Consider the following 72,089-nt stretch of genomic DNA (forward strand, 5'->3'; position numbering starts at 1 on the left):
AAGCTCGACCTTCAAACGCAAACCGCAGAAACTGTCGGTGGCGAGGAAGAGTGGAGACATGGAAATACGCGTCCATCAGGTCTAATGCTGCAGACCAACCCAGAGGACGAACGCACCGGAGGATGCGCTTCTGCGTGAGCATTCTGAACGGCAGCTTGTGCAGGCAGCGGTTCAAAACGCGCAGATCTAGGATTGGCCGTGACCCACCGCTCTTTTTGGGCACGATGAAGCGTGGGCTGTAAAACCCACCCTCCATCTCGGCTGGAGGGAGCGGCTCGATTGCATCCTTCGCCAGGAGGACAGCAATCTCCTCTCGCAAGACAGGGGCGGACAGGGGGCTGACCCTGGTGAATACACACCCGCGACTTGGGGGGCCGTTTCGCGAACTGAATCGCATAGCCGAGTCTGATTGTGCGTATGAGCCACCGCGAAGAGCTGGCCCGCGCTAACCAGGCAGGCAGAGCTCTCGCTAATGGACTCATCGCTACAATCGCTGACGTACCAGCAGTGGGGCAGCGCGGAGTGGGTGTGCTGATCCGGGAAGCTCGCGGGTCCCACGGAAAAGCTGGAGGTGAGATATTTGCTCTCACTCCAAACCCGAGCTCCGGAGGGGAGGCTCGAGGGGTGGGAGAAAGGAGACCGTCCTCCCAGCGCTCGTGAGCCACTGGCGAAACGCACCGAATCTGCAAGCTAGAAAGCATAGCGTCCCAGACTGGCAGATTTCGGGCTGTCACATCTGGGGAAGTGAAAAGTGCCCTTTCATAATGTTTTCATGGCAGTAAAAAGTGCCGTTGGAAATGGGGCCCCGCCCTCCAGCGGGGAAAGAGCAAGTTCCCTCTTCTCCAGATGGCCTGTCCCAGGGGCGCTTCGCGGTCCGTTGCCGGACTTAGCGGCGTTCTGGGCAGGGGGGCTGCCTGCTTCCGAGGTGCCCGACGCGCTCGCTTCGCCTGAGGCGTGTGCGGGGGCGGAGCAGCTCTCGTAGGCGGGCGCCTTCGGCGAGGAGCAGGTATGAATGGCACGGCGGGCGGAGCGGGCTACGGACCGCCGATAAGACATCACCCACCAACTGCTCTCTCACCGCCTTGAATTCCTGGGTGAATTCACAGACAGTGTCGCCGAACCTGGCTGGGGATATGGGGAAGTCAAGAAAGCGGACTTTGTCGACTTTGCGCATATCAGCCAGGGGTGGCGCTCCTGGACCACTAATGTGGACATCGTCCTCCCCAACGCACACGCAGCGGACTCAGTAGTCCGAAGAGCTAAGTCGGCGGCGGTGCGAAGCTCGTAAGCCTGGGTTGGACCCACCCTCGTGCAGCTCGGCCAGCGCCTGCGCTTGGTAGCGCTGGTAGGTGGCTATCGCATGCAAGGCGGAAGCAGCCTGGCCCGCAGCTATGTAAGCTCTAGCTCCGAGGGAGGTAGATAACTTACAGGCTTTGGATGGGAGACGAGGCGGACCCCGCCAAGAAGAGGCGCCGCGCGGATTTACCGCCATCGCGCACTCAACCTGAGGAATCGCCACATACCCCCTGGCTGTTTCACCGTCAAGAGTGGTTAGGGTGGAGGAACACGCAGCACGAGCAGAAAAAAGTGCTTTACAAGACCGCGTGAGCCTACTGTGCACCTCCGGGAAGAAGGGAACGCCCCTCTAGTCGGTCCGGCCGCGGAGCTGGGGGATAAACCATCTCCAACCCACGGCCGAAGCAGCCCGGGAAAGCACGGCTAACATGTCCGTTTCAGGATCCGTAGTGACAGCGCTCACCAGCCCGAAGGGGGCGAGCGGGTCTGGATCATCATCGGACAATGAAAGCCCACCCTCCGATGCCGCGGTGGACATCTGGTCTCCGGTGTCATCGGGCGTAAGGGCTACCATCTGTTAGACGGATCGCTTCCCCCGCCCGAAGCTTGGATGGAGCGCTTAGAGGAGCGGGAGGTCCGCGGGCCCGTGGGCGACGGATTATCTCTCGCTGAAACCCTCAGATCTGCCCGAGTGCCCGCTGCAGAGCAGGGGACAACTGGGGTGGTTCACCCTTTTGCAAAGGCTAACCGCGATCTTGCGCAACAGTCATGGCATCGCAATGACGACATGAACTGCCCGCGAGCAGCGCATTAACATGCTGGACCCCCAGACATGTAACGCAATGCCCGCGCCCATCATCCGAGGACAGGAAACCACCGCATCCAGAAACGCACAGTCGGAGCGCCGTCCTGATAAGGACGTGCTGCACGACTGTGTTGCTCTTTCTGTGAAGTTTGCAACTTTATACGCACCGCTCTGGAGGACCGGACCCAAAGAACGCCAGGCAAGGGAGAAACCCAGCTCGACCGTCTGCCACTGCGTGTACACACTCTGGACCGGGAGAATGCACTCGTTCGCTCAGAATCGCTGGTCACAGCAGGAGGAACCCTCATCGACTCGATCAGAAAGTCTCTGAAGCGAAAAGGATAGCGTCTGCTGGCGCCAGGTGAGCTTATATACTCAGTTGATTGCTTATGCCGCTCACCTGCGCAGGCTTGCGCTGCCAATTCATTCTTAATTGGCCCGTTCAATACTCTTTCAGATGAGTAGCTTCTGAACCGAACCTCCCAATGCGTGGATTTTACAAATCAAATCCACTTATAGTGCTGAAGTTCCCCCCGAAGGGGAACTTACATTATTCCATCTCCACCTGCTGGTGAAAGCTAGAGCAGCTGGCGATCTTCACTCTGCAATCTATTGCTTTTCCTGCAGTTCCCGGATGTAATGTTAAATTTTAACAGTCGAATTTGATCCACCGAATTTATGGAAGCGAATATTTGAACTGAAATAAAATGAACTGAAAATGACCTTTTGAATATTATACATCGTATTTTTAAAGGGTATTGAATATTTTGTAAGTAAAATCTGAAAATTGAATATGAATTATTGAATTTTTAAGTATGAAAACGTGTTTGAAATATTTTTTGTTGAAATATTCACAGCTTAAATTAAACAGATATGTTAAATTTCAGGACCTAAAAATACAAACCCTGGAATTCAAGTCATTAAAATGCAAAAACTTGTTAATACGGTGTATTATTTTTTTCAGTTTGTGATATTCAACAAGCTTTTTAATTCAAGACTTTCGGCATTGATTTTGTTCCATAGTATAAACTGTTAAATGACAACCTGTTTTGGCACTTTGTCAGTTTTTTTTATTATTATTAAAGTGAACATTTGCTTACATACTGCTTTACTGCCGCCTTGAACTTGAAAGCGCGAGCGAACTGACGTGGCCCGTGTGTATTAGACCAGCCTGGAATGTCTGAGGCGCAAAACTTCCTATCCAGTGTGCAGAACAATGTGGTGCTGTTATGATTGATAAAATCACAGAAAAATTACAAAAGTGATTGAATCATAAAGTGGAAAGTGATACAATTGTTTAGATTTAATTATATCTAAATCTAATTATGTGACTTTGATAATCAGGGTATTTCTGATATTTTTGTTTTAGTTAATAGACGTTCTGAATGATAGATTAATAGACGTTCTGTGATGACTTAAATATTTAGTAGCCATGCTGGCTGGTGAATGAAAATGTTTTAAACTCTTTTTTTACACATAAATAAATGAATAATAATATTTGTTAACATTTTGCATCAGTTATGTAGAATCAAATCTGGATTGTTGTTTAACATAAATAGGACACGCTCCTTGTTTTCTTTTTTTGATCACAGAGGCTTGCTTAGATTTTTCATGTCCTGCTAGACATCTCATGTGTGCCATATTTGTAGGTGATTGAGTGAAAAATATGTTGTACTATTAAAATAACAGAAAGAATGATTTGGATCATATGAATTTTATTGTTGTCCCAAAACAATAATTCTCAACCTAGGTAATGTTTAGAGGGCACATGTAGGATTTCTATAAGAAAAATTGGCCACTTGCATCAAAAATGAACCACGAGAACCACACAAGTTGCTAGTATTATCCCATAAAATTAAAGGGAATTTAATAATTCTGGATAAAAAAAATATAAAATATTAAATTGTGGATACAAATTGGTTGATAAAACATTGAAATTACAGTTTTAAAAGGTGGAAACCTCTGGTCTAAAAGCTCTCACATTTTAGGATTTCGTTTCATAACAAAACTACTGACACAATTAATAGTAAAACAGAGTTTTAGAGCAACAGTATTTTATATTGGTAAATCTTGAATAGTTGACTATGCATATTCAATGTTAATGTCTTTTTTTCTTCTTTCTTACAGGACAGTGATTGCTCTATAAAACAGACTAGAAGTCTGTTCACACTCATACACTACGGACAATTTAGCTTACCCAATTAACCTGTATCACATGTCTTTGGACTGTGGGGGAAACCTGAGCACTTGGAGGAAACTCATGCACACATGCAAACTCCACACAGAAAGGCCAACTGACCCAGACGAGGCTCAAACCAGTGACCTTCTTGCTGTGAGGCAACAGCACGACCTACTGTGCCACTGCATCACCTATTATTATTTTTATTATTAATGGTAATAATAATAAAACCATTTCCCAGAGATAAGTTGCTGCTGGGAGGGCATTCACTGCTTAAAACATATGCTGGATAAGTTGGAGGTTCATTCCGCTGTGGCGACCCCAGATTAATAAAGGGACTAAGCCGAAAAGAAAATGAATGAATGAATGAATAATAAAAGCAATAATGATTGGAGTAATCATTTAATTTGAAACTACGTACAATAAGTAATAAATAAATGTTTAACATTTTAACTTTTTTTAACATTTAATAAATTCCACCTTGATGAATAGAATCCTTTTATTTAAATTATTTAATTAAAATAATTAAAAAAATAACAATTGACCCCAAACTTTTGACAGGTTGTGTAATTTATTTAGATTTCTGTGCTGTGTTCATTTAAATTCATTAAGTTATAACTCATGTAGTTCAGGCAACTATCACACATTTATATAAACAATTCTAGCTGTCATATTTTTCTATGGCTTGTGCATTATTGTTAAATAAGTGAAGTTTATTCATAAACTAATTTCGAGAGGATCACGTGCTTATGATTGACACGGCTGGCCCCGAGTCAAGCTAATGTACGAACCACCAATCAGACTACTCCTAACCAAGTATAAATAACCAAACACCTTACCTTTAGTCATCTTCGTCTTGAAGAATCCCCTCCTTTCACTCCTTTGCCTCCTCCTTTGTCTACAGGGCAGCACGGCGGCCCAGTGGCTAGCACTGCGGCCTCACAGCAAAATGCCTCCGGTTCGGGCATCTACCCAAAAGGTCAGCATTTTCGTGTGGAATTCATGTTCTCCCCGTGCTTGGGTGAGTTTTCCCCGGGTCCTTTGGTTTCCTCCCACACTCCTAAAAACATGACACTTAAGTAAATTGACTAAACCAAATTAGCACCAAATTCGATTCAATTCTGTCAGCAACGCATCACCTTAGCAACCCTCAAGCAGCAGGAGGAAGGGGGGTTCTCGAGATCTACCTGAGCTCAAAGTCCCCTCTCGCCCTGCAACGGGAGGGAGCCCCGGGCTCAAGGCTCTCATAAGCTCGGGGCTCTCTCCCAGGACAGCATGCCAAACTAGCTTATCAACAATCAGCTAAGTGTGAACTCTTGAAACACATTTTGAGAATTGAGATTTATTGTGATTTATTTGTTCACATGGTTAAGGTATCGGGCTGGGTTATGGTTCAGTTTTGGGGTTTCTGGTTAAAAGGTGGTGTTGACATGGTTAACTTATGGCTGAGAATCAGTACCAATAATGAACCTGTGTTGGCCCAGTTCAGGGCCAGTTAAGGGTGATAAATTGGCTGAGAGTCGGGCTGGTTATGGCCCATGTGTGGCCCTTGTCTTTAATCCAGTTCTGGGCCACTTCAGGGCCATCATTCTTTGCGGTTCTTGGGCCAAGGAAAAAGTTATTGTGTGGCCCGGAGCAGGGCCAGAAAACATTTGCTATGTTGGTCTGTGCAACCATAGTTCCCCGAGAGGGAACGAGACACTGCATTTTCCGCCATACTTTCTGCTGCCTGTTATTTCTTTTAAGCAAATTTGAAGTTAACACTGAATGCTCAGTGCAGGCTTTTATACTCTCTGGTCTGATGTTCACGCTGCCGTGTGCACGCGCGTGATGACGTCACCACTTAATTTCATTAGATTGATTTCACATGTGCTTCAAGACGCGTATAAAAGAGGTGTTTCCCTAGCATTCTGGTTAGACGCAGTGTCTCGTTCCCTCTCGAGTAACTATGATTACATACGTAACCTGAGATGTTCTTTTTGTTTTAAAGGGAAAAGCAAGTGATTTTGAATGTGCTTATTTTTTGAGCTCTCATGCAGGATTCTTGTTCTTGGGGCTTAGACATGATGTTTTCTGGCCAAAAACAGAAAGTGATAAAACAGCTTAAAAACCATAAAACTCATCATTTTTTTTGTTTTAAATAACATTGCGTGCAGTTTTAAACATGTTTAAACAAGTTTCAAGAGGAAAGGCAAGTGATTTTGAAAGTGCTCATTTTTTAGCTCTAATGCAGGATTCTTGTTCTTGGGGCTGAGGCATGATGTCCCTCTGGACTGGATGCCATGGTGCAGACGTGGCCGAGGCTACATCTGTATGCTTTTCCCCTGTTCGCTCTGACTCATCCCAGGAGTACTGGAAAGGGGCCGTCAAGATGTCCAGTTACTGCTGGTAGCCCCGTTTTGGCCTACGAGAATTTGGTTTTTAGACCTAATAGCCCTCCTGGCAGGTCTCATGTGGGAGATCCCCATCAGGAGGAAGCTTCTGTCCCAGGCAGGAGGAATGATACTTCATCCCCGACCTGTGGAAACTGTGGGTGTGGCCTCTGAGGGGACCCACCTCATAGAGTATGGACTGTCAACCGAGGTTGCACAGACCTTTCAAAGCTGCAGGGTTAGCTGCATACATTCTGAGAGTGTATATGTCAGCCATAAGGGCTAACCGTTCTCCCCAAGATGATGAGTCACTATAAGACAGGATTCGCTAATTTGTCGCTTCCTTTGTGGAGCCATTAGGCTAAGGCCTGTCAGCACACACAGAGTACCGACATGAGATTTAACATTGGTGCTCGAGGGCATCTCTGTTCCCCCTTTTGAGCCACTGCAGGAGGTGTCAGAAAAACAGCTTTTTTATTAGCTATTTCTCCCCTGAAAAGGGTTGGTGACCTCCAGGCTTTGTTGGTTGCAGCTTTATTTCTGGAGTTTGCTCCAGGCATGTCTAAAGCCTTTCTTTATCCCAGACCGGGGTATGTGCCGAAGGTGCCCACTCATGTGGCGAGACCTACTGTGCTGCAGGCCTTTAATAAAGGAACAGTCATTATAGCGATGCTAAATAGCATTTCCGTTCCCCTCCTCGGGGAACAAAGGTTCCCCTTCGGTTGGGGAACTTCAGTGCTATAGGTGGATTTGATTTGAAAATCCACGAAATGGGAGGATTCGGTTCAGAAGCCGCTTGTCTGAAAGAGTATTCAACGGGCCAATGAATGCAATGAATTGGCAGCGTAAGCTTGCACAGGTGTGCTTCATTGCCAATTATCCCAGCATATAAGCACACCTGGAGCGAGCAAACGCCATCCTTTTCGCTTCAGAGACTTTGTGATCGAGTCGATGAGTGTTCCTCCTGCTGTGACCAGCGATTCTGAGCGAACGAGAGCATTCTCCCGGTCCAGAGTGTGTACACGCAGCAGCAGACGGTCGAGCTGGGTTTCACCCTTGCCTGGCGTTCTTTGGGTCCGGTCCTCCTGAGCGGTGCGTATAAAGTTGCAAACTTCACAGAAAGAGCAACACAGTCAAGCAGCACGTCCTTTTCAGGACAGCGCTCCGACTGTGCGTTTCTGGATGCGGTGGTTTCCTGTCCTCGGATGATGGGCATGGGCACTGCGTTACATGCCTGGGGGGTCCAGCATGTTAATGCGCTGCTCGCGGGCAGTTCATGTCGTCATTGCGATGCCATGACTGTTGTGCAGTAAAGATCGTGGCTAGCCTTTGCAAAAGGGCGAACCACCCCAGTTGTCCCCTGCTCTGCAGCGGGCACTCGGGCAGATCTGAGGGTTTCAGCAAGAGATAATCCGTCGCCCACAGGCCCGCGGACCTCCCGCTCCTCTAAGCGCTCCATCCAAGCTTCGGGCGGGGGAAGCGATCCGTCTAACAGATGGTAGCCCTTATGCCCAATGACACCGGAGACCAGACGTCCACCGCGGCATTGGAGGGTGGGCTTTCATTGTCCGATGATGATCCAGACCTGCTCGCCCCCTCCGGGCGTTGGGGAGGACGATGTCCACATTAGTGATCCAGGAGCGCCACTCCTGGCTGATATGCGCGAAGTTGACAAAGTCCGCTTTCTTGACTTCCCTATATCCCAAGCCATGTTCGGCGACACCGTCTGTGAATTCACCCAGGAATTCAAGGCGGTGAGAGAGCAGTTGTGGGTGATGTTTTATCGGCGGTCCGTAGCCCGCTCCGCCCGCCGTGCCATTCATACCTGCTCCTCGCCGAAGGTGCCCGCCTATGAGCTGCTCCGCCCCCGCCCCCGGTTGAAGCGAGCGCGTCGAGCACCTCGGAAGCAGGCAGCCCCCCCTGCCCAGAACGCCGCTAAGTCCGGCAACGGACCGCGAAGCGTCCCTGGGACAGGCCATTTGGAGAAGAGGGAACTTGCTCTTTCCCCGCTTGAGGGCGGGGCCCCATTTACAACGGCACTTTTTACTGCCATGAAAACATCATGAAAGAGCACTTTTCCACTTCCCCGAATGTGACAGCCCGAAATCTGCCAGTCTGGGACGCTATGCTTTCTAGCTTGCAGATTCGGTGCGTTTCGGCAGTGGCTCACGAGCACTGGGAGGACGGCCTCCTTTCTCCCACCCCTCGAGCCTCCCCTCCGGAGCTCGGGTGCGGAGTGAGAGCTGGTACGTCAGCGATTGTAGCGATGAGTCCATTAGCGAGAGCTCTGTCTGCCTGGTTAGCGCGGGCCAGCTCTTCGCGGTGGCTCATACGCACAATCAGACTCGGCTATGCGATTCAGTTCGCAAAAACGCCCCCCCAAATCACAGGTGTGTATTCACCAGAGTCAGCCCCCTGTCCGCCCCTGTCTTGCGAGAAGAGATTGCTGTCCTCCTGGCGAAGGATGCAATCAAGCCGCTCCCTCCAGCTGAGATGGAGAACGGGTTTTACAGCCCACACTTTATCGTGCCCAAAAAAAGCGGTGGGTCACGGCCAATCCTAGATCTGCGTTTTTAACCCGCTGTCTGCACAAGCTGCCGTTCAGAAGGCTCACGCAGAAGCGCATCCTCCGGTGCGTTCGTCCTCTGGGTTGGTCTGCAGCATTAGACCTGATGGACACGTATTTCCATGTCTCCACTCTTCCTCGCCACCGTCAGTTTCTGCGGTTTGCGTTTGAAGGTCGAGCTTGGCAATACAAAGCCCTCCCCTTCGGGCTCTCTCTGTCTCCGCGGGTCCTCACCAAGCCCACGGAGGGTGCCTCAGCACCCCTTTGGCTCGCGGCCATCTGCATACTCAATTTTCTTGACGACTGGCTGATTTTTGCCCTCTCTCGCAGCAATTGATTATGCACAGAGACAAAGTACTCCGGCACTTCCACCTGTTGGGGTTTCAGGTCAACCGAGAAAAGAGCAAACTCGCCCCCGTGCTGAAGATCTCTTCTCTCAGGCTGGAGCTGGACTCGGTCACCATGGCAGCGCGCCTCTCCGGAGAGCGCGCTCAGCTGATGCTGTACTGTCTGAGAGAGCTCGACAGTAAAATAGTGGTCCCACTGAAACTATTCAGAGGCTCCTGGGGCATATGGCAACCGCAGCCGCTTCATGCCGCTCGGATTACTCTATATGAGACCACTTCAGCACTGGCTTCACGATCGACCGCCGATGGCACGCGCGCGCACACCGAGTCTCTGTTACTACGCTGTCGCCGCACCCTTAGCCCGCGTAGCGACCCCTCGTTCCTACAGGCCTGGGTGTCTCTAGGACGGGCGTCCAGTCTTGTTGTCGTTTCAACAGACGCTTCCGACAAGGACTGGGGGGCTGTGCGTTGCGGGTGTAACCCTGTCAATTCTGCCCAAATAAAGTCCTGAAATGACCTTTAATGCAAACACTCAAACTAGAGTAAAGCGCAATATCTAGTTCGCCACTAGGTGGCAGGGCATGCTGTTTTTGGCCATGCGAGCTTTGCCTAAAGGGAAGAGAAGCTGAAAAAAACGGGAGCCAGAGCAGAAGTTAATATTAAGGTTGAAATTATTCAGAAAACGAATTATATCCCTTAAGTTGAACCACATTAAAGATGAGATGACATTTGTTGTAAAACAAAATTATCTGGGTAAGTGAAAACTATCGTTTGTGTTGATTAGCTTGAAGCTAAAATGGTGATATGACTAAAAAGTTTATATTTCGACGTTACAGTGGATTACAGTGGATAAAAAAAGACAAAAAACCAGTCTGGCTATCTGCAATAGCAGTGGATGTTACCTCACAGGTATATTTTGTTGTATATTCTAGTTTTGTACAATAAGAAAGATGCATTTTGAAAGCAAATGATGCTGGTTTGAGTTAAGCATTTTAATTTTGCATTAAAATGCTGTCCTGTACTTTTGGGTGTTCAATTACATTTTATTGATTTTTATTTTAAGTTGTATTATTGAACATATTGACTTTAAATATTATTGAACAAATGGAAAAAATGGAAGAATGACATTTAGTTAACATTAGTTAATTTTCTGCACATTTTTGTGTAGACTGTTTTTTTTTTTTGAGGGTTCTTCTGATCCTGGATTCCTGGTGTTCCTCCAACTGAAGGTGGATTCCTCTCTGTTCGCCTTGGTGCCTGGTTCTCTGGTCTATCCTTCAACTAACAGCGCTGCAACGGTTCCTTTTGGAGTTTGATATGGACGCTAAGTATTGAAGGGGTGGTTAGACAGTTAAAATATTTGAGTGCACTCAAGGGTAACAATTTTTTTTCTTTTTTTTGAAAGATCTTTCCTTCTATTTTGTTTCATGATATCTCAAAATTTGTGGCTGATTTGTCAAAATCAATGGTAGTAATGTAAAGTGAACTGAATATTGAATCTGAATAGGAAAGAAAAAAGAACAAATTCTTTTAATAAGAACTACATTTAACTTTATTCTATTGTCCTGTGTTTTTGTAGTGCAATCTATGAGTCCTTAGCCCATGTGATTAAAATATAGCCAGCCTCCTCATCGAATCTAGATTTAGATAACTCCTACAAATAGATTCTTAGCCTGCAACAACGCAGAACTACCACCGTAGGGTTACACGGGCATGCGGCTGCGGACCTGTGTAAAGGTACCCAGTTGCATTGGCAAATCGCCTGGAGCTGTTGGGAGTGTTCCTCGCTCTCCACCGTTTTTTTCCGGTGCTGGAGCGGCCACAAGTGCTGGTCAGGACGGACAGTACGGCGGCGGCAGCGTATATCAGCCGTATGGGGGTTATGCGCTCTCGCCGCATGTCTCAGCTCGCCCGCCGTCTGCTCCTCTGGAGTCATCCACGGCTGAAATCGCTGCACGCCATTCATATTCACGCAAGCTCAACCGTGCAGCCGATGCGCTCTCATGGCAGCCTTACGTCCTGGAGAATGGAGACTCCACCCCGAGTCTGTTCAGCTAATATGGGCGCGATTCGGGGAAGCCCAGATCGATCTGTTGCTTCCCCCGAGATCGCTCATTGCCAGTTGTTCTTTCCCTGACCGAGTGCTCTCGGCACGGATGAACTGGCTTACAGCTGGCCTCGGGGCATGCGCAAATACACGATTTCCCCAGTGAGCCTGCTCGCGCAGTTACTGAGCAAGGTCAGGGAGGACGAGGAACAGGTTGCTGGTTGCACCCCTCTGGCTCAACTGGACCTGGATGTCAGAGCTCTCCCTCGGGATAGCCCTCCCCTGGCAGTTCCCTTCGAGAGAGCACCTACTCTCTCAGGGACAGGGCACCATCTGGCACCCTCGCCGATCTTTGGCGGTCCTTAGACGCGAGGAAGACTTAGGTAACCTCCGATTGCGGTGGGTAATACCATCACTCGGGCTAGAGCCCCCTCCCTGAGCGCGCCTATGCCCTGAAGTGGAGTCTATTCACTAAATGGTGTGTCTCTCGCAGAGAAGACCCCCGTAATTTGCCAGATCAGTGTTGTGCTTTCTTTACACCGAGAGAAGCTGGAGAGCAGGCTGTCGCCCTCCACACTCAAGGTTACGTGGCTGCCATCTCCGATCTCATGACGCAGTGGCTGGTAGCACCGTGGGAACGCATAACCTCATTATCCGGTTCCTCAGGGGCGCTAAGCGAATTAATCCACCCTGCCCCCTCTCATGCCCTCTTAGGATCTCGCCCTCGCTACACAAGGCGCATCAGATCCCTTCGATCCTCGACTCAGTATCTTTCTGTCCCTGAAGACAGCTCTGCTGGTCGCGTTGATATCGATTAGAGAGTCGGGGACCCGGAGGCATTTTCAGTCAGTGACTCGTGCCTGTAATTGGGCTGGCTTTCTCTCACGTCCTGAGACCCCACCCGCGATATGTGCCCAAGGTTCCTACCACTCCGTTTTAATACTAGGTAGTAAGCCTGCAAGCGCTGCCCTTGGAGGTGGCAGACCCAGCCCTTTCTTTATTGTCCAGTTCGCGTCTTGCGTATTATCCGGACCCCACTCAGAGTTTAGATCATCTGAGCAGCTCTTTGTCTGTTATGGCGGTCGGCAGCAGGGAAGTGCCGTACCGAAATAAGTTTTCCCACTGGATTGTGGATGCCATTCTCTCGCTTTTCAGAGCCGAGGTGAGCCGCGTCCCCCGAGAGTGCGTGCGCACTCCACTCTGAGCTTCGCATCCTCTCGAGCGCACACACGCGGCGCCTCTCTAACAGACATCTGTAGAGCTGCGGGCTGGGTGACACCCAACACATCCACTCTGGGTGACACCCAACACATCCACCCAACACATCCACCCAACACGGGTCCGCCCAGTGGGGGGACTTAACCGTGGCGGAATAAGCATATGGGATCGCCTAGTGGGGATCACGCATAGAAGGCACCTATACCCAAAACGCGGGCTGACCAGCGGGCAGACCTACAACGTAGTGGGCCAGCAAGTGACTCCTCTGCTGAGTCAGTGCTGGGGGCCTCGGAGGAATCTGCAGGGCTCACCTGATGGGGAACTTTACTGACAGATAAAAAGGCGCACGCATCTCCATGTTAGGGAGAGTGGCGCAGCAAGCATGTTTCAACACCTTAACCGAATTGTTTTCTCAATCACCAAGGCTTACCTAACACCCTTGAGGAAACCGGCTCCACTCCCAGATTGTAAAACCTTGCAAATGTATTAGGTGTCGCCCAGCCCACAGCTCTACAGATGTCTGTTAGAGAGGCGCCGTGTGCACACCCCCAAGAGGATGCAATGCTTCGAGGGGAGTGTGCACGCACTCTCGGGGGACACGGCTCGCCTTGGCTCTGATAAGCGAGAGAAATGGCATCCACTATCCAGTGGGCCAACCTTTGATTTGATACGGCACTTCCCTGCTGCCGACCGTAACAGACGAAGAGATGCTCAGATGATCTAAAGCTCTAAGTGCGGTCCAGATAAATACGCAAAGCGCGAACTGAACAAAGTAAGGAAAGGGCTGGGTCTGCCTCCTCCGGGGGCAGCGCTTGCAGGCTCACTACCTGGTCTCTAAATGGTGTGGTAGGAACCTTGGGCACATATCCCGGGCGGGGTCTCAGGATAACGTGAGAGTAATCCGGCCCGAATTCCAGGCACGAGTGTAACAAATATGGCCAACCAGACACATAATTTTTTTGCTTTTTATTCCACAACCGAGCCAACTTTGCCCAGAGAAGACTCGAAACCTGATTCCAAGGTATTTACGACCCAAAAGGAATGTGCCATGCGGCATTAAACACAGGAACGGGTCAGGACTCTTTAAGCTGCTTGTCTAAGACTGATGTTTTCATATAAACTTTACTCTCTTTATGTTTAATCGTGTGTTTTGCAACGTTTCCCCTTGCTCCTGTATCAATATCTTAGTTTTCTTAGTTTCGCTGCACTAATTGATCGTTGACATTTTATTTTAATACGAGTGCAACATATTAACGTTTTAGGAGACTTTAACATTTCTGTCCCGATTGGCATAAAATTTGCCTATGCAAATTTTATGCAAATTTTATTTGCCTATGCAAATTTTATGCAAAAATTTGCCTATGCAAAAAGAGCTGTAAATTTATTATTCCAGGTAGTTAGTTTCTAATTGGTCAACTTTCCATGGAGGGTGGATCCAAACTCCCACCCTATAAAGCTTAGGACCAAGCTAAACTCTCTCTCTTAGCACCCTCTCTGTTCAAACTCTCTCTCTCCCAGCTCAAAAGGAAACAACTCTTTCTCTCTCCCATCTCTAAAGCAACCCCCCTCTCTGCTCTGAAATATGCTGTTTATATCCGTAATATATCCGTTCTTTCTTCAAACTCTCTGCAACTTCTTTAGAAACTCAGACGAGACCCAAGCAGAAAAACTTCCAAAAAAGCAGGCGGAAACCCAGATGGAAAGGGTTAATCACCGCACTCGGACATTACATATTTCAGAATCCTTTGGCTGCTCAGCTTGAAACACAGACACCCCCACTACAACCCTCGTGAGAACAAAGGAGAATCAGCCAGCCGAACCACGTGCTCAACAATGGGAGCTCGGACATCACGAACAGACCGCAAGTATCACCTTTCTCCCAACATCTAAACTGGTGTGAACTAAATTCAACAATAAAGAGACAATACAAGGGTTATATTGAATTTTATTACATTTGGTTTGCTTGGTCTGTTCTTACAAACTCCAAGATTTTCCCATCATTATATCCTCTAAACCTCTTACTCCACATTTGTTACTCTGCCCTATGCTTGTATGAATGTGTGTTTGTGTTAGGTGTTAGTTTCTGTTAGATTAGTCAATAAAGTTTAATTTTGTATAAAGAAAGGTGCCTGTGTATATTAATGAATCTAATGTCTTAAACTTTGATCTTGCTACCCTGCTCAAACTTCATGGGATTTTATTTTGATAGCATCGCTGGACGATTCGTTTGTTCGAATCTAAAGAGTCAATTCATTTGAAGCCCCGTTCAAATGAATCTTTCTCCTGCTAAGCTAGTCCGCTATATAATGTTCCAGAAGGTACGCGAGCACTGAAATCTAACTCATAACTCGCAACATTATAACGGCAGAAAGGCGCGGGAAGAAGAACCATGAGCTAATTTTTACAGTAATAATGGTGTAGATATGCGAGCACTTTAATCTACATTATAATATGTTACAGATTATTGATGTAGATATGCGCGCAAGTTAATCTACATTATTACTATAATTTGCTACATGTTTATTTGTGGAGAGTAAACAAAGCATTAAATATGTAATTTTTACAGATTTTTGGTGGAGAACGCTTAGCAAGTTTAATCTAGATAATTAATTTATACAGGCCACTATTTCTTTATAACAAAAGAAATCTAACAGAGATGAGCATAAGCATATTATGGGATGGATGGATGAATGAATGAGCTGCTACCTGCGAGCCCACCCTCCTGCTGTAAACATCTTTGAACTGCTTTGTGAGGATTTTATAAAGGTTAGAATAGAGCGTGTTCCTTTTTATTAATTAACTTTTTGCTACACCGAAAAACTGCGTGTCCCAGTGCTTTTCAGATAGCATAACAAGCCATGAGCCGATTATCAAGCTAGAACTAAGCGTGTTCCTCAGCTTCTAGTTACCTTAAGTTTTAAAACTTTCACTGCGTGTCCCAGTGATATTTCGATCGAGCAGGTCTCTCGATTTAATTGCAAAAGGCTTTGTAGTTAATAATAGCTAGAGATTGGTTGTCGCTGCGTGTTCCATCATCAATCCAAGAAGCTGTCCCCCTCCCTGTTTAAGCTGCAGCTAAAAGCATAAAAGTATGTGTTTGCTGAACAGAGTTCATGTAACATCGCATATGCTTTAGCGTGATTTAAACAGGACCTGTAAAGTTTTAAGTGTTGTGCCCAATAGTGAAAGCTGCTGTGTTCATGTGTCAGAAAGACACATACATGCATGCGTGCACACACACAGGATCCGCAGAGAGCACCCGTGTTTTGCTTGCATTACTAAACTGCTTCTCAAAGTTTAAAGGTTCAGGACACCCTGGAGAATTTTTTTTTATATACTAACATATTTGTGTGTTTAGCATCAGTTAAGACAATGTTAGCATCTGTCAGCTTTAATTGTGGGGAAAACTGGATAATTTTGAGCTTTTGTCAGCTAATTTCAGCTTCCGGGTTTAAAATGATTTTTGGGGAGGGATCAAAATCTGCGACGTAGCGCAGTACCGCAAGTGCAATGAGGACACGTCTGTTTCTCATTATTATTCAAAGCGGAGTTTCCTTATCCTATGAGAAGAGCCGGCTGCTTAATTTTTCATGAGAGCACGACAGCACATGCAAAGCTCAAGCTGTGAGACACGGACCTACAGCAAGCAGTAGCCGTTTATGAAGGCTCGTATGTGTTTGTTTCCATAATCCACGGGGTTTGTTGCATGTTTTTCCCCGAGATCCTGTCAGGGCCGATCATACAGCAAAGCTGTGTGTGTGATGCAAGCATTTTTGTCGGGAGAGCAGCACGAGAATTGGAAAATGGCGGATGTTGTCTTGTATCAGGAGTTAGTTCACATTCAGACACATGGCCATGCTGCTGTGTTTGCCTAAATCTGTTAAGAGTGTGTTCTGACCTGCTTCCTTGTGGTGTTGTTGTCCCCGTGTGTTGTCTGCATGTTTTTCTGGAGCACGCGCCTTTTGTTATGACAGCTCACCATGTGCGTCATCCTTAGCGTGTCTCTTCCCCGCCTTCTTGTTATCCTATCATCTTTTCATTAGCGTTCAGGGTCGTCACCTGCAGTTCATTGATTTCATCCCCTATTTAAACCTCCTTGTCTCTCCACCTTTTGTCAGACCGTCTTTGGGTGTTGTCTATGCAACTCGTCCGAGATCTGTTGTGTTTGATCACTCTCCTGTCGTGTCCTGTCGAGTTTCTAGACTCCTTGTTCTGTAGTTTTGGTTTCGTTCCTGCCCTATCTGCTCATATCTCCTCTGTCCTCTCAGAACCTGCGTGTTGGTGTCAGATCACGCCATCTGTCCTTTGCAGTGTTTAGCCGCCATCATCAGCGATCTTCCGCCCACCAGCGTCTCCTCACTTCCGCCTGCCGGCCGCTTCGTCCGCCGTACGCGGAGTTGAGTCACACCGCTCCGCCCACTGAGCACGGACACTCACCACGCTGCAAGTCCGCCACCGTGTGGTCAACTTTGGCAATTGTTCCACTATTCTCATCCACGCAGCATTTCACATATTTTTGAACTTTTTATTTTTTGCTCTTTTTCCTCTTTGTGAGGTGTTTTTTGGTTGATCCACTGAAATAAACTCTAAGTTTTACCTGCATTATTGAATCCGTGATTTCTCCTAACAGAACGGTCTGACCAGACTATGAATTCAGCGGGTGCTGATCAAGTCCGGAACGCGGTGACCCAGCAAGGCATCCTTCTGGGGCAACATGCCACCCAGTTAACAGCTACGTCACAGGAGGTTGAGTTTCTGACCGCACGGGTGGCCGAACTCAACACATTAGTCCAGGAGCTCCAGCTGAATGTCGGAGTCGGCAGGCAGGCAGCCGCTTTCCTCCACCCAGAGCATAAGCCACATGCCAACAATCCACCCTCCTACGACGGGGACCCCAGCTGCTGTCGGTCCTTTTTATCCCAGTGTTCACTGGTGTTTGCACTCCAGCCACGTCGCTATGTCACGGAGGAGTCAAGAGTGCCCTTTGTGATAACTCTTTTGAAGGGCAGGGCTCGCAACTGGGCCACAGCGGTGTGGGACGCTCGGGCTCCATTTTGTGCCACTTTTGATGAGTTTAGAGAGGAGATGACTAAGCTGTTCGATCGATCAGCTCAGGGTGATGAGGCGGCTTCTTCTTTGGCCGAGCTAAGTCAAAATGGTCGCTCCGTAACTGACTACTCTATTCAATTCAGGACCCTGGCTGCCGCCTGTGCATGGAACGAGGCGGCTCTTCGAGCGAGGTTTCAGGACAGCCTGGATGACGAGATCCAGGATGAGATAGCCACTCATGATCTTCCCCATGATTTGACGCTCTGGTTGACCTGGCTCTTCGAGTGGAGCGGCGTCTTCATCGTCGTCAACATCGGCGCATGACCCGGCTTCCCTGGGGGAAGGAGGAGGTAGTCTCAAACTCATCCTATCCACCCTCACTGGCTTCAGATCAGGAGCCTATGCAGCTAGGACACCTGCGACTAACCACCCAGGAGAAGCGGCATCGACTGGCTAAGGGGTTGTGCCTGTACTGCAGAAAACCAGGCCATCAGGCAGTCCGGTGTCCTTTAAAAGCCCCCGCTCACCAGTAAAGAGGGGGATACTGGTGGGCACACTCCCCTGTTCTGACACCCCCATGCATCGCACCTCACTACCAGCCGCACTTCAGTTTGGAGATGTCGTTCACTCATGCTCTGCTCTCATCGACTCTGGAGCCGAAGGCAACTTTATTGATAGTAGTACTGTTGAAGCCTGGGGCATTCCTGCCATCCCCCTTTCCTCTCTCATCTCTGTTTGTTCCTTGAATGGTCTTACCATCACCTCCATCACTCACTCCACTCCTCCCGTAAGTCTAGTTATTTCCGGCAATCATCGTGAGGTTATCAGTTTGTATGTCTTTGACTCCCCGAGTTCTCCCATAGTTTTGGGGCACCCGTGGTTAACCAAACATAACCCTCACGTTGATTGGTCTAGTAATTCTGTGTTATCTTGGAGTCCGTCTTGTCTCGCTTTGTGTTTGGGTTCTGCTCCGTGTCTGGGTTCTGTCTCTCATGTCTTGCAGGCTGAAGCAGTGGACCTCTCTGGAGTCCCGCCGGAATACCACGATCTGTGTCGGGTCTTCAGTAAGTCCCGGGCCACATCCTTGCCTCCCCACCGGCCCTATGACTGTGCCATCGAGCTTCTCCCAGGCTCTTCTCCGCCCAGGGGTCGATTGTATTCCCTTTCTCGTCCAGAAAGAGAGGCCATGGACAGGTACATTCAAGAATCACTTAAAGCTGATCTCATCCGTCCCTCTTGCTCTCCGGCAGGGGCAGGGTTCTTCTTTGTTAAAAAGAAGGATGGCTCTCTGCGTCCTTGTATTGACTACAGAGGTCTCAATGACATCACCGTTAAAAACAGGTACCCTCTGCCCTTGACGTCTTCTGCCTTTGAGTTATTGCAGGGAGCCAAGGTCTTTACTAAACTAGACCTCCGCAATGCCTACCATTTGGTCCGGATACATGAGGGGGATGAGTGGAAGACGGCATTCAACACGCCCACGGGACACTTTGAATACCGGGTCTTACCCTTTGGGCTCACTAATGCCCCAGCCGTCTTCCAGGCCCTGGTCAACGATGTGCTGAGGGACATGGTAAACAGATTTGTCTTTGTGTACCTGGATGATATCCTCATCTTTTCCCCATCTAAGCAGGTACACACTCAGCATGTTCATCAGGTGCTACAGCGGCTGCTGGAAAACCAGCTGTATGTCAAGGCGGAGAAGTGCGTGTTCCACACCAAGTCCGTTTCGTTCCTGGGACATATAGTCTCGACGGAGGGGATCAAAGCTGATCCCGCTAAGGTAAGGGCCGTGGCTGAGTGGCCAACCCCCAACTCTAGAAAGGCTCTGCAGCGGTTCTTGGGGTTCGCCAACTTCTATAGGCGTTTCATCCGGAACTTCAGCTCGGTCGCTGCACCCTTTACGGCTCTCACTTCCACTAAGGTACCGTTCACATGGAATAGTCGGGCTCAGGAGGCCTTTGATGTTATTAAGTCCCATTTCATCACTGCTCCTGTCCTCTCTCTTCCAGATCCCGAACGGCAGTTTATTGTTGAGGTGGATGCCTCAGAGTTGGGGGTAGGCGCGGTCCTGTCTCAGCGGTCCCCAAGGGATGGAAAAGTGCATCCATGTGCCTTCTTCTCCCACCGCCTGAGCCCAGCTGAATGAAATTATGACATAGGAAACAGAGAGCTGCTGGCGGTCAGGCTTGCTCTGGGGGAGTGGCGTCACTGGTTGGAGGGGGCGGCACATCCATTCTTGGTCTGGACGGATCACAAGAATTTAGAATACATCCGTTCAGCCAAGAGATTAAATTCTCGTCAGGCCCGCTGGGCACTCTTCTTTGACTGATTCAACTTTTCCCTCTCGTACCGGCCTGGTTCCAAAAATGTCAAACCTGATGCGCTTTACCGGTTGTTTGACGCTCCCGAAGAGAATGATGTCCAAGAAACCATCCTACCCAGGGAGGTGGTAGTGGGGTCTCTCTCTTGGGACATTGAGCAACGGGTGAGACAGGCCGGACGAGAGGAGGAAACACCAGAGGGGTGTCCAGAGGGTCGTCTGTTCGTGCCCGCCCGGTTAAGACTGGAGGTCCTCCAGTGGGGTCATGAATCCAGAATAGCCTGTCACCCAGGGACCCGGAGATCGCTGGCAACTATCCGACAGTGATTTTGGTGGCCATCCATGGCCCAAGACACCAAGCAGTTTATGTTGGCTTGCACAGTGTGTGCTCAGAACAAGACCTCCAATCGACCGCCCATTGTTCTGTTACAACCTCTCCCCATTCCCTTTCGCCCCTGGTCACACATAGCTCTTGACTTTGTTTCTGGCTTACCCCCGTCGAGAGGAAACACTGTCATTTTGACGGTGGTGGACCGCTTCTCCAAGGCGGCCTCTTTCATCCCTTTACCCAAGCTCCCATCTGCAAAGGAGACTGCTCAGGTGGTAATTGACCATGTCTTTCGGATCCATGGCCTTCCGATGGACATAGTCTCTGACAGAGGGCCACAATTTGTCTCCCGGTTTTGGAAAGAGTTCTGTAGACAGATCGGGGCCTCTACGAGTCTGTCTTCAGGTTTTCACCCCCAGACCAATGGGCAGACTGAGCGAGCCAACTAGGATCTCGAAAGAACTCTCCGCTGTCTGGTGTCTCAGAATCCTGGTTCCTGGAGTCAGCAGTTGTCTTGGGTTGAATACTCCCACAACACACTACCAGTAGCATCTACAGGTATGTCCCCATTTCAATGTTCTGTTGGTTACCAACCCCCTTTATTTCCTGCTCAGGAACCCGATGCCGCGGTCCCGTCTGCCTTTGCCTTTGTTCGTCGGTGTCGCCGCACCTGGAGAGAGGCTAAGGAGGCCCTGGCCCGGGCTTCCAGACGGACCAAGAGGGCGGCTGACCGTCACCGGACCCCTGCCCCTCCTTTTGTTTGTGGTCAAAGGGTATGGCTATCTACTAAGGACCTGCCTCTTCGGGTGCCTTCACGCAAGCTGGCACCCAGGTTCATAGGGCCATACCGGATCACCAAAGTCTTGAGTCCGGTGACAGTACAGCTCAAGCTTCCTGATATGCTTGGTCGAGTTCACCCTGTTTTTCATGTATCCAGGGACAAGCCTGTGTTTAGGTCCCAACTCAATCCTGTGGTCCCCCCCCCCCCCGACCCCTCCGCCTCCTCGTCTAGTGGATGGCATTCCGGCCTATACGGTCAAACGTCTCCTGGATGTGAGACGCCGGGGCCGGGCTTTTCAGTATCTGGTGGACTGGGAGGGCTATGGTCCGGAGGAGAGGTCTTGGATACCGGCTCGGGATATTCTGGACCAGTCGTTGATTGGGGAGTTTCGACGACGACTAGGTGAGCCCCCTCTGGGAGCACCAGGAGGTGCTTCTTGGAGGGGGGGGGTATTGTTAAGAGTGTGTTCTGACCTGCTTCCTTGTGGTGTTGTTGTCCCCGTGTGTTGTCTGCATGTTTTTCTGGAGCACGCGCCTTTTGTTATGACAGCTCACCATGTGCGTCATCCTTAGCGTGTCTCTTCCCCGCCTTCTTGTTATCCTATCATCTTTTCATTAGCGTTCAGGGTCGTCACCTGCAGTTCATTGATTTCATCCCCTATTTAAACCTCTTTGTCTCTCCACCTTTTGTCAGACCGTCTTTGTGTGTTGTCTATGCAACTCGTCCGAGATCTGTTGTGTTTGATCACTCTCCTGTCGTGTCCTGTCGAGTTTCTAGACTCCTTGTTCTGTAGTTTTGGTTTCGTTCTTGCCCTATCTGCTCATATCTCCTCTGTCCTCTCAGAACCTGCGTGTTGGTGTCAGATCACGCCATCTGTCCTTTGCGGTGTTTAGCCGCCATCATCAGCGATCTTCCGCCCACCAGCGTCTCCTCATTTCCGCCTGCCGGCCGCTTCGTCCGCCGTACGCGGAGTTGAGTCACACCGCTCCGCCCACTGAGCACGGACACTCACCACGCTGCAAGTCCGCCACCGTGTGGTCAACTTTGGCAATTGTTCCACTACTCTCATCCACGCAGCATTTCACATATTTTTGAACTTTTTATTTTTTGCTCTTTTTCCTCTTTGTGAGGTGTTTTTGGTTGATCCACTGAAATAAACTCTAAGTTTTACCTGCATTATTGAATCCGTGATTTCTCCTAACAAAATCCTCCGATTACCAGCAGGACTAATGGTTAAAATAGACAGGTCAGGAGACCTGCTCCATTGAGTCTGCATTTAGATGTATGATTCAGACCCGGGTATTGAGGGAGAAGTTCTCATTTATAGTGTTTATATGAACACGATTATCTTTATAATGATATAAATTGTGGTTGTCTGTATATGAAATTACGAATAACAAATGTAGCAGGGTATTAAATCACTGTTTATTTCTTTGTATTTTAACTTTGTAAACTTTAAACTCATGTGTTTCCTCACGGTTTGTCTCATTTTTTTTCAGCTAACTGACATCTACCGTTGTTCGTTCCCTTTCTCCCCTGCTGGCCACGCCCACTCCTTTCCAATGCTCGCGGAGCTCCACGCCCATTAATCATGCATCTTTTGAAAAAATTCTGAAGTAGACTTTAACCGAAAGTGGGGGGTGTCATGGCCCTTTAAGCCCGCTCTTGAAGGACAGAGTGTGAAACCCCACATCATAAAACCATTTATGATTACTGGATAATGCATGATATTGCATAGAAAGACGCCATTTAGACATTTAGTGTTTAATGTTTGAATCTGGGCTACGTGCAAAGATTCACTTTTGCTAACATTCCCTTTGTTCGAGTTGCCATAGTCACCCGCACAGAACAGGAAGTTACCATCGCTTCCGAGGGAAGTTTGAACTGCGCATGCACATCAAATGTAAAAAAACTTCTGCACTTTACGTCAACAGTTGCATTGTTTACATTAATACAAACCTAGAAACATGAATTAATTAATTAGCCTGCAAGACTAGTGATTAGCAATTTACAACGGTGGTTGAATGCAGTCTTTTTGAGAACCTGAAAGTGATTGTAACCATTTAACATCTTTGCTTTTATTGGTCTCTATATTCTCTACCCCCATTTGTACTGTCTTTTGTACATTTTACTTTACTAACAGTTTGCTTTAAAGCAAAACATAACCCACTGTTCTTTTATGTAATAACTAATTAAAATTTACCGAAAAGGAAATACTGGTTCACTATTATTATTAATACAAATTACAATTTGTTTAACATTAATAAAGTGAATGTTCTATTTGTGTTTTATGCACAAATTCACAATAATACATTGAATAGTAATTCTATTTGCTCACAAGCAACTTTGAATTAACATTTCACCAGAATTCCATTTTTAGTCTAATTTCTTTAGACATTTTAAAGTCTTGAGCTTTGATAATTTAAGCAAGCATACCACTTTTTACAACTTCTTATTCACCCCTTTACAGAAAATCTGTTTATCAAATTCAGATTTTCTCAATATCTAATTACATTGTAGTGGTTATGCACTGGTAGCAATTGCATGTTTTTGTTTCCTTGTATTTTCCCTTCCTCCTTCACCTTTTCTAGGAAACCTCTCATTACGAGTCTTGAATAAATTAGAGACAACCCACTCTTTTATAATTTATTTTGTTTAATTGTACGTCAACTACCAATTTTGTACTCGTAGCGAGACGTTAAGGCTTCAGAGCTAGTGTGGACCAGGTCCACTCAGTTCTCCTTTTTCTTCCTGCTTCTTTCTTGATTAGTTCTCATTTCCTCAACTTAGTTTCCTCTTGTCTTCCATCTAATTCATCTCATTTGTTGGAAGCAAACCTAAGCAAACCAACTTATCAAGTCCATGGGAAAGAAACAAAATTGTTTTGTACTCAAACCATCTTTTGTTTTGATTCACTTCATGCGTTTATGAATGCAATTAAAACTTCAGATTTTTCCTTCAAGATCAATTGACAGAAACGAGTAGTGAACAGCCGTTCCCTCTTAAACATTGCTGTAAGCGGTTCAACAAGTAAGGTGTGTTTAGTCAATATTGTCATATTGAGACAAGGAAAAATTCAGAATTATAATTGTAGTATTTCCCTCATAAATATAAGCAGTAATATTATTCCTTTTATTTTCAGTGATACAAATATTGAAAATATTTTCAATAACATTTTTCTGTTTAAATTTGTTTTAACCTTGTTCTCTCTCTTTTCTTTTCTCACACGGAGACTAACACATAGTCACCACACCACTTCATTTTGGTTCATAATCACTGAAACACACAACACTTAGCTGCTTTACTACATATAGACGGATACTACCACACAGATATGGATCAGTCTCCACCTCCCAGCAAGCCAGCATGTCACCGACTGCAAACCCCACTACTCGAGGAGAAGATGTGGAAACCTTGCTACGGGACATCACGGATGGCCTAATCCACAAGACAATTGAACTTTTATTACTTTTAGTAATATTCATGATTCTGAAGAGACTTTTGACACAGGACTCGAGCCAGAATCACAACCATCCAGAGCTAACCAAAGTCACCTGTCTCCTGAGCGACGCCTTCACAGCCCAGATCTAGCTCAGCGACAAGCACATCACCCATCTTCAGAAGGAGCTGACGTGTGCACAAAGCTGCATCGACAAGCTGGAAGCGAAAGGCCAAGATGACTTCAAGCGTCAAACCACTGAGTTCCTGAAAAACCTACTGCACCTCCAATGCTGCACGATAGAAAACCCAGGACCAACTCAAGGTATCAGATGAAGTAAAGCATCTAGCTAAGAGATATGTTGAACCGTTCCAAAGGGCCCTTGCTGTTGCTGACCGAGACCAGCCCGAACGGAAGTCTTCCCAGCAGGACCTGATACAGTGTCTCCAGTCTGCTGAACAGCAAGTAGAGGAAGCTTAAACCAGCATCCAACACAAAGACGCTAAAATTAATGCTCTGAAGGACCAACTGAGCACATACAGCAGTGCAAATGATGACCTGACCCAACAGCTAGATGACATCAGCGATAAACTCTACAGGCTCAGAGAACTCATACAGGTCTATTAACAGAAACTAGAGCCAAGATGGATGGAGCCCTCATCAGCATCACCTCCGCTGAGCAAAGCTGACTCCCTCATCTCCATAAACAGTCGAAGAAGTGAACGGCTGAAGACCAAGTCATCACCAGCCCTCACCAACAACCTCTTCCCTTCTGATGCAAGCAGAAAGTCACTACACACGGCTGTCAAACCTGCATAGGAAGCGACTCTTAGAGTCCTTGATAAACTGGCGAAACACATCACCCAGTTTAACCCGAACTCTACTGAGAGCAGAAACGTCCAGGCTTACCTCCAGGACATAGACTTTTATCTTGAAGCAAGTCCTCATGTGAGGCCAAAGACAGGTTCTACCTCCTCAGATCCACATCCAGTCCCGAGGTGCAAAGTTTCCTAGACAGACAACGTGCTCACATAAAGTCAAACTACCGGCTACTGCGTGAAGCACTGATTGAAGAGTTTAAAAGCTCTGAGTCTGAACATGGAGTGTTTACTGCCCTGGAAACCAAACAAGGTCACCACTAGACACCTCAAGCCTTCTACCACAGGTTCAGACAAGCATAATTTGCTGCACATGACGACCCGAATCTTGAAGAGGATGTGAACTTCAAAACCCTCTTCCTGCGAAATCTTCACCTAAGACTGAGTCGTCATCTAGGCATCATAGCCTGTCCAAGCACAATATCCATCCGACAGTTGCGGGACCTCACACACCGGGCCTACCTCAAGCAGAAGATGTCTCCAAAAAGAGATGTGAAATCTTCAGTGGCCCCCATCAGCCAAGGTCCAACACGTGCACAGAAAGACACCCTGTGTAACGACAATACCACAGACTACAGAGCATACGGTGATCGTGACTCCCATGACGACGACAGCTACTACACAACCTAGTTGGAAAAGTCACGGGACCAGCCACGCTCCACAAGGCACTCAAGACACCCAAAACTGTTCCCCAGAGGAAACAAAAATAACAGCACCCCCACAGCCCCCACACCGTCAATGGCTATCACCATGGATAAGAGATGACAGACACCTGTTCTGCAAAAACACAGATTCAAAAGGGGGAGGTCTCTCACCAACAATAGAACTCAGAGGGATCTTGGGTCCGTTCTTAGTACGTGGATTACTCAGTTAGCTGGATTTGGATATTGATGATTTGACATGATCCAGGATGGTTTCGTTCTTCAAAGCTGATCTGAGAGTTGTTGTCATAGCAACAGTTCTGCTAGCTCAAACCTGATCGGAAGCAGGATCAATTCATATAAACAGGATTAGATCGGGTCAGTTCAAGCAAAGATAATAGAGAAAGTACCGAATTATGATATTTTCTTACAGTAGTAGTAATATACACTTGGGAAAATAGTTTTAAAAAATTAACTATATATATAAAGTTATAGTTATTAATAAAATAAATAAAGTTATATTAACAAAACTTATGCAATCTGCACCTTCGAAATGAAAGTACAAAGAAAAAATTTATTGATATGAACTTTTTAGATCGCTTTAGTACAATTTGTGTATGATAAAAGAAATGCAGAATATTTGACTTTTTTAAAAAAAAGGAATAATACATTAATGCAGTCATGAACATGTTTTGACAGTAAATATGCCAGTGATTATGCTTCACAAAAGTTGCAGACGCCTTTACCAATTTCAAAATGCTTTTGTAAACATCCAGTCATTCCATACAGCAATTTAAAAAAAACAGCTACTGTAATAAAGAAAATATTTTCTAAATGTAGAACTAAATACATTGATATGCATTGAAATACATGATGAATACTCTTGACACATGAAAGTGTAAAGCCTGCAGTTCACAACATATGTGGAAAGTTATTGCGTGTCATATTTAACAAACCGTCGACTGCTAATTTGATGTAATTTTGCTCACATGGATGATTGAATATTAATCAGATGATGTCATTACGCTGCTGTTTCATCAGCCAATCGTTGCATTGCTGATCATGATTTTGAGGATCGATAAATCTGTCTTTCACAATACACGCAGCGATCTCAGATCAGTTTATCCAGACATTCTAATCTGATTCACAAACTTTTTTGAAGAACCAAATTAGCCAGAGATCAGTTATCAAGATTAAAAGATCCAGGACCGGCAAAATCATCTTAGATCATTTAAGCGAGGTACGAAGAACGGACCCCAGAAAAACACCACTCTGTTTTTACCTCACACTCACCAAGAAAACATTGAACTCTAAACTCATTTCACCTGACAGCAACCACGGTCAAGCACAGAGACCAGAGTCTTTCACAGCCAGATAGCCCCATAAGAGGAAAGTGATGTGGAAGACAAGTTTGCAAATCAGCTCCACACTGCCATGGCAAACAACTACACACAGTCTGCCAAAGAAACACTTCCTAACGGACCCCCATCAGGTCACCAGCAACCCGTCACCCAAGGAAAAGATGCATAGAGCCAAACTTCATGTGTACCTAGAGACAATGAATGAGAACCAAGCGCATCAAACCAGCAAGGAAGGGGGAGGGCCAAAAGGCTGAGACAGATCTGACCACACAGTAAACTCTTTACATCAGTAACTGCACACAGCAAACACATCTGACATTAAAACATCATTGTTTGGTTTAACTCTGCCCGATCATTTCCTATCCTATCTTTCTTTAATTATAATATCAGGATTGTCACACCATACCTAATTGTAATACCATTTAAATATGGTTGTGAACCAGAGAGCAGTACGCCAGTTGGTCATATTGTCATAGACGACTGAGAACTAAACTAACTTTGAAATGTTGAGTGTCAGTTTCAACGATCAGTACCCAAACAATTTGATACTCTACACCAGTACAGTATGTTGAGATGGAGGTGGTATCTTGTTGTCTGCCATGTATGTGTCTGTCTCTCCATCTCGTTTCTCCAGCGTTCGCCGATGTCTTCATCCCAACACATCGCCTAATGAAGGGGGATCTGTAACAAATATGGCCGACCAGACACATAATTATTTTGCTTTTTATTCCACAACCGAGCCAACTTTGCCCAGAGAAGACTCGAAATCTGATTCCAAGGTATTTACGACCCAATAGGAATGTGCCATGCGGCATTAAACACAGGAACGGGTCAGCACTCTTTAAGCTGCTTGTCTAAGACTGATGTTTTCATATAAACTTTACTCTCTTTATGTTTAATCATGTGTTTTGCAATGTTTCCCCTTGCTCCTGTATCAATATCTTAAGTTTTAATTTCTCTGTATACAATGTCTGACTCCACCAAAGCCAAACAAATTCATAAGGAGTTCAAGTTTGGACTTTTCGAAAAGCTCACTCGCTGCACTAATTGATCATTGACATTTTATTTTAATACGAGTGCAACATATAAACGTTTTAAGAGTCTTTAACATTTCTGTCCCGATTGGCATAAAATTTGCCTATGCAAATTCTTATGCCTCAGACAAAGAGCCTTCTAATTGGTCAACTTTCCATGGAGGAAAGCTGCGCATGCAAAGCTTAGGACCAAGCTATTAGGTGCGTTCGACTTCATACAGCGCTGGGCAGATCGATCGAAATCTGTCTTAAAGCGGTGCATGCTGGTTATAAATCTTGTCCGGATTGATGCTGCGCCGATGCCACGTGACTGTCACATGTCGTATCAAAGTACCACGTCAGCGCTCCGAGATCAGACGGCAGACTCAGACCGTGCAGCTTCTGAAGAGCGACTGCAGGAGCTTTGATGACGACACCGATATTACACAAGTTTCAAAACAAACAATTCACTTTTCACACCCTCTCTATCCTGTACACATCTTGCTTATTAAAATACTTCAAATATTTTACTGCAGTAATCATCTTTTGTTAAATAATCTGGTTATAAAGGTTAGCTTGTTTGCACAGGTATATTTTGAACTTTTTTATACAGACTATTTACTGCATTCATCTCCATGAACGATTTAAATGATATATTTTAGTGTATATTTTAGTGAATAAATATGAACTCAAATAAGTCTTACAGACTTGAAATAAAATAATCGTCATCATTGATCCTGCCACCCTAAAGCTCTCTTAACAAATTAAGTTAAAGAACTATTTTATTAAATGATTATAAAATGGTTTTATTATTATAATATAAATATATATTTTATTTCTTGTCTAGTAGTTTAGAGGCTACCTGCTCTTTCTGGGAAACTTCTACATAGCTCACTTATTTTAACTTTTGTTCTTTTGAACACAATCTTTTTGGATTAAAATGCTTTTTTGAAAATTCATTCATTATCCAAAATAATCTCATTTATTAAGACCTAATCAAAACACCTTGCTTTGCTTTTTACATTGGAAATTTTTATATCTATGAATATACATATATGTAAACCCTTTTTTTAGCATATTCAAACAAGAAGTATTAGCCTAAAGATTGATGTTTAACTCCTAGAATGTATGCTTATTGCTTTGTATTTAACAGACCTGTTCGTTTTTATGTTTATATTAACCTCTCATTTCCCCTTATTTCTCATGCATTTGTTAATATTTTATTCATTATTCTCCCTTATTGTTTAAAAAGTAACTACAGATTGTAGAGATTGTATTCTGTTTTATTTGTAAATGTTTTGTTGTTATAAATAAAAATAACAACAACAAAAAAAAATGATGACGCCATGTGATCGGTCATCATGACTGCAGCAATTTTGAGTCCCGAAGTGTACAGCTGTCCGTCTTGACTCCTCTGTTTTCAACTCCGCTCCTGCCTGCGCTCGGCTAATCTCGTTGATCACTGGCTGCAGCTGAGCTTCATGTCAAACGCACCGAAACTCTCTCTGTTGAAACTCTCTGTTCAACCTCTCTCTCTACCGGCTCAAAAAGAAACAACTCTCTCTCTCTCCCGTCTCCAAAGCAATTCCCCTCTCTGCTCTAAAACACGCTGTTTTTAACTTTCTTCAAACTCTCTGCAACTTCTTTAGAAACTCAGACAAGACCCAAGCAGAGAAACCTCCAAGAAAGCAGGCGGAAACCCAGATGGAAAGGGTTAATCGCACCGCGCTCGGACATTACATATTCTAGAATCCTTTGGCTTCTCAGCTTGAAACACCGACACCTCCACTACAACCCTCGTGAAAACAAAGGAGGATGAGCCAGCCGAACCACGTGCTCAACAACGGGAGCTCGGACATCACGAACAGACCGCAAGTATCACCTTTCTCCCAACATCTAAACTGGTGTGAACTAAATTCAACCCTAAAGAGACAATAGAAGGGTTATATTGAATTTGATTACATTTGGTTTGCTTGGTCTGTTCTTACAAACTCTGAGGTTTTCCCATCATTATATCCTCTCAACCTCTTCATGTTTGTTACTCTTCCCTATGCTTGTATGAATGTGTGTTTGTGTTAGGTGTTAGTTTGTGTTAGATTAGTCAATAAAGTTTAATTTTGTATAAAGAAAGGTGCCTGTGTATATTAATGAATCTAATGTCTTAAACTTTGATCTTGCTACCCTGCTCAAACTTTATGGGTTTTTATTTTGATAGCATCGCTGGACGATTTGTTTGTTCGAATCTAAAGAGTCGATTCATTTGAAGCCCTGTTCATACTGATTCAAGTGGCTCAAATGGATCTGTACGCAGGCTTGTGAGAACGAGGGCGAGATCCCAAGAGGGCATGAAAGGGGGGTGGGGTGGATTAATTCGCCTAGCGGCTCTGAGGAACCGAATGATGAGGTTATGACTTCCCACGGTGCTGCCAGCCACCGTGTCATGATGAGCGGAGATGGCACCCACGTAAACCTTTAATGTGAAGGCCTGAGAGCCTGCTCTCCAGCTTCTCCTGAAGGAAAGAAAGCACAATGCTGATCTGGCAATTTCTGGAGTCTTCTTTGCACCATTCAGTGAATAGACTCCACTTCAGGGTGTAGGCACGCCTCGTGGAGGGGGCTCTAGCCTGAGTGATGGTATTAACCACCACAATCGGTAGGTTACCTAAGTCTTCCTCGCGTCTAAGGACCACACGTGGAGGTTCCAAAGATCGGGGCAAGGGTGCCAGATGGTGCCCTGTCCCTGAGAGAGTAGGTCCTCTCTCAAAGGGATCTGCCAGGGGAGCGCCGTCGCGAGGAGGGAGAGCTCTGATATACAGGTCCGGTTGGGCCAGAGGGGCGCAACCAGCAAAACCTATTCCTCCTCCTCCCTGACCTTGCACAGTAAGCAAGTTCACTGCGGGAAACGCATATTTGCGCATGCCCTGAGGCCAGCTGTGGGCCAGTGCATCCGTGCCGAGAGAGCCCTTGGTCAGGAAAAAAAACAACTGGCAATGAGCGTTCTCAGGAGAAGCAAACAGATCGATCTGGGCTTCCCCGAATCGCGCCCATATCAGCTGAACAGACTTGGGGTGAAGTCTCCATTCTCCGGGACGTAAAGGCTGCCGTGAGAGCGCATCGGCTGCACGGTTGAGCTTGCCTGGAATGTGAATAGCGCGCAGCGATTTCAGCCGCGGATGACTCCAGAGAAGCTGACCGAGGGGTTGTTCCAAGGGCTGAGGGCACGGCAACACAGCACAGTAACAGAGACTCGGTGTGTGCCCGCGTGCCATGCGCGTCTGGGGACTCGATCATGAAGCCAGCCCAGGTGAAAAAAAAGTGCACTAAAATACACTTATTTAAGTATACTTAGTACACTTTTCAGTAATGTACTAAAAGTGCTCTATTTTCGCACACTAATTTTGTACTTAATGTACTAAAAGATAGTATAAAGTATATGTTAAGATAAACTTAATACCATCTAAGTGCACTCAACTGCTATTTTGAGACACACTGAAATTGAACTAAAATGTGCTTTTAACATACTATATCTGTATTTTTTAAAAATATGTTTAGTTACAACTAGAAATACACTTGAACCCTACTTTTAAATATTTAGAAATATATTTCAGAATAGCTTAAAGCATAATAGTAATATATTAAAAGAATATACAAAATGTAAAAGCAGTGTGCTAAAATACACTTTAAGTATACTTAGTACACTTTTCAGTCATGTACTAAAAGTGCTCTATTTTCGCACACTAATTTTGTACTTAATGTACTAAAAGATAGTATTAAGTATATGTTAAGATAAACTTGATACCATCTAAGTGCACTCAACTGTGCTATTTTGAGACACCCTGAAATTGAACTAAAATGTGCTTTTATCATACTATATCTGTATTTTAAAAAATATATTTAGTTACAACTAGAAATACACTTGAAGCCTACTTTTAAACATTTAAATATATTTATGACTAAATTACAGTATAATAGTAATATATTAAAAGAATATACAAATTGTAAAAAAAAGTGTGCTAAATACTGTATTAAAAGTGCTCTATTTTCCCAAACTAATTTTGTATTTAATGTACTAAAAATGAGTATTAAGTACATTTTAAGATAAACTTAAGTACATCTAAGTGCACTCAACTGTGCTATTATGAGACAAAATGAAGCTGATCTAAAATGTGCTTTTAACATACTAAACATTTATTTAAACAATATATTTTGAAGGCATCCCAAGTGAAAAAATATATAATTAAATACAATTAAAGTACACTTAAATACCCACAAATAAATTTTTAGAAAATTGTTATTTTATGTGTTAAATAAAAGTTTGATGGTTTTACACTATAAATATACTAATTCAGTAGGACTTTAGTGCACTTGACAAAAGTATACCAAATACCAGTAATACTTAAATTTTTAGTGTACTACAATAAAGTACACTACAGAAAAAAACATCCAAAACAGTTGTATTATTGTAACCTGAGGAGTGACACAAACAACAGAAATAGGTTCCACGTGCAGGTTTAATCAGTGGTCAGGCAAGCAATAGTCAATACAGGTGCAAACAGACATACAAGGGAAGTCCAGAATCGTAGTCAAAGGATCAGGCGAGTGGTCAGAAGGCAGGCGGCAGACTAAGACACACGGAGCTGTATTTTTGCTTCCCATGCTGTAATATGAGTTTCTTAGGCCAAAATCACAACATGATGAAAACTGACTAAACCAATAAAACTCATCATGCATTTTCTTTTAAACAACAATTGCATGCATTTTAAACATGTTTAAGAGGCAGAGGAGCAAAGCACAGATAGAATCCCTGTTTTCGCTATCCCAGTGATTATAGTGCAATATTTAAAACTGTGAACTTGTGAATCTTGTGAGATTATAACGTGAATAAGTGTGATGTGTAACTTTATGTGAAAAGTAAGCCGTGTTGGGAGACGAGAGCTGATTTATTTATTGGGTTTATCCTTTAAGTTTTCTCCTGTTTCTGGATTTAGTCAGGGAGTCAGGTAAGAGCATTGTCATTGATTTGAGTTTTTTATATATATTAGGTTTCTCTGAACCCCTAGAAAGGAGCTAAAATGTAACACAGGCCAAAATCACAAAGTGATAAAAAAAACTGACTAAACCAATGAAACTCATCATGCTTTTTGTTTTAAACAACAATTGCATGCATTTTAACATGTTTCAACAATTTACAAGTGAAAAGAAAGCTATTTTGGGGAAAACAGAAAAATGGTTAGATTTGAGCTCTGAAGCTGTATTCCTGCTTCTCATGCTGTAAGAGTTTTGCAGGCCAAAATTACAAAGTGATAAAAACTGACTAAACCAATGAAACTCATCATGCATTTTGTTTTAAACAACAATTGCATGCATTTTAAGCATGTTTTCACAATTTTCAAGTGAACAGAAAGCAATTTTGAGGAAGACAGTAAAACGGTTAGATTTGCGCTCTGGAGCTATATTCTTGCTTCTCACTGTACGTTCACACCGAAAGCGGCGTGAGCGTCCAAGGTCGCTCTGGCCGCCCTGAAGACAACGCTGTCTGCATTCAGCTCTGGCGGCGAGAGCGTCAAAACTTGCTACATTGATCTCGTATTTAAAGGAGCCGTTTCAGCATGTCAGTTACATTATGGCATAAAATATGCTTCTAGCGTAAAAATGTTGTGCAATTCTTATCAAATTCATTTAACAATGGAAGATCAAGTTGCGTGTGGTATGGCTTTGCTCTATTTATCCAATATGTGTCCATATGTCTGAAATATCCTGAAGCAGCTATACCGTTTTGTGCTGTCATGTCGCGTGAGTTTCCCGCTTTTTTAAGATAAATTTATATAACATTAATGAACATCAGTAACTCGCCAGTAACTTATTTAATGCATGTTCCTGTAAGAAAACATTGTAAATAATTGGAAATCAGGCGACCGCAATCATTAAACCCTTGGGAACAACTGTGGTCGGAACCAAAGTTCACAGGTCTGTGTTCTCTGAACTCCGATCAAGCGGTGGACATATTCATTCTGATTGCTTGCCGCTGAACCGTGTCATAGCTCATTACCATAGAGTTGACATGATTTCAACTCTCCTCGACGCCCGCGCCGCACTGCTTTACGCCGCTTATCACCGCCGGCTCTCATTGAAAATGAATGACTTCTGGCTACTTTGACGCTCTCGCCGCTTTCGGTGTGAACGTACAGTCACGCTGTAATATGAGTTTTGCAGGCCAAAATCACAAAGTGTTAAAAACTGACTAAATCAATGAAACTCATCATGCTTTTTTGTCTTAAACAACAAATGCATGCATTTTAAACATGCTTTAACAATTTTCAAGTGAATAGAAAGCTATTTTGAGGAAGACAGAAAATTGGTTAGATTTGAGCTCTGGAGCTGTATTCTTGCTTCTCACGCTGTAATATCAGTATTGCTGGCCAAAATCACAAAGTGATAAAAACTGTCTAAACCAATGAAACTCATCATGCTTCTTGTTTTGAACAACAAATGCATGCATTTTAAACATGCTTTAACAATTTTTAAGTGAATAGAAAGCTATCTTGAGGAAGACAGAAAAGTGGTTAGATTTGAGTTCTGGAGCTGTATTCCTGCTTCTCACGCAGTAATATGAGTATTGCAGGCCAAAATCACACAGTTATAAAAAAAAAAAACTGACTAAACCAATAAAAATTATCATGTTTGTGGATTTATACAACAAATGCATGCATTTTAAACATGCTTTAACAATTTTCAAGTGAATAAAAAGCTATATTGAGGAACACAGAAGAATGGTTAGATTTGAGCTCTGGAGCTGCATTCTTGCTTCTCACGCTGTAATATGAGTTTTGCAGGCCAAAATCACAAAGTGTTAAAAACTGAATAAACCAATGAAACTCATCATGCTCTTTGTTTTAAACAACAAATGCATGCATTTTAAACATGCTTTAATAATTTTTAAGTGAATAGAAAGCTATTTTGAGGAAGAAAAAAAATGCTTTGATTTGACCTCTCAAGCTGTATTCCTGCTACTCTCGCTGTAATATGACATTTCCAGGCTAAAATCACAAAGTGATAAAAATGGCCTAAAACAATGAAATGCATAATTTTTTTGTTATAAACAACATATGCATCCATTTTAAACATGCTTTAACAAGTGTCAAATGAATAGCAAGCTATTTTGAGGTAGACAAAAATGCTTTGATTTGACCTCTCAAGCTGTATTCTTGCTTCTCTCGCTGTAATATGACATTTCCAGGCCAAAATCACAAAGTGATAAAACCTGCCCAAAACGATGAAATGCATCATTCTTTTGGTTTTAAATGAATTTTCACAAACTAATTTCGAAAGGAGCATGTGATATGATTGACTGCAGCTGGCCACTCATCAACACTCATTGGCTTGCCAATCAGATTAATCCAAACTCACTATAGGTAGCCTAGTTAGAACTACTCCCTTATCTCCGTTTTCCCAAAGAAAAGCATACAAGGATGGACCCAGCTCCTTTACATTCTTCTACCCAAATCTTCTACAAACTACATCTACCTTTCTACCATCGCCTTCTATGATAATAACCTCCACCACCAACAACAACAGCAGAAACTCAAAAATCCATGGACACATCAAACAACATAAAACAACAACAACACCATGGAAAGAGCCGATACACCCGCTCTCTTGGGAACACCAGCCCAAATACAACAACAAGCTTCGATTGGAAACCCTTCAAACACCGAAGCTCCCATAAGAGGCCGAAGACCCATCCGCTCTACAGTTACAAGGACCCAACACCGTACACAATCTCCATTTCCCATAGCTCCAAACCACAACTTACCTTCTCCAGCTTCCTCATACACATCAGCAACATCTTCATCCCTCATTTCAAATAAAATGAACGTTGCCGAACTCCGCTAGACCCTCACAAACGCCGGAATATCCATCCCTAGCCGCTGCAATAAAACCGACCTACTAAAGCTCTATGAAGCCATCCCGTCACCAACTCCGCCCCCTCAAGACAGCAGACCAACTCGCTCCCGCCACACCCCCTATCCTCAACCCACTTCTGTACAGCACGAAAACCTCCCCGGACCACCTAAGAAAGGAACCAGAAAAAACAATTAAAAAAACTACCCCAAGTTACTAGACAGTCTGCACCCGCTACCATTACTTTCCAAAATACAGACAATCCTCCGGACAATTACGCCACTCCAGGACTTCCCAACCCATTCCTCTCTTGGAAAACTGCTCTTCCAGTTTTCCCCCCACTCTCAACCCTCCCCATTTCATTCTCTCTTCTAACCATCCCCATTCTTCAACCCAGTTTATTCCTACTCAAACTTTTCCTACGATCCCTAACGCTTTTCCTATGCCTACTAATTTCCCCTCTTCAAATGCCCCCTTTTTCTCCTCTACATCCCTCCACCAAGCACCCACCTCCATTACTAACCTCCCCAACAGTCTACCCTCCGTACTAACATTTATTCCGCACGGCCCCCCTTCACTCTAAACACAGCCATGCCCTTCCCATTCCGCACAATGCTCCAGTCCTGGAACCACCCCCGATCTCCAACGCCATCGAGAACCTCATCCTATCAGGTGCCGACATAGACCTTTCTACACTCCTTTCACCCATAGCACTTCCCTTGACATAACGACAGGTGGATTGCAGCGAATTCACCATTACTCTTAAACCACCTGTTAGCTCTCAATCTCGCACAATTTCCATAGCTGAATTTCATGTAGCCTTCGCACGGTACACAGAAACCATCTGCTCAGTTTTGCTCAGCCTCCTATGGGGAACACATTTCTACACTTATCACAAGTTATTCTCAGCAAAATGCGCAATTTGCGTCACTCAGTGGAATCAGTGCCCTTATTGGGGGGCTTTGGAAACTGATCTCTACAACAGAGTTTTCTTAGGATGCAGCAATCTTTTCTGCGCAGTCTGCCGCTCAAACCTACACCCGACCACTTCCTGTCCCTTCATAATTCCCTCCGTTGATAAAGAACTACAAACCCCAAAATCCACCAGCTACGTACCCCGCCCCTCTACTTCTGCTATCCCCTCTCTGCTTCCTCCTCCCTCCCCTCAAAAACCTCCTTCTTCGCTAACCTGCAATAATTTTAACATAGCAAGATGCTTTCGCCATCCTTGCAAATTTTTTTACATCTGCAATTATTGTGGCGGCGCACACGCATGTGTCATCTGCCTAGTACTAAAAGCTAATAAAAAACATAGAAACTTCTACTTCGACTCCTGTCAATATTTCTAATCTGTACTCTGAATTATGCTTGCACCCTGATCCTAAATTTTCTGAATTTCTCATTTCAGGTCCGTCTAACGGATTCCACCCTGATGTTTCGACCCTTCCTTTCTATAACCTCGCATGTCCTAATCTACAATCCGCTAACGCTGAACCAGACGTGTTGGAGCATCTAATCAAGAAAGAGATCGATAATAAATTAATGATCGGTCCCTTTCTTGCCCCCCATTTAGCACTTATCGGATCAGCCCAATTGGAGTGGCAACCAGAAAATTTTCTGCAATAAAACGACTAATAATCGACCTGTCTTCTCCCCATAATTCCGCCTTTTCAAGCATTAACAGCATAATTTCGCCCAACGAATTCTCTCTAAATTACCATGACATAGACAAAGCAATTTCTTTAATTGAACTTGTTGGCCGTAACGCTTAGCTTTTAAATTCATGCCTTTTACACCCGAGTTCTGGCATCTTTTTGGCATCAATTGGAAATCCCAATTTTACTTTGCAGTCCGTTTAACATTTGGTTGCAGAAGTAGCCCCAAAATTTTTGACATGCTTTCAGAAGCCATTTGCTGGATTCTATTCATATGCTATTGTACTCTAATAATTATGGAATCCCGCATGTAGTTCACCTCCTTGATAATTTCCTCATTATCTCTCTCCCACATACCCCACCTACTCAACACCTAGCGACTACTAAAGCTGTTTTCGCTAAACTTGGTATCCCTCTCGCAGAGGAGAAAATCGCCGGACCCAGCACTTTCATAGAATTCCTAGGCATCAATTTGGACTCTCAAAAACTCCAAGCATCGCTACCGAAAAAGAAAATTGATCAAATAATTTCTCTATCTTCCATATTTTTGTAAAAACTGTAGCGTACAGTTCAAAGATAAAATTACTTATTGATTTTGTCACGGAGTATTTTGCATAGGTTTTACGACTCCTGGCTCCAAGAAGTCTGGATTTTCGTGACAGCTTAAGTAATCTGGGGAGACTGGAGAGATAAGCCTGGAACTTCAAAGACATTCCTGCCCAAATACACACACACACACACACACACACACACACACACACACACACACACACACACACCTACGAGGCTGTTCCGACAGAAAGAAAATAAACTCAAAAATCCTGGACCAGTACAAAACTAAAGTGTTATGTTTTGTAAACTTTGTATCTCATTTCTGACTTTTCTTACCTGTTTAACCTCTCTTATAACCTGTATGTCTGTTCCTTTTAGGCCTTTTTAAAGCATAAATAATGTAAGGATATGAAAAATTATGTTGATGTACTTTTAAACCCCCCATGTTTGGTACCAATGGGTTTCTGCTGACATTTTACAACACATGATGCATAGAGCAAGATCATAACTCGCATTGCCATAACTTCAAAATGCCTTTGAAGTTTCCTGCTTATCTCTCCAGTCCCCCTGAACAACTTAAGCTGTCACGAAAATCCAGACTTTTTGGAGCCAGGAGTCGTAAAACCCATGCGAAATACTCAAATCAAATAGTAAATATCAAATACTAAAATCAATAAGTAATTTTATCTTTGGACTGTACGCTACAAATCATTTAAATATATTATTGTGCCTGTCGGCGCTTGTAAGACAGTTTGGAAACCCCAAACCTGTCCGTTTAAAAGGCCTTCTTATAGCTAGAAAACCTCTAGACTATTTCTCCCGTGGTTTCAAACTGTTAGCTGCCTAACATTTAACCTCTCTGCTTCACCGCCGTGCGAAATTAATTTCAGAACTGCTGGACGGTTCTAAATTAATGTATTTGGGAGTTGCAAGCTTGCCTATTAACCGCTTTCTGGGCAAGTGATCTGGGCAAGTGATCTGATAGCGACAGCAGTAGTAGTTAGGGAAAGTCTAGCCAGATAGCACGCTCATGCGATCTTCATCTGAATGCCTTTCACTCACCACCAAGTGTAAATAGCATGTAAAACCTAGTCTAAACTTAGCCCACTACAGGAATATAAAACAAACGTTTTAGACATGCCCATAGGTTTTGCTATTCTCTCTCTCTCTCTTTCTCTCTCTCTCTCTCTTCTCATCCTTGTCTGTCTTTTAGTTTTATTTTTAGTTTATATTTCTCACGTGGTTTCAAACTGTTAGATTAACTGCCTAACGTTTAACCTCTCTGCTTCGCCGCCGTGCGAAATTAATTTCAGAACTGCTGGACAGTTCTAAATTAATGTATTTGGGAGTTGCAGGCTTGCCTATTAACCTCTTTCTGATAAAAGGAATTCTCAGAATCATAAGCGTGGTACCAAAATCTGATATGGATGTGAATTCCCATATTTCAGTTATGTTCGTCCGGACCAAATCTGTGTACAAACGTGCACCGCCTCGAGAGACGTCTCGCATTTTATGTTTGTTTGTCTAATTGTAATGGTCAGATATTATTATCAGTGTTACGGCAACATGATATAATGACCGCTTATGCAAATCTTAGTGGTTCGCGCTTTGCCTTTGTGAAGTCAGCCGCATACCAAGTTATGCATGAAAGCTCCTTTCATTCATAAAAACGGCTCTTCGAGCGCTCATTGGCTCCTCGTCCACGTAACTCGTGTGCGCGCACGCATGCGTGAATGACATAGCCAACACCTAAAGCATCAGACCCGCTTTTAGAAGGCAGAGTGAGTGACGCAGTTCACGTCACAGGGCAAAACAACTCGCTAGCTTCTAACGACTAGCCTTAAGTAAACTAACCCTTCGCGTCTTAATATTACCAAACTGTTAGCACAAGGCTAACCGGATTAGAAGCGTAACTCGTAACAACTTGCTAGCGGCTAACGCCAGCTACAGCTTAAGCAAACTAACCCTTCACATTTTGTAACATTAACAAACTTAAGCACAAGGCTAACCGAATGTGAAGTGCAACTCGGAAACATCTCCCCCTGTCTCCTTCTGCTCTTCTCACATCAGTTCCGCCCACCATTGTGTCTCAAGTGGTCTGAAATGGTCAAATAGTTTGGAGTTAATTTGCTTTAATTTCGATTTAGCATTTCATTTTCCCTGTTATCATTTTATCCAAACAATAGTTCAGTTACCTAAGTATAGATTATTGGTCTGTTTTTTTTTCGGTATTATGAATTATTTTGTTTACTTTCAATTTTTATTAATTTTTTATGCCTTCTGTCTTCTAAATTTTAATACCGTTGTCCAGTTTATTTTGATATTATTTTATTTTAACTCAAGTTCCCAATAATATATTCTAAACTTGTCATGTTTAATTTGGATTTTGTTGGTTTTGCTATTTGGGGAATAGCCTTTAATCTCTCTATTATTATCATTAATAAGCATAATTTTTCTTCCCTTTTGATTTTTTTTACTCCATCTTTTCCTCATGCCTTATTTATTCCCTCACCGGTTAGGTTATAGGGAAAGTATTACTTTACATAAGGGCTCAAGTATTTGTCTGAAGCTAAATTTGGAGATATCAATCTATAGATCCCACATCTGACCAAAACATTTTGGGCTAACCCATTAATGTTTGTAGATGCCCCTGAATACGAAGGCACTCTTTCTACTTTTTCTAAGCCGTCCTGTACTGCTTTTACCTATAGGGGATTATTATGATTATTCTTTTAAATTATTTTATGCCGATTTAATTTTCCTTTAGCCTCCCTCCATCACAGGGTGATAACCTTCTCTATCCATCAGATACTACAGCATACTAAGATTCCTACTACAACTGGCTCGCCCAGAATAGTAGATCCATAGTACTGCCTGTATCCGGACCCGAGTCCTCTGTGCTTGTGTGGTTAAGCGTACAGGTTAATCAGGTTGCAGATCAAAAGATTGGGTTCATCTGTCTGACATAACCGACCCCTGCTGAAGGATGCGTTAGATACCTTGGCGTTATGTCACTCCGGCTTGTGTGGATCACAGTGGCATCAGCAATCATACTCCAAGAAGCACTGTCCGTGCCAACTGGCATACGGTCAATCTTGGTCAAATACCCTGTCATGATTCCACACACGTGCCCACCGGAGTGAGATTGGCCACCTCATTCTACAGGCCTAGAGCGGCACCGGAATCATCAGTTAAAAACCCAATTTTGAATCATGCCAGGCTTCCTTGAGTGCTACGTATTGTGCTAACAGCCTACGCTGTGTGAGTTCACAACCGAGTTACATTATGGGCAAGTGATCTGATAGCAACTGCAGTAGGAGTTGGGGAAAGTCTAGCCAGATAGCACGCTCTTGCGATCTTCATCTGAATGCCTTTCACTCACCACCAAGTGTAAAAAGCATGTAAAACCTAGTCTAAACTTAGCCCACTACAGGACTATAAAACGAACGTTTTAGACATGCCCATAGGTTTTGCTATTCTCTCTCTCTCTCTTTCTCTCTCTCTTTCTCTTCTCATCCTTGTCTGTCTTTTAGTTTTATTTTCATTGATGTTTACTGATATCCATTATTAGTATTATTTTCTTTCATTTTTCTTCCCTGTACACTCGTTCATCCGAGCGAGGTGCCATTTTGTCTAACTTATCGTTAGTATTATTTATTTATTTTTGTTTTTTTAGGTTACTGTTATTTTTATATACTTAATTATTTTTTTTACTTTGACCTGCTCAGAGATCACGCTATTGAGAACCACCAGGGTGATCTAAATAATTGATTGATAATTTGCACAGCCTGGCGCATGACTAAAAGCCTTGAGGCCAGTACGTAGATATCAACTATTATATAGCCACCCCAATTCGACATCCGAATTGTCCAGCCCCCAGTGGATCCTTAGAAGGACCAACGTCTAGCCGGCACATACCCCCTAGCTGACAACCCTGTCAGACTAGTAATATAGCACAATGTTAACATCCACGCAATTTGGCCATGTGGGTCTCTCTCTCTCCCTTGTGATCTCTGTCTCACCCAACAGACCAGCATGTCAAGTGCGTCCAGCCCGCTGCTCACTGGGACCAACTGGAGGCCTGGTTAAGCAATTAACCCACAACCTCCTGCCCAACGACGCCATGGAGCTGCAGCGGCCAAGCAGAGAGCAGCTGGATGTCCGCAGAAATCCACTGAGGGCGAACGACCAAGCCCGGAGCCATGACAGCCAAGCCCAGACTCAACTCTCCAGGGTCCTGGCACACCTCACCCTTGCACAGGCCGAATCCATAAGAAAGGGTCTCAACCAGCTGGAGCATCGAGCCCAGGACACCTGCAAGACGACGAGGGAAAAGGACGGCGAACTTCTGGAGCAAATGGACAGACTACAGCGTGCCCCGATGGAGCTACAAGCGGACAACGGACATAAGGAGCAACGAGAGGAGCGCGCCCCGATGGAGCTACAAGCGGACAACGGACACAAGGAGCAACGAGAGGAGACAAGGAGCAACGGACACAAGGAGCAACTAGAGGAGAACAAAGCCAAAGATGAACTGAGTGTAAAGCTACAAAAGCTGAAACACTATTTTAAAGAGCAGAACTAAAGACAGTGAAGCTCGGGTCAAAGCCTCTAAAGTTAATGGCTAAGGGCCCGAGCAAAATTCCAACACAGAACCCAACCAAGAGACTTTAAGCATGAACTTACCAGAGTTCACCCAGAACTGTTACATTCCTACAATCCATGTGACTACCCAAAAGGGGATGTGCCTCAGTCAGCCCCAAAGCCAAGACTGGATAGACCAGCAGAGGGGGGTGAATCCAACTCATACTGCCCCGCCAGCCAGCATTCCAGCAACACCCATCAACAACACAGGGCCAGGACTCCCTCCAAAGGGGTCCCCCACAACAGACCAAAGACTTTGAACCAGCTGGCCAGGGAAATGCCAACTTTCACCCCAAACCCTGCTGGAGGTGACAACATGCACTCCTACTTCTAAGACAATGACTTTTACACAGACAAAGCCAAGTGCCACTCTCTGTGACAAATTGTATCTGCTAAGAATTACTTTGAGCCGTGAGGCAAGAAGTTTCCTGAATCAACAGCCCTGTGCCATCAAAGCAGATTACGAGCCGATGCAAAAGCTCTTATAAGAGTGTTTTACCTGACCCCGTGTCAGAGTAAGGACTGATTGTCACCATGGGTCTCAGAACAGCCAAGAGACCTCACAAGTGTACTGCAGTCGACTACACCAACCCTACTTCGAGACAGGAAATGAGCCACAGACGGAGGAGGATTTCATCTTCCAGTTCCTCTCTCTCCCAAAAGCCTGCTTTCTGTGGTGAGTCCGCACTCGGGCAATGCCCTGCCCCCACGCCCTGATCACCCAACAGCGGCAGAGTTTAGCTCATAAAACCTGTTTAAAACAAAGACTGCTTTGAAAGACTGTCTAACAACTACAAGCTACCCTGTCTCAGAATCTCCTCCGGAGCTGACTTTAAAGGCACACTACTGTTTCCCAGCCGCAAGACTTCCAACAGTGAGTTAAAGCCTTTCTCCGCCAGCAGAGGACAGCACCGCCAGGAAGGCACATGTCCCAACACCAGACAGGATGCTCGGAGACACACTGGGACAAGTCACTCTCCACAAGCAGCCCAAAAGAAGCCTAACAGCAACCAAGGAATGACCAACCTGCAGTAGCTAGGAGCTCAAGCAACCAGCATCCAGCTCGTTACATGCCAGAGAAAGCAAAATGTTAAAACATGACAGCAAACGACAGCACAGTGGCTGCTAAAAAGCTTGAAGGGGCCCTACAAGAAGTCAAGCCAGACTCCTTATGACTAGAGGGGGGGTCCAAAACCACTTACACCCCCCCCCCCCCCCCCCCCCCAAACACCTGCTTTTTGCTCCATCCCCGCAGAATACTGCGAGTCTAACACAAGCTAAAGACTGTGTATCTAACTGCAGCATCGCACTTCCCCCAAAAAGCAGCCAGTGCCACCATGCTTGCAACCTCAGGTACCAGAAAACACTGGTCAGGTTGTCTATTTACCTCCTGATCCACAGCCCAAAAACCTGCGTACAAACAACTGCTCAGGCCCCTGCAATTCAACTCTTGGGGAACCTGATCGAAATGGTGTGGCAACGACGGGCTACTTGGCCGTAACCGTGGAGATGAAAGAAAGATGAGAAACGCTGGTCAGCACGGGAGCAGACCTCACATTAATGTCACCTTCCCGTTTGAGTAACTCAAAGCAAGAGCTCAGAGACTAAAACGAACACCTAAATGCCAACCAGGCAGGCTGATGGTGCAAATCATACAGCCAAACTGAGGTTCAACTCGCATGCATCGCTCCCATTCGAGTAACTACTGTCCCCATGACTGCAGTGCACCCCGTGTACCCGTCGCCAATGGGCACATACCTGCTGCTGAATGGTAAAGATCTGCTGGATATGTTTGAATCTCTTTTGAACTTTGAACCCCTTAAAATCTGGGCCCAAGTGCGAGAACTCTCTCACAGCTGTCAGGTCAACCCCAACAGACTTTCAGTTCACCGAGGTCACGGGAAACTGCTTGAACCCGCGAGAACCCAAACTCAACAACATAGACAGGGTCAAGGTCGCTACTCTGCAGCCTTCAAACCAGCTAGCAACCCCAACGCTTGCTGCCCCAGGCCTCAAAAGGCTTAATGTTGAATAACCGGACTGTGAACGACACTGTACTTGCACTATGAGCAGACAACCCAGCAGCCATCAGCCTCGCTGAGTGCGACACTCCGACTGAACACACCCCCAGACCTGTGTTCAACTAACAAGCATACACACTACTGTCCAAATGCTGAATTCTCACACATGACAACTGCCAACAGCATTTGCACATGGAACTTGAATTGGAACGGCGGATGGTTGACCGATCCCGTCCTAACTCTCACGGCCCCGCCGCACGATGTTCACATCAGAGCTAATAGCCTGATACATCTTCAGGCATATATATAGACATCTTTAACGACCGGTTATAGCCACCCACACTTCTCACAGCCAACAACGATGGCTGTCACCCTCAAGAAGCCCCACTCAGGCCAGACCATGCCAGAGGCCTGCTCTGTCATCATCAAACAAGACTCTGTGGTGCCAGCCTATACAAACAGGTGCTCTATATGGCTCTCCATACGAAAGGCCGAACTCTAAACCATACATTGGGTTTTTCTTCCAACCAACAAAAGAAAGGCATAAAACTGGGCCTCAACCTAGAAGCCATACCCTAAATTGAACTGTTCTTATGAACAGTATATGTCTTGTGTAATAGCTGCATGGCAACTGACATAAAAATCCCCAAAGACTACCTACTGGGACGATTGGTCAGCTACGAGTTCCATGACTTTGAACTCTTGGGCCAATTAGTGGCCTCACCCTACATGCAACTACTGCAGACACGTCATTAAGAACTGTTCAAAGACTTCTCGACCCGTGACCACCCTGTCAAAAGGGCTGTCCTTCTGTTTGACGGAAGGTCAACAGCTGGCCACGATTGAATTGAGACAACGTCAGGGCATATGCAAGTAAGACACTCCTTGCGCCAGAAGCCAAATACTAAGACTGTGAAATAACATCGCTCTGCACGGTGGGTGCCATTTCAACAGCTATTCTCCAACTTCTTTGGAGCACAAAAGCCATCCTAGACACCTGCCACCAACCTGTCATGTTACTGAACAGTCAGCACATCCGGGATGTCATAAAGACTAACGCCAGTACGACCATGCGGCCGATGGCCCCCCAGGGCCACTGTATTGACACGCGTTACATCTTAAGCCACAAACCCATGCTGGGCAACAGCTTAGCTGTTTATCAAGACTGTACAACTGACAGACCATTTGCAACGCCGTAGAGGAGGAACCCCAGCCACCTCTGCCAACCTGTCATTCAAGTACTCCAAGTACTGGGATGAGAATGCGTGCCAAGGTATGCCCACAGCCGTGTTGATGGATGCTCCCACAAACATCGCAGTATGCAGAAATGGTAGTCATCATTGTAACTTTTCAAAGCACAGCAGCCCATGACATCAGAGTGCACTTAGCTGCACAGACTCCAACTTGCTAGACTCTGTTTCACTTTCCACTTCCCAGGGTGGAAACAAAAGGCTTCAGAACTGCCCACCACAAGCCCGTGAAACATCAACACTTTTTATTTTTCCTAAGTAGGTGACCACAACACTTACAACCACATCATGGTCGTCTACTGAAAAAAGATAAGAACATTTCAAACTTTCAGGCACTGACAAGGACCTGAATGACCGGACAAATGCCCTTACCAAGAAGGCGCATCACACGGTGGACCATGGTCACCACCCAACCAAAACCCCGAGATCTAGCAGCTGTAACCGGAAGCCAACAACCCTGCCTAACCGAACACAGTTGCCACACCCCATCTCACCAGGCCGACTAATGTCGACAAACGACATTGCGAACACGTAGGCGTCTGACTCCTCATATCAGACCAGTTTTAGTTTTACTTTTATTTTGTCTCTTGTTTTGTTTGTTTTTCCACCATTCACCCCACCTACCACCCGATCCTTCTGTCTGACCTCAGCTTCATCGCAGATGCCACTCAACACCTCCTACATCTTAAAAAACAGGTGCGTGTGAATAATTTTGGGTTGTCCCTGAAGACCCCATGACACCACAGTTCGTGCTCCCTCAGAGCCAGAGGGGGGTTAATGCTAATGCACTGACCCAGCACACAGCAAAACATGCCCAGGGCGCTGATTCACCGTGCACCACAGCAACACAGAGGAACCATACTCTCATGATCAGACACCCAGATGGATCGGGCGGGACACTTCCATGGGCTCACAAGGAGCAACAATTTTATTTTGTGTGTGTGTTTTCTTTCCTTCGTTTTCTCTTCCTCTTGAACTCATATGCCAGTACAACAAGTGGGTAGAGTGTCTCTCAGCACCGATGACACAGCCCAGACCATGGCATATCTTCTGATGATGTAAACAACTTGGACCGAGGCACCCCCCCTGCACCACCAACATCACACATAAAGTGCAAAGACTCCTGGTTGTATACGCTCAGCTGCTTAGCAGCCAACCCTCAAACCCACGTATCACAACCAGAGTAACAAACACTTGGCCACAAGCCAGGAAAGGGGGTAGAGACCCGGCAACCAGTGTCACAGTTAAATGCCCAGCCAAGCACAGTCATCACCTACTCTCTCCCCTGTTCCCTCTCTCTCCTCTTCCTTTTCTACACAGGACACAGCCACGACCCTGTATCTCAGCCTCACCAGAGGACCACTGTAACCTCACAACTATACTCATGCATCACTCATCTCTGGAAAACTGCTGAACAACTACCACTCCGTGCCTCCCGACAGCAGGGAAGCACACATTAACAAGGGCTTCGCCATTCAATAAGATGCAAGCACCAGTGGACAAGCGAACCCCTGACCTCCCCCTCAAAGCTTTCCTGCGTGAAACCAGGAAGGGGGGGAAAAGAGCATGAAGAAACCAGGTCAATACTGCGTGAGTCTAAGCCACGACCCGTCGACCCAGCAACGGAGGTCGAAGGAAACTCACCTCCAACCCATCCTGTATGTCAAGTTAGATCTCAACCAATGAGCTTTTCTTCGAACCTCCTTCGTTGCGAAAGGGATATTTGTAGCGTACAGTCCAAAGATAAAATTACTTATTGATTTTATCACGGAGTATTTCGCATGGGTTTTACGACTCCTGGCTCCAAGAAGTCTGGATGTTTGTGACAGCTTAAGTAATCTAGGGTGACTGGAGAGATAAGCCTGGAACTTCAAAGACATTCCTGCCCAAATACACACACACACACACACACATACTGGTACGGGTGGTTTATTGGGACTTTTTTCCTAAAAAAGTACCATCATGGGATATGGGGACCCACCTTTCCTTTTTTCTTACAGTTTAGTAAAATATATGAATCTTCTCCATATTGCATGGGGAATAACTCTGTCTATTCAGAATTTCATTATTGTGAAAGAGTCTGGAAATATTAAGACCTGACATTCTACAACATTGTGGGGACAAGGCAAAAGTGGGCGTTTCTGACTCAATCGTGCATTATGAGGACAGCCATGAGTGTTACAAACACACAGCAACAATCCTGCATTATGAGGACATTCCGTGTTTAACTGGACTTTACTCATACACACAGACACACATTACTAACACTGGACTATGAGGACAGTTAGTGTTTAACTGGACTTTACTCATACACACAGACACATTACTAACACTGGTATATGAGGACAGTTAGTGTTTAACTGGACTTTACTCATACACACCGACACACATTACTAACACTGGACTATGAGGACAGTTAGTGTTTAACTGGACTTTACTCATACACCCCGACACACATTGCTAACACTGGACTATGAGGACAGTTATTGTTTAACTGGACTCTACTCATACACACAGACACACATTATTAACACTGGACTATGAGGACAGTTAGTGTTTAACTGGACTCTACTCATACACACTGACACACATTATTAACACTGGACTATGCGGACAGTTGGTGTTTAACTGGACTAGCTAATGGATAGACAGACAGACAGACTGAGGGAGAGATAGATAGGTAGATAAATAAATCAGTAACGGTAAATCACTGTCTCAAATGCATTTATTCAACAAGGCTTAAAAAAACAGCTTAATGACAGCATTTTTAAGGGTCCTGCCCCTTAAAGTTCAACCAAAAAATGAAAACTGATTTAGGCCCAATCCCAATTCTATTTTTGTACCCCTACCCCTTCCCCTTGGCCCCTACAACCAAAAGTTAAAGGAAAGGGCTTCAGATGTACCCATAAGAATTGGGACAGCATATGCCATCGTGATTTTATGCTTCATATGAGATCAGATGATCGCGACTGCTGTAGTTATTTCAGTTGTGTTATTTTTTGATATTTATCTTGAGGAAATCACTGAAGGCACATCATGTTATCATAATGATCTAATGTGGCAATAAGATTGTAACTGTACTGTATATACTGTATACACACAGTGGCCATATTCATCTATGTAAACACACGAAAACCACACTAACATTATAGCAGACACTGTAAACAGCTCATCACAGGCACTAGACTTTTCTGGCAGGGTATTCCAGTGTCATCAAGTGTCAGAATGTTGTGGGACTGCTGCAAAGGAGTGATTATTATGGATTATAGATTGCAAATTATAGCGTTAAAAAAGAAAACTATGACAGTAAAACATGAACGTAGTTATGAATATATTGAATGTTTGTTTGTCATAAAAATAAATAAATAAATAAAGAAAAATTCTCCTTACTTCTGGGTGCAGCTGTGGCAGGTGTATTGTGGGAAATTTTTTTACCCCTTGGTTTCAAGTGTGGACCTGAAAAATCTTTGTTCAAAGGGCTATTCACCCCTTCCTCTTAGCCCAACGACTTCAAGCTAAAGAGAATTGGGACAGCCCTACCCCTTGACGTGAACGCGCAAAACAAGGGGTAGGGGTAAGGGGAAGGACTAAGGGGGGGAAAAGGCATTGTGCCCTACTGTAATGCCATCCTTGGTGTACATGACATTCTTCTTTTAATTCAATTCAATTCAGCTTTATTTGTATAGCGCTTTTACAATGTAAATGGTGTCAAAGCAGCTTTACATAAATGGTCATAGTAACTGGATCAGGGTAGTTCAGTTTTTAGTGTTTAAGTTCAGTTCAGTTTAGCTCAGTTCAGTGTGATTTAAATCATTACTGAGAGTTCAAACACTGAAGAGCAAATTCATCGATGTGTAGCTCTACCGATCCCAAGCCATGCAAGCGGGTCGCGACAGCGGAGAGGGAAAAAACTTTGTCTTCTGCTATCTTGCATTGATCACGCTCTGCTTTTGTGGTGAGGTGTCCTTTTAAAATGTTCCATGACTGCATCCACTTCAGTGTGCTCCATAATTTTATCAATTTTATTTCCTTGATTTGGTGTCTGCAACAGAAAAACACAAATATACAAAAATACATATTTTTACTGACATTGTAAAAAAAAAAAAAAAACTAAAGACTTATTTTACAATCAGAGTGCAAGCTTTCTGCATCCTACTCAATAAGAGGGCAGTTCCTTAGTGCTGCCTAACCGGTGTATTTCTTCAGCTAAATACAGGTGCTGGTCATTTAATTGGAATATCTTCAAAAAGTTGATTTTAGGCATGCTCATTTCGGTTAATTTTGCTAACCGACATCCGCCACTCATTAATCGGTTATTAACGGTTAACTGGTTAGATTACTATTAATTTTATATTAAACAAATTGACGTGTCTATTTTGTGTCTGACACATTAAATATTGCATTTTAAAATACTGATTTATTTTAACATGCCAGCATATTAATAATAGAACATAACAATAGAGCATTTTCACGCACCTGTAGTGTTTAGCACAGAAGAACAGAATAAACTAAATAAAATGAATAAAATAAATAGGACTGCCCTAAATTATTTCCACTTAAATAATTAATTCATATTACAAAACAAAAATACTGACTGATTCTTTTTAATAACCGGCATATGCAGTTTTTTTCCCAATCATATGTTTTTTCTTTCGTCAAATAAAAATCGCAGACTTCCTCAAATTGCTTGCTCCACGGAAAATATGCATTTATTTAATGCCTTGCTGTTATTATTATAATCACAAAACCTTTTACATTTTTATAGAAATCATTATTTTAAAGATTATGTCTTGCTATATGGTTTCCTCTCTCTCGCGGTTCAAGTGCGCGCTGCGTGATAAAAAGACAACAACAAAGCGCGCATATGTTGACTTTTTGTAAACAGTTTTGTTGTTTAAATATGATATTGCATTAATGTGCATATATACTCTATAAGCTGTCAAATAAAAGGTAAAGCCTATTTGTTGCATTTATTACGCAGTCAACATCAGCGCTGGTTAAGCATCAACACGTCTCGATCAAACAGCAATATTCTTCTTCCATTTTGCTTCTTTGGCAAATGTGTCTGTAGGCACGGGTTACACGTTGTCGTCCCGCAAGTTAAGCATGTCTTGCAGTTGAACAAGGGGCCAAAAACAAGGCGCATCTCACTGCCTTTATGTTGACAAGGAAAAAAGAAGAGAAGAAGCGCGGTGATGTTATGAAACGACTGAATCAGCTGGGTATCGATTGTGCATAAGTGTTGCTGTCTGAGTTGTTACAATTGTAATATTTAATAATATTATGATATTCAAGATTTTTACATTCATACAGCTCTGGATAACTTAAAACAGCGATTAGACCTTCAGAGCGGTGTTAATGCGTCCTGAAGTAAAGCGAAACAGCTTTAAACTCCAGCAAGATAGATTGATTATATACAAAGTCATACTTTATCTATAAATAAAGTATAACTATAGAAACTGTGTTCATCTTAACTGAAAGCTTCTGCGTGTTTGCTGGCCTCACGCATCGCGCACCTGTCAGTCAGTCAGCACGTAACGCCAAAGGATTAAACAGATAGCACACAGCACTATACAGTTACAGAAAAGTTTACGCTGTTATAATTCACTTACCTTTTAATACGTTTTGGTGCGATTATAATCCGCTATTAAAAACAACAACAATGACTGAATGTTTTGAAAGGGTAATGTAGCCGTGGAGGGATGCATTTTGGTCCCCGCCATTGAAGAATGAATGCAGGGGAAACCAAGCTCTTTAAAAGTTCTCTGTAGTTGTCTTGACAACATAAACTGCTGCTCTGGGATGAGCCGCGTGCAAAAGATGCCCCTCTTGACGCAAAGGCGCATTCAATCGGCCCCTTATGCAGCCAAACTAAAAATATATAAAATAATATTTTTAATCGTTTAACTGATAGCATTAATCGGTCACAAACGCAGCCTTTCGGTTAACGGTTAATCGATTATTTTGAGCATCACTAGTTGATTTATTTCATTAATTTCATTCAAGCTGTGAAACTTGTATAATGTATACATTCATTCCACACAGACTGATATATTTCAAGTTTTTATTTATTTAGATTTTGATGATAACTAAAGGAAACCCCAAATGCAGCATCTCAGAAAATTAGAATATCACTTCAGACCAATACAAAGAAAGGATTTTTAGAAATCTTTGCCAACTGAAAAGTATGAAGATGAAAAGTGTGAGCGTGCACAGCGGTCAATGCTTAGTGTGGGCTGCTTTAGCATGAATGACTGCAGAGTGGCATGGAGTGGATCAGTCTGTGTTCAACACTGCTCAAGTTTTCTGAGAGCTCAGGTTGCTCTGATTGTGACCTTCAGCTTTTCTGCATTGTTGGGTCTGGCATACCGTATATTCCTCTTCACAATAGCCCATAGATTTCCTATGGGGTTAAGGTAGGCGATTTTTATTTTAAGATGGTACTAGTAGCTTTGGCACTGTGTGCAGGTGCCATGGACAGGTACCTGTTGGAAATTGAAATCTGCATCTCCATAAAGTTGGTCAGCAGCAGGAGGCATGAAGTGCTCTCAAACGTCCTGGTATAGAGCTGCGTTGACATTGGACCTCAGAGAAAACAGTGGAGCAACACCAGCAGATGACATGGCACCCCAAACCATCGCTGACTGTGGAAACTTTACACTGGACTTCAAGCAACACCTGTGGATTGTGTGCCCCTCCGCTCTTCCTCCTGACTCTAGGACCCTGATTTCTAAAGAAAATGCCAAATGCACTTTCATCAGAGAGCATAAGTATGGAGCACTCAGCATCAGTCCAGTCTTTAGACCAGACAAGATGCTTCTGATGCTGTCTGTTATTCAAGAGTGGCTTGACACAAGCAATGTGACAGCTGAAAGCCATGTCTTGCATACATCTATGAGTAGTGGTTCTTGAAGCATTGACTCCAGCTGCAGTCTACTCTTTGTGAATTTCCCCCACATGTTTGAATGAGCTTTGTTTCACAATTCTCTCCAGGGTGCAGTTATCCCTATTGCTTGTACACTCTTGTTTTACCACATCTTTTCCTTCACTTCGCCTCTCTATTAATGTGTTTGGACCAAGTGCTCTGTGAGCTCTGTTTTGCGTTAATTAGCTGATTAGAGTGTGGCACCAGGTGTCTTCAATACTTAACCTTTTTACACACTTTTCATTTCTCATTTTTAGTTGTCATCAAAATCAAAAGAAATAAACAGTTGAAATATATCAGTCTGTGTGGAATGAATGTATACGTTATACAAGTTTCACAGCTTGATTGAAATGAATAAAATAACTAAAATTCTTGAAGATATTCTAATTATACGACCAGCACCTGTAAAAGTGTTTTATTTAATTTATGGTGTTTGCTGTGCTGTAAAATATTTTAATTTACTTAGGACAACATACAACTATGCTAAATTTGTAGTTTTTTTGTAAAATTAATGCATGTTATAAGACTGAATTTAATTTATCTTAAAATTAAAATATTTTCTTTAATCCTAGTAAGGTTATGTTAATTTGACACTAATTTATTCATTAATATAATCTTTTATTTACTTAAAAACAACAAATGTGAAAAAATGGATATGGCTTTCAAATAGTGAATTGATGGAAGAAGAAAAAAACTAGAAAAAAATATCTAGAAATTACATGAGAAATCCATATTGTACTGAAGTACACAGACTAAAAAATATGACACGTAAATTTATACGCTAATTATTGGTGACATAAATACTTACATTTGCAAGTTAAAGTGTTCATTTTCTACTTGACATAGGACCACTACATTCATCGCAAGAATGCAAACTGGAAACAACAGCACTGTGTACTTCATGGCGACACTGTACAGAGGGAAAGTTTTTATTAAAATCCAATTCACATGCTAAACATACCACAACTTTTATATGCATGCATCAATTTGTAAAGCAAAAAAAAATCATGAAATGATATGCCTGTTAAATTAAAAACTAACTGAATACTTCCTTTTGACAGCTTGAAAGTTGCTGCAGTTATTATTAAATTGAAAGCATGTCCAGGCTAAAAAGTGTGCACATCAGGTAAACCTTATTGACGCAAAAATACCTTCATACAAAAATGTCAAATCAATACCAAAACAATTTGTACATTAGTGATGCACAGATTGCGGTTATATCAGCGGGCGATGCAGATAATCCACGTGTCGGGTAATAAAAACATACATTATGATTAATTGCGGGTCGGTTGCGGATGGATGTAGCAGGACATGGCAGTGGACCAGCAAAAAAGCAGAGTGGGCTTTGCAGAATGATCATGTGAGACGCCCAAAATAATGGATGAAGTGCAAGAGTAGCCTGCTGTTCAAAGTTTCAGTAAGAGTTATCAGAGGAAAATATGCTCTCGCTCTGGGACAAACAAGATCGCTTTTTCCACGACTGCAGCACCTTGCGAGGTGAATCTTGTTCATTCTTACAACACGTGGTGCGAACGAACGCTCATTCAGTGCTGCAGCCGCTTTTAGGAGGCGAGGCGGAATCTCCCGAATCCAGGCACAGTAGATGCTATTCTGTTTTTGCACAGTGCAAAGAAAAAGGCCAAGTAAACATAACCTAGCTGCTGTTTAGACTGAAGTGGCACCCTTTTTTATCTTGTTCCTGTATCTGTAAAAGCTAAAGGTCTTATTTTTACTTTGTTTTATTTGAAAATGAAGAAAATGTTGTCTTAAGACAAACTTTTGTTTTTATAAATAAATGTTCATTTAAAAACGTTTACGATTAACGTATTATTTTACTATCAGAGATGTGCAGATTATAGCTCAATGAATCTGCTGTTAATATCCAAGGTGACCTATCATCATGTCTAAAACAAAGAATTAAATTATTAAAGTGACGATCGGGTGCGGATACATATATCAGATAAAACTATATGTGCGAACTGGTGGCGGGTGGATGATTAGTATTAGGCTTGCCACGATAGACAGTGTTGACGGTGATACCGGTTTTAAGACGAAACACCGGTGACATTTTCACCGTGACACCGTCCCCACATTTGTTTTTTTTTTTAAGTATTCGTTTTTTTTTTTTTTATTTAAATATTTATTTGAATTAAATGGGAAACATAATTCTAAATAATTTACTTAAGACGAGAGCATGCTCTATAATTATCATCTGAACATAGTTACAATGCGTCATACTTCATTTATCACATTAAGAGAACGAGAGGAGTCGAATTTACAGAAAGAATGGCGGACGGATAAGTGTCAAAACGCAATGCAAAAGCGCCTGTTTGGCTATATTTTGGGTTCAAACCAAATGCAAAAAGAGAACCTGAAGTCGTTAATGAGGCAATCTGCAAACTGTGCCTGACAAAGGTAGCAGCAGTTGGAGGAAATTTAACTAATTTATACACTCATTTTCAACACACTTATACTTGATGTTCAACTAATGTATGTGCGGGTCGCGGGTAGATAAGATCAATAGCCATAAATACGCAACGCATAATCTCATTTTAAAAATCACGCAACCATCATCTCACAATGTTTAATAAATTATCTTTTTTTTTTATTAAAACAAGAGTGATTTAGCTATGCCGCGCCATTAATAAGCCAACTGCAGAGAAACAAAGCAACTATCGCGGCAACAGCCGTGAGCAACAATCAACAATGAATAGGCCGACAAGAGTGTAGGCTAACCTGTGTGTGTGTGCGCGTCTTTTATCACTGAGAATGCTCTCTTCAAAAACCGAAAGTTGCTTCGTCTGTCTGGCAATATTTCGGCTTTTAATAAATGAAAAGTTAATTTAGATGAGCCAATATTAAAAATTGCAATAAAGTAACTGAGACGTGCGGCCACACGTCTCAGTTACTGAATCTGAGGTCTGATCTCATCTCTCTCGCTGTCATCTAGACACAGATGCCTAACGAGTCAGGTCGCAAAACTGAAGCTGGTACCAGCTGACAGGTAGAATAGCTGAAGCCTTTGCGAAATCTGTCAAAATACAGCGCTGAAATTAACAGGCATAAATGTCTTTGAGCCAGAAAGTATATCTAGGATATCTGTCAAAACGCAATTGGAGCCATGGAGGAGTTGTGTAGCCTTTAAATGATATGATTTCTAATAAAATGAAAACCAAAATAAACTATTCATTGCATTTTTCGTTTGATAAAAATATACGTAAACGAAAAAAAATCAAAGGGTGGCTAGTTTGTTGTAATGTGTTTTAATATTAATAAAAATATGCTCAGCCTATTTAAGTTTAACGGTTAGCCTATACGCCGTCAATAGGCAAACAATTTAAAAAATATTATTTTACTGTGTACTGGGTTATAATCTATATTTTACAATAAAAACTAAATGTAGCATGTCTCGCTGTCATTTAAAACATGTAATTCATACCACACCAGAGCTGTGGACCTACAGTATGCAGTGTGTTAACTTACAGGGTGGTGTTGGTCCATCTTACTGCGCACCGAACTCCAATCCGAGGGAGATTATGTTACTCGATAGACAACATTAACTTGAGAGATTTTAAAAATAAAATATATTTTTTAAAAAGGAACAACACGCAAATCTGCAACAAATAAAATAAAAATAAAACGTCTTGCCAGTGCAGTGTGTATTCTGCCACTGACAGTGTAAGACGCCCTTATGCAGCGCCTGTAACTGCCACTTTAAAGAGAGATCAAAGCTGGTACCGATATAACCAAAAAGCAAGATCATAAGTTATAAATATTCTATAACAATACTTATCGAAATATTTATACATTTACATGTTGTTTATTGAAATTGTGTGATCTGTATAGGCTGCCTGATCTTTACAGAAGCTGTAAACTGACACGTGTGCGCTGATGTTTAGCTCTGACAAGGCGCTTTTATTTAGCCTGTAGTCTTTACATTTTTTTTACATAATGTTTCATTTCTTAACATTTTTTATAATTTTTTTTATTTATAGTTTATATATAAAATGAGTGCCAGCTTGTTGAGTTGTGATCATTATGCAAGGATCATATTTCAAATTCGGTTTATTCTTCAATAGCCTATAGATTCCTTAATAATGTATTTTAGGACTAAGGACTAAGCTGTTAATATAGGCGCTTATGGTTGTTATTTGTATGGTTCCAACTTCCAGTTTTTTCAGCCTGTAGCATTGTTGTGTTTTATTCGTTATGTTAATAAAATTTTGTGTTGTTTAAAAACAGTGATTTAATTTTTTTTTGTAGCTTCCTTTTCGTCCATTCAAACAATAGACGCCGAATTGGCAATTCCCGCAAAACTGAAAGAAAAGAGGAAAAAGCAGAAAAAAAATACCAGTATTATCGGTGTTGTCACATGTCGATTAACCGGTGGGGAAATTTCCTCATCGTCACAACCCTAATTAGTATGAAGCTGCGGATTCAGGTGCCATTTCAGCTGATCTGTGCATCTCTATTGTACATGTTGGACAAAAATCTTATTGTCAGATGTAAAATAAGCCAACATATAACCGACCAAACTCTATTTATCAATTGTGTAAAATATAGGGGTCCTCACAAGGCCAAACTGTCCTTACAATTCATGACCATGTCATGCCCATCCCCCAATACACTATACAGTGAACTCATAACCGACCAAACTCTATTCATCAATTGTGTTAAAACATGGGGGTCCTCACAAGGCCAAACTGTCCTCACAATTCATGACCATGTCATCCCCATCCCCCAAAACACTAGTCATTATTATATATTAATAGAGAGTAGGGATGCTAACAGTTACTCACTGATCGATTGATTGTCAGTAACCTGTTTAATCGACAGACCTTATTGACGATGTCCGATTAAGCATGGACATTAAAGGATAAGTTATGATTTGAGCTGCGAGACATTCGTCCATGACTTCACACATTAAATAATCGAGTGTGTGCAGTTTATGTTCTGTGGGGTGGATGTATATAACCCTGTTTTGATTGGTTATATATGTGTGTGCTGCCTTCCTGAGTCAGGTAATCAAAAAGTAGGCTATGTGATGTTTAATTATGAGTGGGTCACGGGTGGATAAGATCAATCATTGGTTATGCAAACTTTAACTAGTTTCTTTAAAATGTTAAGGTGTTTTAAGCAATTTCATCTGACAGACTGGCACGAATTGGTGCATGCAGACTCTAATTTTAAAAATCGTGCATCACGGCCCGACATGCGGTGAGCCTCTCCATTCTCACAATGAGTTCTCTCATCCTTCAGACCGAGTTTGTTCTTTCTAGGTAATCTGTGAACACAATTAGTGCTCAGAATAGCTTGTAAAGTCTGTCCTGCTCTTTTAAATTACTTGATGAAATGAATTAAAGTCATAATGGCCAGCGCAATGGATTATTTTGTCATTAACCGTGAACACAGTTTAATGTAGGCTTCCCTGAAACGAGAATGTTTTACTTGAATTTTATTTATATTATTATTGTATTTATTTATTTAACAAAAAAATTGTGTTTTGGGTCTGAATAGCAGTACTTCTTTTGAAACACTTCACCACAAATGTTATTCATTCTTTATTTTCTAGATAACTGACCAACAAAAATGTACATTATTTTTCAAGAAAAATATATGAAGTGTACATTTATGTTCATGCCTGTTGCATTGGTTGATTTGTTTCACTCCCTGAAAAATAAGGATTTAATTAATGCTCTACTGTAATTGGTTTATCCCAAACCTCTGTCCTATATTTGCTACAAACTTTAAAACTAACAAAGTTTATAATAAGTCATTATTTTACAGATTATGTCTTAAGCATCTGAATTTTCATCTATGCTGATGTGCTTTCATTTTCTCCATCTTACTCGTGGCGTGTTCAGGTGAAAGAGTAACAAGTAAAATTTGCCTAAATTTCATTTGCCTGCATCAAACTGGCAGGAAAATCTACATTTAAAATATATGAAATACAAAGGCTGGTTATTTTACTGATGATGAGGGATAATAGTAGCATTACAGAGGAAATGTCTTAATATTAAAAAGGAAACATAAGTTTGACATCAACAGATCCTATTAATGTCGTATCGAATGTCCTTAAATAATGTAGCCTATATGAGATCAAGCACCAAGTGTTTATTGAGATTGTGTCACCTATCATATATAGTCTGTTCTTCACAAAAGCTTTAAGGCACCTTTATTTAGCCTAGCCTACTACTGTATATATATTTAGATTTTTTACATATAATGTTCCATTACTTAATTTCTTTATTTTTTATATTTATAGTTTATACATAAAATAAGCACTAAGCTTATTTTGCAGTGATCTTTATGCAAAGAGCATAGTGTGTATTGTTTTTATTCTTCAGTAACAAATTCATTAATTATGCATGTTATAAATGACTGTTTATAAGAACTAAGGTATTAATTACTGCAAGTCTCCAAATGGAAAATGCTTGGGTGATTTCTTTAATACTTCAAAACATTCCAAACTTTATCTATTGTGTTTATGGAGTGGTGATTAATGATTAATTGATAATTTATCGCTAATTTAAATGATCATGGATCACAGGATTTTGTGGAATTTGATATCCCTATTAGAAAGGGGTCTATTTTACTCAAATAGAGTTATCACAACAACGTTTTTGAGATAACAGCCCAGGACAAACAGCCTAAAATGGCACTTAACCCTTCTACATCTAACATTGTCATTGTCAAAGACGAAATTATTTTGTTTGCAATAAGTTATATTTGCAGTTTTGGATAGAAACTCTGCTCATACCAAGAAGGAAATTAAATTCACTTACTGTCTCTTTCCCTGATGTGGAAGTTTCTGCACTGCATTTGATCCTCGCCATTGATGACTCTTCACATAATTCCTGTAAATGTGAAAAGGAAAGGCACAAGATTGGGTCAGAAAGCTTGCTAAGTAAGTACACTTAACTAATGAACTACTATTACCTGGCCAATTTCAGGCATTAGGGAAAAGCAAATGGATGAAAAATGCATGGACAACATCTACAATTTCATTTGATTTGTTATTTAAGTTTTTGTACAAGAGAGCAAACGGTTAGCATAAACTCCAAACTCTATTCATTAATTGTGTAAAACATGGGGGCCAAACTGTCCTTACATTTCATGGCCATGTCATGCCCATCCCCCAATACACTATACAGTGAACTCATAACCAACCAAACTCTATTCATCAATTGTGTAAAATATAGGGGTCCTCACAAGGCCAAACTGTCCTTACATTTCATGACCATGTCATGCCCATCCCCCAAAACACTATACAGTGAACTCATTACAGACCTAACTCTATTCATCAATTGTGTAAAACATGGGTGTCCTCACAAGGCCAAACTGTCCACACAATTCATGACCATGTCATGCCCATCCCCCAATACACTAGTCATTATTATAAATTAACAAAGAGGGGTATATTGTACTCAAAGAGAGTCATCGCAATAACATTTTTGAGAAAAACTGCCCAGGAAAAACAGCCTAAAATGATGGTCAACCGTCCTTCTACAACCACAAATCAGAAACAGTATGGAAATTGCTAATAAAATATAGTGTAAAGTTGCCATTCCTTTTTACAACACTTAAAAATATGTTTAGGGACTGAAGACAGCAAGTGATGAAGTGTTTCATGTGTAAATTTGTACCATTCTTACTGCAAACAAGTCAAAGTGGGCAACAGTACGGGGTCTTTGTTGTTGCATTTTATGCTTGGAAATGCACCACACATTCTCTATTAGAAACAGATCGGGACTGCAGACAGGCCAGTCCAGTACCTGTGTCCTCTTTAACCTGTTTCACTTCACATCATTTAACCATTTTATCTGATGACAGCACTAACCTCCTGTCACTACTTTTTTGAAATATGTTGCAAGAACCAAAATTGGAATATGTGTTTATTAAACACATTAAATAATGTCTGTTGGATTATCTGCAATTCAATACAAATCAAAGTAAATTTAGAAATCAGTACTTTCTTTTTTATTTGTGTTTTCCATACTGTGCCAATCTTTTCTGATTTGAGGTTCTAACATGGTCAGCATCAAGAAGGAAATTAAATTCACTTACTGTCTTTTTCCCTGACTTGGAAGTTTTCGCACTGCATTTGATCCCAGTCACCAATGACTCTTCATTCAACTCCTGTAAAAGTGAGAAAGAGAAACACAAGATTGAGGCAAGAAGATTTGCTAAGAGATTATTTTATTCTCTTTGACTCATTTGAGTGAAACAGTGATTGTCTGAAACATTTAACGCATTATTTTACTTTTTCACATAAGTTACATTTGCCTATTGGCTTTTTGTCAAAGGAACCAGCGTGATGCTGACTGCTGGTTTGTCTACAAAGTGACATCATAATCCTACCACTCTATTCAACAAATGTGTTCAAATATGGGGGTCAGAAGGAAAACTAGAGATATTCATATTAATCGTTTAACCGTTAACTGAAAGGATGCATTTTTAACCAATTTATAGTATTAGTTAAACAATTAAAATGTACTATTATTTTCCAACACATAGGGCTATTTGTTAACTCATTATAATATGTGCAACCACACGTGCCTACAGACATATTTTGATAAAAGAAGCATAATAAAAATAGTGAAAAGACTTGTCACAGTTTGACACAGACAAGTTGATGCCAAACTAACGCTATTGGTGATTGCCTCTGTCCTGGATCTGCATCATAAACACCTTCATGTATTTGCACAAGTTGAGAAAGAAGCAGTGGAAAGAAGAAGTGGAAGTCGAAGCGTTGGGGTTTTCACTTGCTCTGAGTGTGCTCAACACGGCAACATCATAAATACAATCAACAAATAGCTAAACCTTTCTTCATTTGAAGAATTACAGTTAATAATAGTCCTTATAAAAGATCCATTTCTAAAATAGCCTGCATAGCCTAATCTACAAATCAAACAAATGCTGATTGACTTAAATGATTTATGCATATGATAACTCCACACCAAACTGAGACTTTCATTTTATAGCTTTATAAACTATAAAAATGTACGCAAAGTAATGCAATCCTAGGCCTATACTTTAAATAAAAGTAAAGAACAGAGCTTCATTTGACAGATGAAACAATCTAAATGAAAAAAAAAAAACAACTTTGTCGTCAACTAGTCTACGGGCTACACTGTTTACGGGCATTCTATACAGTATGACAATGATATAATCTGTTGTTGATAAGTTTAGGCTATATTTCCTTCTCAATAAATTTCTAAATTTTCTTTAAAATCAACAAGTGTCTTTTTATTTTTATATTTTTTTAAGTTTCTGAATATTGAGATACAAAGATGCTATTTTTCTATAGTATTCATTTTTATTTTTTATATCTCTTTTTGCACTGTTTTTATACAGTTATATTGTAAAACTTTACCCTAGTTTGCTGTATGTGTTTGTACCATTTTATTAATGGATAAACAGGGCTAGTATTATACACAACTGCTTCTACAGATACCCACTCAGGTATCGGTTTAGTACTTACTTTTGGCTGATTCCCTGAGCTCAGGTATGAGAATCAGTATCGGGAAGGGAAAAAGTGGTACTAAAACATCCCTACCTCCATTTCTAACATGGTCAGCATCAAGAAGGAAATTAAATTCACTTACTGTCTTTTTCCCTGATGTGGATGTTTTCGCACAGCATTTGATCCCAGTCACCAATGACTCTTCATGCAATTTCTGTCAAAGAGAAAAAAAGAAACACAAGATTGAGGCAAGAAGATTTGTGAAGTGATGATTTTATTGTCTTTAACTAGCTTGATGCAAATGATTATTGTTCACAAATGTTTTGGGAATATTTCAATTTTCCACACAAGTTACATTGGCAGCTTTAGATGGAAACCTGGCCTTTATCAAAAAGGAAAATTTAATTCACTTACTTTCTCCTTCCCTGATGTAGAAATTTTTCGAACCACATTCAATCATTGCCATTGATGACTTTTCACATAATTGCTGTAAACATGAAAAGGAAAGGCACAAGATTGGGTCAGAAAGGCAGTGAATGCAGATATAAAACGAGCCTAAAAAGACAATAAATAACCAAACCAACCCCTATAGAGTGGTGGAACTGTGATATCCCTGTAGACAAAAACCCAGAAGCGAGTTTGTGTTTTAGCACTTCTGCTTCCAACTTTTTAATGTAATTTTTTTGGAATGGCATATTTGTTAAATCCCTAAAATTATGTAGTGTATGGTTAACTCAAACTTAAAACACACCAGTTACACCACATTTGTGATTTTTTTAAAGCTGTTAGGTGTCTTTGTAAAGCTGGTTGCTAAGAAGTTGCTAAATGAGACTACAGGTGCTGTTGAAAATGAAATATCTCACAGTGAACAGGTTGATGGTGATGAGGTGACGATCATGGTATAGTTCGTTTATAGCCTAGTGTCAAACTTTTAGTTGTGGTGCTTGTATTCAGGCTTTAAAATTCAGGAAAGTCATATTATATTAAAGAGTATCTTATATTAAAGATGATCTCAGTGAAGCAAAGGTTCAAGTTTAATGAACTATGGCTGAGCACAGTGCTTAGTTTTTGCTATAATCCTATTGGCTACACGAGTGACATTATAAATGAGTGATTATTATAAATCATTCACAGTTCATATGGACCAATTTCTTCTTCCTCCAGATCACTACCTGTAGATGTGATTAAAATAGTAGCCGCATTTTGTATAGTTTGCAAAATATGTATTTAATTGTGTGTTGTAACTTGTAATCACCCTGCACAGCTTGTAATCACGCATCTACTATAGATCAGTGCTTGTACTATATCTCTCAGGTTAAATCTGTATGGGCTGTTTACCTATTGTGTCCAAACCATGTTTAAAACTCAACGCCTGCTTCTTCCTTTACCGATTTAAATGAGTTTCTGAACTCACAATCCCCTGCTGTTTGCCATTGCTATGGGCACAATCAGCTGTTTATACACATATGCTGCAGTCAATTTTCAGAATAGTTCAACTTTTGCCACTGTGTGGATTAATACTGAATGTTTGTCACTGTTATTACTTGGGGTTATGGTTACTAATGTTGGTGTTTAACTGCAATACTTTAATGCACTCCTCCATAGTGCCCACACATATACTCTGCACTGTGGCTCCTTCATAACCGTGGTGGGTGTTTCTCTCCGCCTCATGCTGAACGCAGTCGACCAAATCACAGCAGACTGGGTCATCAGACCAATCACTGCTAGATTAGCTTCACGCAAAGGAGGGGTTTGGAAACAAATGAATCGCTGAATAAATCATATGGGAGTCACTGCGATAATTAGGTAAAAATAAATGCATATTTTAGGATAATAAAAGTGTTTTTGACCTTGCATGCAGATCAGCCTGTTGATAAAGACTGCAAAACCAAAATATATGACCTTTTATAATGCATAACAGGCGCTCTTTAAATTCACTTACTTTCTCTTTCCCTGACATGGAAGTTTTTATACTGCATTCAATCTCAATCACCAATGATGCTTCATGCAATTCCTGTAAAAGTGAGTAAAAAAACACAAGATTAAGGCAAAAATATTTGCAAAAAGATGATTTTATTCTTTTTGACCCATTTGATGGAAACGGTGATTGTTTGCAAATGTTTTAATGCATTGTTTTAATTTTATCACTTAAGTTACATTTGCAGTTTTGGATGTAAACTCAGATCATGTTAAGAAGTGTTAACTTACTTTCTCTTCAATACAGACTGTATTCACTTTCTCTTTCCATGATGTGCATGTTTTTGAACTTTGCTAATCTTTTTGAAGAAGATGTACAAAGTGGCAACCACTACTAATATAAGTAGAAACAATAATAACCAAAGTGTAATTATCTACTGTCACATACGCAACTATTGTGTGCGCATTTAGGAATAGAACAAAAATATAAAAACATGCACAAGCAATTAAGTTATTTCTTCACAACACAATACAACAAACGTGTCCTCTGATAATAGAAAACAGTCTTAAAGAGAGCACACACTCACCCTTGAATGCCATGGCCAAGAAGAATCACCATAGTTGTGGGTAATTTCCTCATTTGGAAAGATATCCCTTGTAGTAAACAGAAACAGAACTACTGCCTTCATTTAGGATTTCTGTGACCATCATTACGGCATACCAGTTATCCATCCTTTTGTGAAGCATCGATGCTGTGGGAAAAATACTGCATAGTCAAAACATTCCTGACTGAAACACAAAGTACTAACCTAATATTGAATATTTTGTGATGTTAAGCTAACCTTGCCCTTTTAATCTTTTGTCAAATATATGACACAGTTTACTTCCCTTCCCAAAAGTGTCCCTAATGACATACTGACCACCTTGTTATTGGTTAGTATACCATAACAATTATTATGTTGTCAATAATATTAATACTACTACTGCTACTACAACTACTAATAATAACAATAATAATAAATAGTCTACAGTGGACAAGCTCAAGTTTAAATAGAGGTAAAGATGGTTTTATATTCGCACATGCAGTCTTTCTCATTAATAATATAATCTCAGAAAATTATTAATTGGAAATTCTAAATAGTAAAATAATATTAACAGCCAACAACCATCAAAGTACATCATTGTTCACAGTCGATTAAATAGTGCTAATGTTGTTTTGAAGTCATACTTACTGTACATGTGATTTCAGTCCAAATATTTAAAGTACCATGGTAAACAATGTATGGAGCTGTCACTGAACGAATGTGTGAATATAAAACCATCTTTACCTCAATCAAGACAGAGGTAAAGTTGGTTTTATATTTCCACAGTCATTCATTTAGAAGTCTCTATATTGTTTACCATGTTACTTTGAATATTCTATCGGTATTAGCATGGGTGACTTGAAAACAACAACACTGTTTATTTGACTGTGAACAATGTTGTACTTTGATAGTCATTTGCTGCTAATAATCATTCGCTATTTAAAGTTTGCAAATAATACATTTATAAAATTATAGTATTAAGGGGAAAGTCCGAACGTGCGAATATAATATAAACAAACTGGGTCACGGACACTAACTTTATATCTGCTAATGATGTCGCACATTAAGTGATATGACCCTGACTAACTCGTCATGCACACAATGTCTAAAGTTAACTTAACACATGGCACAAAATATACAGTAAATAAGCAGTTCATACCTTTAAGATGCACAAATAGTTCTCTTTCGTAGTTGCTTTACTCCGGCGGAATTAAAGGTCTACCTCTCGTGTCTTCGGCAGCCAATTGGAAACGTGAAGCGGGTTGATATTGATTGACATGAAATCCAGCCAATCGCTGACGGGGATTCCGCTGATCGACCAATGAAAAGCGATAAAAATCCAGCCAATCGCGGGCGAGGAGTTCTGCGGCCAGACCAATGAAACGCGACTGTGACGCGCTCTAATGTGTATGGAGCAGCAGTAGCAGGAAAGGGACGATAGTGGGAGATTATACACAATGAGCATACACTGATACACACAGAAAAACGGGTTCACCGTAAACATTAGGACATAACGAGAAAACGCGGGAGGTAGTAAGTCACGCATGTTAGAACACGTGTATGCCGCCCGACTTATCGGGACAGTAGCGCTGTTCCAACAGTTACGGTGTGTGCTCATAGTGACGGTATGTATTCAGGTGTTTTGTCCCAACAGTCCGGTCGCACCAACGCACACACACACACACACACACACACACACACGAGGCTGTTCTGACAGAAAGAAAATGAACTCAAAAATCCTGGACCAGCACAAAACTAAAGTGTTATGTTTTGTAAACTTTGTATCTAATTTCTGACTTTTCTTACCTGTGTAACCTCTATTAAAACCTGTATGCCTGTTCCTTTTAGGCCTTTTTAAAGCATAAATAATGTAAGGATATGAAAAATTATGTTGATGTACTTTTAAACCCCCCATGTTTGGTACAGATGGGTTTCTGCTGACATTTTACAAGACATGATGCATAGAGCAAGATCATAACTCGCATTGCTTTATTCTTTAACCCCCTGTATTAAATGCCTGTCTGCATGCTTTGGGCGGACACTCAAATTTGCATACGAGCAGCCTCGAGACAAAGGAAGGATTCGCGCCCAAACTTTGTCCTGAAATCATTGGTCAGAATGCTGAATGGGTTGTCATGTGACTCGCAGGTATAACCAGACTTCTCCCCAAACATCTGGGCAGAGAACGTCCGAACAAAGAACCCATCAAAAAGGTGGCCCCCTTGGGCCACACGGCTCTTCTAAGCTGCATGGACTTTTCCCACCACGCTTTCTTTATTTTCCGGCAAAGTAAACTCAGTTTAAAGTTTGCGATCGTGTTCGTCCGAACTGCATTACAAACTCCACGCATCAAGAAGAACATCAAAAGGAGTTTCATCAGGAAGAGACCCGCATAAAGAGAGAGACCTCCAGACATGAAAGCCCAGGTATTTTTAGTTATGCGAATAAGCTGTGCCCCTTTTATCAAAAAGGTGTTTTTTATAATCTTGGTGATCCCTAATGGTGTGTGTGGAACTGAAACCAGATTTTGTCACTCTATCTGAAATCTATATTTCCACGCTTTGCTATCTCTCTCTGTTCGTACATGTTTTATAGTCCCGTATAGACCCGATATCTCCACGTGGTTTACCTTTGTTCTGTGTTTAATGTACGTTTGTGTGTTTGTTCGTTATTCGTCTGATTAGTCAATAAATTCCTTTATAATCAAATGAATTGTATTGTTTGCCTCACGAGAAAATGTCACTGAAATACAGATTCCTCTGCCTAGCTATTATAAGTTGTTTAAAACTTATGAATGATTAATCTACTTCACAAGAAGTAGCAATTAAATTCCCTTTTTCTAAATGAATAGATCATTGCCGTGGCCGCTCGGAAGGCGGCTCTAGTTCAATAAATTGATCCAGAATATTAATGATTAATAATAATTCGTTATATTTGATAATTAATATTCATAATCTGAGAGTCCGCTCGGTCGAGCTGGCAAGATCACATACAATCATATGTTTGTTTGACCAAATTGACTGAAGCTTAAGCCGGAATATTAATAATTAAGAATAAACCGTTATTGTAGATTATAAATATTCATAAAATGAGTTAATTTCTGTTACAAAACAATGTTCCAAACGTGAATTCCTGTCAATATTCGGACATTTAAATTTCGCCATGCGTATCATTCCACAAGGGCGCCCGTTTGTCACTCACCTCCTCAAACTCGCAGCTTCATCTCACAGTCTAGACGAAAACATAACTTTATCCGACCCCTGCAATGAACTTAGCCTTTGGATTTCCTTCCTTAAGTGCTGGAACGGCTGCTCTTTTACAGCGATTTAATTTCATCCCCTGTAGATATCTAGCCTTTCATGGACGCCGCTCCCTCTGTTGGATTCAGCGGTTTTTACCAGGGGAGCTGGTTCGCTTCCGATTGGCCTCCATAAATGTTGGAAATTCCATCACCTCATTATTCGTCTGCTTTATTTGAATTATACCCCATAGTAGTCGCTGCCTTATTATGGGGAGTAGAATGGTCTGCCTCTAGCATTCTCATTCATTGTGACAACGAAGCCGTCGTTCACTGCATTAACAGAGGGCACTCTCACTCTCCCGCTCTAATGCCGCTTCTCCGTCACCTTATTTGGACTTCAGCCAAAAAACTATTTATTATAACTGCTGTACATGTTCCCGGTTTTCATAATCAAATTGCTGACTCTCGCTTTCATTTTCAGAGATACAGACAACTAGCCCCGGAGGCAGAGCACCACCCAACTCCCATCCCTCCTTATTCAGAGATGATATTCCAATAAATCACCCTATGCACAATCTGCACCAAATATCCATGTCCCTCATTCTGCAGGCGGTGGCTCTAAGAACTTTACAAGCATATCACACTCATGGAAAACATTCAAACACTTTCATTCCCTATACAACACATTTATCACTTACCTTCATTCTCAAAAACATATTTAGGCAAACTCCATTAAGAGTTATTTAAGTGGTTTTTTAATTTTTTTACAAACTTATGTACGGCTCCATTTTCTAATCCATTGCTAACTCACAAATCAGCCTTCTTATTAAAGGCATACAGAAATTTCTGAAAGAAATATGAATATGGTTTCAAAAACACCTCAAAGCAATCCTTCACCATTCAGGCTTCCCACCAGAATCATACTCCAGTCACTCATTCAGAATCGGAGCCGCCACCACAGCTGCACACAAAGGGCTATCGCAACAACACATAAAAACATTTGGAAGGTTGTCTTCCGACGCTTTTAAATTTTACATTAGACTGAGCCACAGCCATCTCAAGGAAGCTCAGAGGACCCTCACCAGCAGACACGCTAATCCCAGCGGCCAAGGGCACAGGCAAAATCCAGGGATAAAACAAGACCCAGCTATACCAGCTCCCCAGGGGCGGAAGAGCTACCCAACCATGCAAGGGCGCAGGCACAACCCAGCCTCCTAACCTCCTTTCCTTATTCTAGCTTCGAGTTGCACTTAGCTTTCTCTCCCTAGTCACTCACCTAACTCCAGCAGGAGTTCCTCCCGCCCAGACCTCCCCTGACCGCTGCCACAGAGGTCTCCACAGTCTCCCACTTTCTCTGACTTCTGTAGGAAACCCCCCCACGGCTCTGAATGTTCCCCAGAGGTTAAATTCTCACAGAAATCATCTCAGCTTCTCCCCCAGCCCTAGCTGTTTATATATTATATATCATTTCTAATAATGATATATAATATAGCCTTATTTATTTTCTCTCCGTTTGATTTTATTTATATAAATTCATATCTATCTGCACCCATGCATATAAATATAAATTTATATATAGTGCTACCACCCTCACGCTCTGTTCCCGCAAGAACACCCCCAGAGCACCAATTCTGCCCGTCACCCTCCAGTAGGAGCCTTTACCTCCCCCTCATCTCTCCTGACTCCTACTTGAGCTGGCAAAAATAGCTCAACCACCCCAAGCTGTGACACGAGCACGAGTCACGTCACCGACCCTCCCTGGCCCTAGCTTAAAATATTTTCTTTTCATTTATTTTTCACATTTATCTTGTATTTATGTTAATTTATTTAAGATAAATCTATATGCACCCATGCATATAAATACTTATTTATATATAGTGCTCTCACCCTCAAGCTCTAACTTTCGCAAGAGTTGGTCCCAAGTCATCACCCAACTGCCACTCACCCTTTAGCTGGGGCCTTCACCTGCCCTCAATCTTTCCCAACTCCAGCTGGAGATGGCACTTACAGCTCTATCTCCCGCAGGAGTGGCCAAGAGCTTCGACTCCCACAGGAGTCAGGAAAATATTCGAGCTCTCGAGAACCACCTGATCTCGTACTCTCCTCACATGCTTTATGGACCTGGCGGGAGCCCTGGGCTCAACTATCTTCGAGCTCAGGGTTCTCTCCCGGGATAAACCTGCTAACTTGCTAACAAGTTGTCAAACAGTATCTAAGTGTGAACTCTTGAAACAAAGTATGCATGCATTTTAAGCATGCTTTAACACATGTCAGGTGAATAGCAAGCTATTTTGAGGTTGACAAAAAATGCTTTGATTTGACCTCATAAGGCTGTATTCCTGCTTCTCCCGTTGAAATATGACATTTCCAGGCTAAAATCACAAAGTGATAAAAACGGCCTAAAACATTAAAATGCATCATTCTTTTGGTTTTAAACAACATATGCATGCATTTTAAGCATACTTTAACAAGTGTCAAGTGAATAGCAGGCTATTTTGAGGGAGACAAAAAATGCTTTAATGTGACCTCTCAAGCTGTATTCCTGCTTCTCTCGCTGTAATATGACATTTCCAGGCCAAAATAACAAAGTGATAAGACCGGCTTAAAACAATAAAATGCATCATTCTTTTGGTTTTAAATAACACATGCATGCATTTAAGCATGCTTTAACAAGTGTCAAGTGAATAGCAGGCTATTTTGAGGGAGACAAAAAAATGCTTTGATGTGACCTCTCAAGCTGTGTTCCTGCTTCTTTCACTCTAATATGACATTTCCAGCCCAAAATCACAAAGTGATAAAAACGGCCTAAAACAATTAAATGCATCATTCTTTTGGTTTTAAACAACATATGCATGCATTTTAAGCATGCTTTAACAAGTGTCAAGTGAATAGCAAGCTATTTTGAGGGTGAAAAAAAAAAATGCTTTGATTTGACCTCTAAGGCTGTATTCCTGCTTCTCTCGCTGTAATATGACATTTCCAGGCCAAAATCACAAAGTGATAAAAAAAACCTAAAATAATGAAATGCATAATTCTTTTGGTTTTAAACAATGTATGAATGCATTTTAAGCATGCTTTAACAAGTGTCAAATGAATAGCAAGCTATTTTGAGGAAGACAAAACAATGCTTTGATTTGACCTCTCAAGCTGTATTCCTGCTTCTCTTGCTGTGATATGAAATTTCCAGACCAAAATCACAAAGTGATAAAAACGGCTTAAAAGAATTAAATGTATGAAAGTAAGTCAGTAGCAATACTTGAGAGCTTGCAAATGTAAATGTGAGCACTTG

At 42.4% G+C, this 72,089-nt stretch overlaps 2 long non-coding RNA genes across 2 annotated transcripts; one reads left to right on the top strand and one right to left on the bottom strand.

The window, feature by feature from the left end:
- Window positions 1–10,147: 10,147 nt before the first annotated feature.
- On the top strand, window positions 10,148–11,072 carry LOC103910293 (uncharacterized). The gene is made up of 3 exons (XR_012383961.1): window positions 10,148–10,318; window positions 10,402–10,474; window positions 10,734–11,072. It is a non-coding gene; the product is annotated as an uncharacterized lncRNA (long non-coding RNA).
- A 5,636-nt stretch (window positions 11,073–16,708) lies between these two features.
- Window positions 16,709–22,141, bottom strand: LOC141375550 (uncharacterized). The gene is made up of 3 exons (XR_012383962.1): window positions 19,544–22,141; window positions 18,660–19,096; window positions 16,709–18,332 (listed from the first exon to the last, which is right to left on the bottom strand). It is a non-coding gene; the product is annotated as an uncharacterized lncRNA (long non-coding RNA).
- Window positions 22,142–72,089: the final 49,948 nt, after the last annotated feature.

This window comes from Danio rerio, chromosome 8, assembly GCF_049306965.1.
Source record: "Danio rerio strain Tuebingen ecotype United States chromosome 8, GRCz12tu, whole genome shotgun sequence".
NCBI lineage: Eukaryota > Metazoa > Chordata > Actinopteri > Cypriniformes > Danionidae > Danio > Danio rerio.